Source organism: Macaca mulatta, chromosome 9, assembly GCF_049350105.2.
Source record: "Macaca mulatta isolate MMU2019108-1 chromosome 9, T2T-MMU8v2.0, whole genome shotgun sequence".
Lineage (NCBI taxonomy): Eukaryota > Metazoa > Chordata > Mammalia > Primates > Cercopithecidae > Macaca > Macaca mulatta.
In genome coordinates, this window is record NC_133414.1 from 16,367,122 (window position 1) to 16,428,069 (window position 60,948).

Consider the following 60,948-nt stretch of genomic DNA (forward strand, 5'->3'; position numbering starts at 1 on the left):
AAGACAGAATCTCGCTCTGTCACCCAGGCTGGAGTGCAGTGGTATGATCTCGGGTCACTGCAACCTCCGCCTCCGGAATTCAAGCAATTTTCCTGCCTCAGCCTCCCGAGTAGCTACAGGCGCGCACCACCATACCTGGCTAATTTTTGTATCTTTAGTAGAGACGGGGTTTCACCATGTTGGCAGGCTGGTCTCAAACTCCTGACCTCATGATCCACTCGCCTCAGCCTCCCAAAGTGCTGGGATTACAGGCGTGAGCCACCTCGCCCGGCCTCCAGCTTGTACAAGTCTATGGAACGACGGGAGGTAGAGGTTTTGTAAAAGAGCCCAAAGTCTCAATTAGTGAGAACACTCAGATTGGTGTCACTACAACCTCTCATTCAAAATCCTGAAATCTAGAAAACTCTGAAAAATCAAAACTTCTTTTATGTAACTAAATGAGTGACCTGAATTCTTCTGGTGACAGAAGCTGATCTGGACTCATGGGAGGGTGTTGCAGGGTGCTGCCCCAACCTCACAGTGGCGGAGGGAGGGTGTGTGGTATGGGTATATGCCCCATATTCCCTTTCTAAAATATGAACAATTATGAAGTCCAAGAACATGTAGCTTCAAGGATTATGGTAATCGGATTGTGGGCCCATCTTCCGTCTTTATGTGCTCTTTTTCTTTCTTCTTTGGTTTTTCCCTCCAACCCCTCCCCCCGGCCCTCCGCCCTCACTCCACCCAGGCTGGAGTGCAGTGGTGCGATCACGGCTCACTACAACCTCTGCCGCCCGGGTTCAAGAGATTCTCCTGCCTCAGCCTCCTGAGTAGCTGTGATTACAGGTGCCCGCTACCATGCCTGGCTGATTTTTGTATTTTAGTAGACATGAGGTTTCACCATGTTGGCCAAGCTGGTCTCAAACTCCTGACTTCAGGTGATCTGCCCACCTCATCCTCCCAAAGTGCTGGGATCACAGGCGTGAGCCACGGCGGTGGCCATTCTTTGGTTCTAAATATGGTTAATCCATCCATTACTCAGCATAGACAGCCAATCCACAGTATCTTAATAATCAGGTATATGTTCACAGAAAATGCACCACTTACCAGACCATGTATGTAGGCTTGCAAGGTCAACCATCAAACCTTAGGAGAGCAAAACCACAGAGTTTGAGCTTCATATACCAAGTCACGACCAGGACAGTGGTTCTCCAACTTGACTTCACACTGAATCACCTGGGAAGCCTTAACAAAACACTGAAACCTGGGACTCTCTCGCCCCTCCCGATCACCACACACAAATGGAAGTAATTGGTCTGGGGAGCAGCCTGGCCTGTGACACGTTTAAACATTCCCCAGGTGCCTCTGATACACAGCCCAGGTTGAGAGCCACTGGGACAGGAGGTAAAAAATCAACATTTAAAGTTGTGCTTTCAAACAGATCCATTTCACTCACCATGAACTCCCTGACCTCTGCCGATAACCACAACTAAAATTTTAGTTTGTTCATCTCACACAGCCCACTGGTGGGAGTTGGAAATTCAGCCCCAGGTCTGCCTGCTCAATCCCAATTCTCAGAACTTTTGCCAGTGAAAAACACACCCAAAACAAACCGTCAACACATAATACCTGCTACTTATTTCTTTTTCTGTTGATCTTTGTTTTGTGTTACCAGAAAATAATTATTATCACGGGAAGAATCACTTGATGCACTTCAATTGTAATTTTAATCTCTTGTTGATACTACGACCTTAAGATTTCCATATTAAAACAAAATGGGAAAAAAACTAAAATAAATGATAGAGACTAACAGAAAGTTTCTAAATTCATAATGATGGTGCACCCAAGAGGATTTCCCTTTTGCTGCTCTACTTTAAACACACAGTGGAAGAATGGTTACCTGACAATCATTTATTTTGGATGAGACTCAAAATCAAAATGCACATCCATCTGCTTAGAAATGACACTGATCAAGAGGTGTTCAAACTCATCGATATGGCCTTTGGATCATAAAATGCTCTTCTGTTTAGGGATCCACTCATTAAATACTTTCTTGTGCTATATGCCAAGCTCATTTGGTCTAAATTTAAAACTTTTTTATAGTGGAATGTGTATTACAGATTATCCACACCCAAATGAAAAACTACAACTTTTAGATTGTGCTCCAAATGTTATATCTGGTCTGCCATGTTTATTTAAGAGCTTAAGTAAAGGGTCTTCTGCTTGGAATTTTCAAAATTTAGACTAGAACTGGAATAATGCCTGTCCCAGACCGCTACTGTTGAGGCAGGAGAGTAAGGTCTGGAGGCAGGGAACCTAAGGTCGATTCATGCTGACTTCCTAGAACTAGATCAAAAGGAAAACCCCAACTTTCCACATCGCAGGAACAAAAGGACCAGAGGCTACTCTCTCTGCAACTCCCCCATCCGTTTCTGGGTGGCAGATGAAAAATTGAAAGTACCTCTGATTGGTTGCTCCCCACAACCAATCAGACATTTGCATAGGAGTGTAACTTTGTAACTTCATTTCAGCCTCTGATTGGTTACTTTCCACAACCAATCAGACTGATTTGCAGGACAAGACTTAATTTGCATAGGAGTGTAATTTTGTAACTTCACTTCAGCCTCTGATTAGTTGCTTTCTGCAACCAATCAGACTGATCATGGGCCACTACTTCATTTGCATGGGGTATACACCAACTGGCCAATGGAAAACCTCTGGAGGATATTTGGAGCCCAGAAGATCCTGTAACTGGGCCCCTTTAGCCACTTGCTGTAGCTGCTCCCACCCTGTGGAGCGTACTTTCATTTTCAATAAATCTCTGCTTTTGTTGCTTCATTCTTTCCTTGCTTTGTTGTGCATTTTGTCCAATTCTCTGTTCAAAACGCCAAGAACCTGGACAGTTTGCAGTCAAAAGACCCTCCACCGGTAACACTGTTTAGATGAAAGGTTTCTGTTCTTTGGTTTTGTTTTGTTTGAAATAGGGTCTCGCTCTGTCACCTAGGCTGGAGTGCAGTGGCGCGATCACAACTCACTGCAGCTTTGATTTCCTGGGCTCAAGTGATCCTCCCGCTTCAGCCTCCCTAGTAGCTAGGACCACAGGTGTGCACCACAACTCACTCCCAGGTAATTTTTTATTTTTTGTAGAGATGGGGTCTCACTATGTCGCCCAGGCTGATCTCAAGCAATCCTCCCACCTCAACCTGCCAAAGTGCTGGGATTATAGGCGTGAGCTACCACACCTGGGCTGGGTGAAAGTTTTTAGCCTAGAGTTTTGATACTTTTGTTGGAATGTTCGACTTCTAAATATTGTATGCTTATGGATTTGGGGGAGAAAATACAGATAAAAAATGCATATACACACAAACACATGCACAGCACAGTGAGAGGAGTAGTGATTAAACATTAAAAAGGAAAAATAGTAGCTACTTATCATCAAATCAAAAAAGAGAGAAATGCGTAACTACCTACATTTATGGAAGATGCAAATAGCAAGGAGGAGCAAGAGTTATTGAGGGTATCATAACCAGGAATCATCACTAAGATGCAGAGTTAGGAAAAATTTATGCTGTGTGGCAAAGATGGTTTGTGGCCATAGACTATTTCCTTTTTCTTCCTCAGGAACCAAAAAAAAAAAGTGTGTATATGTATATTCATATATATACATATATATGAATATATATTATATTATATAATTAATATATTATAATCAATATATTATATTATTATATAATAATATATTGTTATATAATTTATATATTATTACATATCAACATAATATATAATTAATATATTATATATCAATATAATATATAATTAATATACAATTTATGTTAGTATAATATATAATTAATATGTAATTTTATAGTATATTGTATATTCTATATATTATAAATATATATAATATATAAATGCATATATTATATATACATATATACACACATATATTCATATATATATTCATCATATATAGATGATTTTATTTGGGTAGCAATGAAGCCTACCAAAAGATATTATTTCCTGAACTCCTTTGCAGCCAAGTTGGACACGTGATTAAGTCCTGGTCAGTGATTTAACCTAGCAAACCCATTACTGGGTAGACCAAAGGAATATAAATCATTCTATCATAAAGATACATGCAGCCAGGCACAGTGGTTCACACCTGTAATCCCAGCTCTTTGAGAGGCTGAGGTAGGCGAATCACTTGAGGTCAGGAGTTCAAGACCCAGTCTGGTCAACATGGTGAAACCCCGTCTCTACTAAAAATACAAAAGTTAGCCAGGCTTGGTGGTGTGTGCCTGTAATTCCAGCTACTCGGGAGGCTGAGGCACGAGAATCACTTGAACCTGGGAGGCGGAGGTTGCAGTGAGCTGAGAACATACCACTTCACTCCAGCCTGGGCGACAGAGTGAGACTGTCTCAAAAAAAAAAAAGATGCATGCATGTGTATGTTCGTTATAGCACTTTTCACAATAGCAAAGACATGGAATCAACCTAAATGCCTATCAGTGGTAGATTGGATAAAGAAAATATGGTACATATACATCATGGAATACTACACAGTCATCAAAAAGAACAAGATCTTGTCTTTTAAAGGAACATGAATGGAGCTAGCTGGAGGCCATTATCCTTAGCAAACTAATACAAGAACAGAAAACCAAATACTACATGTTCTTACTTATAAGTGAGAGCTACATAATGAGAACACATGGACACATAGAAGGGAACAACAGACACGGGGTCCTATTGGAGGGTGGAGGTGGGAGGAGGGAAAGGATCAGGAAAAATAACTAATGAGTGCGAGGCTTAATACCTGAGTGATGAAAGACTCTGTACAACAAACCCTCATGACACAAGTTTACCTATATAACAAACTTGCACATGTACTCCCGAACCTAAAGTTAAAAAATAAAAAAAATTTTTTAACATTTTTAATAAAAAAGCTCCGGTCAATGGTATATAAGCAGAGTGTTATATGGGACGTAAGGGTGGGAGTGGAGGCAGGTAGAAGGAGGGAGGCTCCCTTAAAGAAGTGAGCTCAGGGCCGGGTGCAGTAGCTCACGCCTGTAATCCCAGCACTTTGGGAGGCCAAGGTGGGTGGATCAACTGAGGTCAGGAGTTCAAGACCAGCCTGGACAACATGGTGAAACCCCATCTCTACTAAAAATACAAAAAAATTTGCCTGGTGTGGTGGCAGGTGCCTATAATCCCAGCTACTCGGTAGGCTGAGGCACGAGAATTGCTGAACCGGGGAGGCAGAGGTTGTAGTGAGCCAAGATCAGGCCAGCACTCTAGCCTGGGCAACAGAGTAAGACTCTGTCTCAAAAGAAAAAAAAAAAAAAAGATGTAGCCAGGCGTGGTGGCTCACGCCTGTAATCCCAGCCCTTTGGGAGGCAGAGGCGGGAGGATCATGAGGTCAGGAGATCGAGACCATCCTGGCCAACATGGTGAAACCCCATCTCTAGTAAAAATACAAAAATTAGCTGGATGTGGTGATGCATGCTTATAATCCCAGCTACTCGGGAGACTGAGGCAGGAGGATCGCTTGAACCCGGGAGGTGGAGGTTGCAGTGAGCAGAGATTACGCCATTGCACTCCAGCCTGGGCCACAGAGCCAGACTCCATCTCAAAAAAAAAAAAAAGAAAAGAGAAGAAAAAGGGGGCTCAGGTTAGAGGCAAGTTCTTTCATGCCTTCTCCCTTCTGAAATAGTAAATTGCAGCATCCAACTAGGCCCATGGGTTAGAAATGAAAACCACCACTAGGATGGGAAGCAAAAAGTTCAAGCTGAGTCCCTAATAACTTTGTGGAACTGCCACATTTACCCTGGACTGGCTACTTCTGGACTTCTTTTATATGAGAGAATAAACTCTTGTACACTTTTTTGTTTCATTTTGTTGTTGTTGCTGTTATTGTTACATTCAACTCTATCAAAAACATAACTGATCAAGACTGGTGTGAAAGTCATGAGAATCAGAATAGAGACACAAATGTTAAGAAAACCCTGAAAATAGAGCTGAGGGAGGCCATGAAAACAGGGTTCTCAGGCTTGTAGGCCTAATAACATAAACGATCACAAAAGACTCCAAAAATAATAATCTTCCACAAAAGCCATCACAACTTCACACAAGAAAATTCTTCTGCAAGGGCATCAGCCCAGAGACTATCCATCCAAACTCAAACTAGCACCGCCTTTATGATTGATCTTTGTGGTCTAGAAAAATTATTTCAAAACAATTATGCAATCCTCCTCCTCTTTTTTTTTTCTTTTTTTTTTTTTTTTGAGATAGATAGAGTCTCACTCCATCACCCAGGCTGGAGTGGAGTGGCATGATCTCGGCTCACTGGAACCTCCATCTCACAGGTTCAAGCGATTCTTCTGCCTCAGCCTCCCCCAGTAGCTGAGATTACCAACAGGCCCAGCTAATTTTTTTGTGTTTTTAGTAGATATGGGGTTTCACCATGCTAGCTGGGCTGGTCTTGAACCCTTGACCTCAGGTGATCCACCCGCCTCAGCCTCCCAAAGTGCTGGGATTACAGGTGTGAGCCACTGCACCCAGCCCCTCATTTTTACTTTTAAAAACTTTTGTCTTCCTTTACCTCCCTTGAGTACGCATAGTTTGCTAAGGCTTGCATATTCCCATTGCAATGCTCTATCCCCAGATAAACATCTTTTTTTAGAGAACCTTTCTCTGTTTACTATTTAGGTTGATACTGGCAAAGGGAAAAAGTATGTATCAATTGCAGGATCCTTGACCTAGGCCTTTGCTACTCAAAGCGTGGTCCTGGAAGGGTAGTGTCGACATCACTTGGTAGCTCACTAGAAATGCAGAATCTCAGGCCCACCCCAGACCCACTGAATCAGAACCCCACTTTACAAGACTGCCTCTATGCCCAGTTTTTGTTTGTTTGTACTCTTCAGCTATTTATTTTTTATTTCAATAGCTTTTGAGGCACAAGCGGTTTTTGATTACATAGATGAATTGTATGGTGGTGAAGTTTGAGATTTTGGCTCACCTGTCACCCAGGTAGCATACATTGTACCCAATATGTAGTTTTATATCCCTCACCTTCCTCCTACCTTCCCTGCTTCTGAATCACCAATGTCCATTACACCACTCTTTACATCTCTGTTTACCCTATAGCTTAGCTTCCACTTATAAGTGAAAACATACTGGTTTGTACATACAGGTTTAGTCTTCCATTCCTGAGTTACTTCACTTAGAATAATGGCCTCCAGTTCCCTCCAAGTTGCTGCAAAAGACATGATTTTGTTCTTTTTGATGGCTGAGTAGTATTCCATGCTGTATTATGTTTATGTGATGCCTGATAACATAAACACATTTTCTTTATCCACTTACCAGTTGATGGACACTTGGGTTGATTCCATCTCTCTGCAATTGTGAACTGTGCTGTGATAAACACCGTATGTGCAGTTTGAGAAGCACTGATGTAAATTCTCTTTAAAAAAAAAAAAAAACCAGGCTAGACCAGGCACAGTGGCTCATGCCTATAATCCCAGCACTTTGGGAGGACAAGGCAGGTGGATCGCTTGAGGTCAAGAGTTTGAGACCACCCTGGCCAACATAGTGAAACCCTATCTTTACTAAAAATGCAAAAATTAGCCAGGTGTGGTGGTGCACGCCTGTAATCCTAGCTACTGGGGAGGCTAAGGAGGAGAATTACTTGCACCCGGGAGGTGAAGGCTGCAGAGAAACTGAGAGTGCCACTGCATATCAGCCTGGGTGACAGAATGAGACTGTTCAAAAAAAAATGAAAAACAAAAAAATGCCAGACTAAACACCATGGATATAAATGACTGGCTGAACACTGTCTATTACCTCAATTTGTATCCTGAAAAAAAGACATAGAAATGCGACCCGATTTTGAGGTCAGACACCAAACATAATATTTTCAAACAACACATTTCTTGATAGGTTCAAAATGCAAAAATAAAAACAAATATAAAGGTTATAAGCAGTTTAAAAAAGAAAACTCTGCAGAGGCCAGGCATGGTGGCTTATGCCTATAATCCCAGCACTTTGGGAGGCTGAGGCGGGTGGATCACTTGAGGCCAGAAGTTCAAGACCAGCCTGGCCAATATGGCAAAACCCTGTCTCTACTAAAAATATTAAAAAATTAGCTGGGCATAGTGGTGGGCACCTGTAATCCCAGCTACTTGGGAGGGTGAGGCAGGACAATCACTTGAACCCAGGAGGCTGAGTTTGCAGTGAGCTAAGATTGTGCCACTGCACTCTAGCCTGGGCAACAGAGCAAGTCTCTGTCTCAAAGAAACAAAAACAACCAAAAACTAACTTTGGTTTTTTTGAAGATAGAATTCAAAATAAAGTAGACGCTTTACACATGATAATGAAGCTGCCAAAATTCAGAAACAGTAATTACTTTTACCATTCATTACACCACAGCTTTCTTATTCTCACTTTTCAGTTACATCATGTATATATTTCCTTAGGAACCACTAACTCTCTGACCTCTCAGCTGCCCAGCTGAAAATTCATTTACCTCTGCAGCATTTAGAATTAAAAATTATGCTTTCGATGTATATTTTCAGTCTGAAAATTTCTCCTCCACTCCCTGAAAACAACCCCGGCCAGTAAATGCAATTCTTTGAATGAACAAGGTGGGCTTTTTTGTTTGTTTTTTCATAATTTCTGGCAGGGTCTTGCTGTGTTGCCCAGGCTGAAGTGCAGTGGCAGGATCAAGCTCACTGCAGACTCCACCTCCTAGGCTCAAGCAGTCCTCCCGCCTCAGCCTCCCGAGTAGCTGGGACTACAGGTACACACTATCATGCACAGCTAATTTTAAATTTGTTGGTGGAGACGGAGCCTCACTCTGTTGCTCAGGCTGATCTCTAATAACTCTTAGGCTCCAGCGATCCTCCCGCCTTGGCCTCCCAAAGTGCTGGGATTACAGGTGTGAGCCACTGTGCCTGGCAAACAAGGTGTGTTGAATTAATTAATTTTAGTTAATTTCCATATAAATTTTCTACAGCAGTTTTTAAAGATATTATATACATACAATAAAATGCCCAGATCTTATTTTTTCTACCAGATGACAATCTTATTTACCCATGTAATCCCCACGCCAATCAAGATATAGGACATTCCCATCACTCCAGAAAGTTCCAAGGAAATGTTTTTTCAGTATTCCCCAGCTCTGCCTGCCACACAGAGGCAGCCACTTCTACTGTGGTTTTCTTATTCTTATGTGGCCAGAAAATGAAACCAAAAACGATTTTACAACTACAAACTGATAAAATAGCATTAAGAATGGTAACGTTCCAAGTTGTCTATGAGTGTTTTTAATATGCTTTAATCTTCTATCAAAAACTTGTCTGATATGTGATACTAAGCAATGAAAAAGACCTTGAGCTTGGTTCAATTAATAATGTAAATGTTGATATAATTGCCAAACATTGGCTATACTTATAGGGGTTCTTGACCTCTCTATTTTCTTCAAGTAGGTTTAAGTGGGTTTTCTTCCAATGGGAAAAACCAGTACTCCTGCTTGACCATTTCTGATACCAAAGAGAGCTACAATGTAGAGTGAAAACAGAACATTTACTTTAGAAAAACTTTTGATTCTGTATTTGGGATTGAAGTTGTGCATTAAATAACCTGACTGTTGTGTCTTTCGTTGTAGTCCAATATATTTTAAAATTGCATCCAGAGAGGAGTCTCTGAACACCTTCTTCTTTCTTGGAATCAATTTACTCCATCAATTTGTCAGTAGGTCACTTTTAGGAGACAGACAATGAAAACTGACATAGCCCTTCCAAGAAACTTATGAGAAAGGAACTTTTAGCTTTTGGTACATTGCAAATGTAAGTTATCAATAGTATTAGTTTTACTCATAAACCCAGGTAACAAAATTCTGCGGAATAATACCAACACAAAAAGCATGAGACCAAATATGATGTATTTCCCAGTTATCCTTAATCAACATGTCCATATACTAGAGGGTCATTTTTCTCTCTAATTACAAGTCACAAATGTGCTGGCGTTGGAGATCAGAGCTCTGTTTTGGGGTGTGTCGCTGCATACTTGGGGGCCAGTTCTTGGATCAGATTCACGTAGTCAGTTTTTTCTGCACAGGCCCTGCACTCCTCCCCCCAGCTATGCAGGATCTGCTTCAGCTCTGCCACTCTCATCTTCCGCAGGTCAACTGATGCCAAGTCCAGTGTTTTTTCTAAATGACAAAAAAGAAAAAAGCCAATTACAAAACAAATGGAAAAAAAAAATCCCTATGAATCGCTTCAAAAGGCATATAGTTTGCTTATCCCATGCTGACTACCCTATGATCCAAGGTGGGCAATGATTCCAGTTTCCATGGAAACCAAGACACACCCAAAGGAAAATGTGGTACAGCGGCCCTCTCTATCAGTGGGTTCTGCATCTGCAGACTCAACCAACCACAGATCAAAAATATTCTAAACAAATTAAAGATAACACTACAACAATTAAAAAATACAAACAGGGCTGGGCACGGTGGCTCACGCCTGTAATCCCAGCACTTTGGGAGGCCGAGGTGGGCGAATCACCTGAGGTCAGGAGTTCGAGACCAGCCTGGCCAACACGGTGAAACCCCATCTCTACTAAAAAAAAAAATAAAAATAAATAAGTGAGCATGGTGGTGGCATGCCTGTAATCCCAGCTACTTGGGAGGCTGAGGCGGGAGAATTTCTGGAACTTGGGAGATTGAGGTTGCAGTGAGCAGAGATCACACCACTGCACTCCAGCCTGGGAGACAGATTGAGACTCTGTCTCGGAAAAAAAAAAATACAAACAATACAGTAATACAGTATAACAACTATTTACAATGATATGGGTTGGATTTGTGTCCCCACCCAAATCTCATGTGGAATTGTAATCCCCACTGTTGGAGAAGGGGCTGTTGGCAGGTGACTGGATCATGGGGGTGGACTTCACCCTAGCTTTTCTCATGATAGTGAGTGAGTTCTCCCGGGATCTGGTTGTTTCAAAGTGTAGCACCTCCCACTTTGCGCTCTTCCTCCTGCTGCAGTCACGTAAGACATGCCTCTTCCTCTTTGCCTTCTGCCATGATTGTAAGTTTCCTGAGGCCTCCCCAGCCATGCTTCCTGTACAGCCTGTGGAGCCGTGAGCCAATTAAACCTCTTTTCTTTATAAATTGCCCAGTCTTAGATAGTTCTTTTTCTTTTTCTTTTAATTTTAATTTTTTTCTTTTTTTTGAGATGGAGTCTTGCTCAGCCACCCAGGCTGGAGTGCAGTGGCGCAATCTCTGCTCACCACAACCACCATCTCCCAGGTACAAGCGATTCTCCTGTCTCAGCCTCCCAAGTAGCTGGGATTACAGGCACCCGCCATCATGCCTGGCTAATTTTTGTATTTTAGTAGAGACAGGGTTTCACCATGTTGGCCAAGCTGGTCTTGAACTCCTCACCTTAGCCGATCTGCCTGCCTCAGCCTCCCAAAGTGCTGGGATTACAGGTGTGAGCTACCGTGCCTGGCTGATAGTTCTTTACAGCAATGCGGGAACAGACTAATACAAATAGCATCTTCATTGTATTAAGTATTATAAGTAATCTAGAGATGATTTAGAGTATACAGGAGGGAAGATGTGCATAGGTTATATGCAAATACTTAAGCATCAGGATTTTAGTGTCCGAGTAGGGTCCCAGAACCCCTCCTGCACAGGTAGTGAAGGACAATGGTGTATACAAAGTTATTGGGATAATTTGTGTTTTTAATTTGACTTTCTTTCCAAGAGATTATATTTGCTTCAAAACTAAAGGCCTATGTAGTTCCACAATGTTTACTACCATTTGGAGCATTCTCAAGCTCAGTATTCCTAAAACAAATAGCACTGTATCCAAATTGCTACTGTTAAGGTAACAAGAAGGAAACTCATAAGAGCCAACCAGTTACTTTGGGATGGCCTTAGTTTGTGGCCAACTTGAAAGCCATAGATTGTAATTAACCGGCAAAAGTTATGGTTCACTTTTTCTAGGAAGATGTATCTTTGGCAAAGCAAATGAGCTTATACACATGACATAGCACTATTGGGTTTTAAATAAAAATGTAAAGAAATGCAAACACGTGAATAAAATCAGGAATATTCTCGCTGAACCTTAATTGTTTGGGATCTCTGTTTTGAAACTCACCTGATGTCCAGCCCCTACTGAGATTAGGTTGCTAAATTATCACAGCACGTGTTATTCCCACTTCTCCAATGCTAGTGCTTTGGTGCCAGTCAACCTGGTTTCTAAAATTCTTGCCAATGATACTTGTCACTAACATCTAACCTCCTCTAGCAAGACTACTATTTCCCTGTTTATAGATTGTGTGCAGAAAATATCAAGAACTCAGTTACTTCTCAATTGCTGAAAAGATTGAGAAAAAGTCCAAAATTGAAAAAAAAAAGCTCATCTGTAATATACCAATAATTATAATTTTCCTATCAGAAAGAGGTACTTTTCCTCTTTCAAAAGAAAGTCTAGATGGGCGTGGTGGCACACACCTGTAATCCCAGCAACTCAGGAGGATGAGGCAGGACAATCTCTTGAACCCAGGAAGTTGAGGTTGCAGTAACAGAGATCACGCCACTGCACTCCAGCCTGGGCGACAGAGCAAGACTGTCAAAAAAAAAAAAAAAAAGTGTTTTTTGCCCCTCCCCACTTGTCCGGTGTTCACTTTGACCATGAATACAACATTTAAGCTTATTTATTAAACAATTAGTGGCAGCCTAGAATTTTTTCGGCTTGACTTCTCTTGAAAGTTCTTTCTCTTTTTTACCTCTGCAGAGTAGAACACAACATTTAAAAACATTAAAAACCTAATATTTGTCAAATTATTTGTCAAAACTTTCCAGTAACTCTGTTCTAATTTAAAACTTTGATGTTAAAAGACTTTTGTATTTGGAGGGTCAGCTATACACGGTGCTCCAGAGAACCCTTAAATTTTTATAGTGATTCCCTATCCTTTTTAAACACAAAGCAAGCAAATGAAAACATTCTTTCAGGTCAGAAACCAAATGGCACCTTCCTAATTGAAAACATACTACAACTCCACACTTATCTTGCTTGTTAATTTCATGTCTGATTTGATAGAATACTTTTTAAAGTAGAAACTTGTATAGCCCAAATTATTAATCTGCCACAGTACAAAGGTCCCTGTTTAATCTTATCTTTCCTGCTCACAATAGCTGGGGAGGATAATTAAGAACTATTAGTCTATTCAAGATAAGAGACTGAAGGAAAAAAATACTTTTTTTTTTTGTAAATGTCAGTAGTTTCTTTGAGTTTTTCTATAGAACTTGGTATCTGGCATTAACTTTAAAAAGAGGAAAACCTCTGTAATGCCCCCAAACTCCAAAGTAAAGGTCCACACAAAGATTAAAACTAGTTCACAGCTCCCCAAGGGCCTCTAGTGGCCAGCATCGCCAAAACATTAGGTAGTCATTTCTTCTCAATAATATCTGATTTGTTTTTCCATTGTTTAAGGAGCCTGGTAAGATTCCTTGGATATAGGAGAAGTTATTCATAATAAAATTGTTGAATTAAAAAATCAGAAGAGGTTTGTGATATTGGCTTTTATTTATTTTTATTTTATCTATTTATTTTTCAGACGGGGTTTCACTCTGTCACTCAGGCTGGAGTGCGATGAAAAAAGTCACAGCTCACCAGAGCCTTGACTTCCCAGGCTCAGGTGATCCTCCCACTTCAACCTCCTAAGTAGTTAGAACTACAAGCACTCAACACCACACCTGGCTATTTTTTGTATTTTTGTAGAGATGGGGTTTCGCCATGTTGCCCAGGTTGGTCTTGAACTCCTGGGCTCTAAAGATCTGCCTGCCTCGGCCTCCCAAAGTGCTGAGGTTACAAGTGTGAGCCGTCGCATCCGGCCAGGTTTGTGAATATTGTTTATACGGACTCAGTGATTTCTGCCCCTATTTCATGGCTTGGAAGCCAATAAAAAAGGGATGCCTACTCTAATAACTACCCTGGAAGTTAGGACTTGTGCTTTGCAAGTTGAGAAGTAGGTCGCCTTTGGTAACTTTCAACAGTAAACCTACTTACAGCTAGCTATGTGGCTATAGGTACATAGGACTATTACATGGCTGTGTTGGAAAATAAGACTAAAATAACTTAGAGGTGGATGTTAATTACTTAGGTAGTTGACAGTACTATACTGGGTATGTAATGTATGTAAAACAATGACTTAAAAGGAATGAAGTGGGATTTCAGGTGTCATGGATAGGCTGAGGAAGGAATTCCCCATCCTTTTATGACACCCACTCAATCTACCTAAATGTCTAGCCCAGATACAAATCATGGTAAAAGAATAGATCTATCCATGTGAAATGTATGGGGCCAAGGATAACGTTTTAAAGTAGGACATCTCCTGGCTGGGCATGGTGGCTTACACCTGTAATCCCAGCACTTTGAGAGACCAACGCAGGTGGATCACCTGAGGTCAGGAGTTCAAGACCAGCCTGGCCAATATGGTGAAACCTCATCTCTAATAAAAATACAAAAATTAGCCAGGCATGATGGTACATGCCTGTAATCCCAGCTACTTGGGAGGCTGAGGCAGGAGAATTGCTTGAACCCGCAAGGCAGAGGTTGCAGTGAGCCAAGATCGCATCACTGCACTCCAGCCCGGGTGACAGAGTGAGACTTCGTCTCGGAAAACAACAACAACAACAAAAACATAGGACATCTCCTTCCTTGCCTTGCTGTTTGTTTTGGGCACCCTCTGATAAACTATTTCACCAGGCAAAACCTGATTTGATGTGAATAACCAATTTCCTATCATTTAAAGCTGGCAGAATGGTAGCTCTGCCTAGGAAGGAAGTCATAGTCATCTTTACATCTTCAAAGTCCTTGTATCATCTTTGAATAGGTACCAATTTTGTTTTAATAGATTACCAAGATCTAAATCACCAGGAGGGAGTAGCTGCTCTCTTCATATGTTGAGATTTTCCTTGACATACATATCTGGCATTGTCTTGGTGTGTTGGGAGTTTAAACTCTGATTTTGGTGGCAATTTTTTTTTTTTTTTTTTGAGACGGAGTCTTGCTCTATCACCCAGGCTGGAGTGCAGTGGCAGGATCTCGGCTCACTACAACCTCCGCCTCCCGGGTTCAAGTGATTCTCCTCCTTCAGCCTTCCAAGTAGGTGGGCCTACAGGTGTCCGCCACCACGCCCAGCTAATTTTTTTTTAATTTTTTTAGTAGAGACAAGATTTCACTATATTGACCAGGGTGGTCTTGAACTCCTGACCTTGCGATCCACCCGTCTTGGCCTCCCAAAGTGCTGGGATTAAAGGCCTGAGCCACCACGCCCGGCCTTGTTGGCAATTTTAACCTAATGCTGATTATGCCTGTACTATTTATTTGTCTTCCCTCAACGAAACTCAAATGGCCATAGGTACCATTCATCAGCCCAGCAACTTATTGATGAGTGGTGAATTCCTTTCCTTTTAACACTGAATTTTTAGAAGACATGGCCCCAAGGTTAGAGGTTTGGGAATCCATTAGACCTACTGGGAAAAACATGGGGCTATGTTATACCATATTTCAGCTCACAGATCTGGCTATCCAACTTCTTCAGCTTCTCACAAATCTTCATTGCAGGCATATGCACACTCATTGGGCGTGTGACTTCACTTAGGATCTTCGTGGCTGCGTCTTTTGTGGCTCCTAGATAATAGCACTGAAGGAAAATGAAGAGAATTAAGTGTTCCAGACAATGAAGACAGAAAGGAATACAGTATCAAGAAGTCAGAAAGAGGTAGGCTGGGCACGGTGGCTCACGCCCGTAATCCCAGCACTTTGGGGGGTTGAGGTGGGCAGATCATTTGAGGTCAGGAGTTCGAGACCAGCCTGGCCAACATGGTGAAACCCCATCTCTATTAAAACTACAAAAATTAGCCAGGCATGCTCGCTTGAACCAAGGAGGCAGAGGTTGCAGTGAGCCGAGATCGTGCCAGGGCACTCCAGCCTGGGCGACAGTGAGACTCCATCTCAAAAAAAAAAAAAGAAGAAGAAGAAGAAAGAAGAAAAAAAGAGGAAGAAGAGGAAGAAGGAGGAGGAGGAGGAGGAGGAGGAGGTTAACCTGGTTTTCCTGGCTCAGCTATTAAATTTTAACCCCTGCTGACTAAGCCACCAGGAAACAAGTGATTCCATTCTCGTGATCATCCAAATTAGACGTGCCCTACAATCACATGGTATTCAAAGACTAATGAGCTGACACTAAGTATTTTCTCTGTGCCAGTGCTGCTCTCAGTGTTTTAAAGGTATTAACTTATCTATGCCTCACAACAATCCTTTGAATTAAGTACTATTATTATCTGTATTTTATACCCAAGCCAACTGAAGTTCCCCCCATCTAGCAATAGAAGAGACAAAATTACAAAACCCAACACGTTGGCTCTAGAGTCCATGTCTTTTCCCATCAGGCAATTCTGACATTCAAGTTCCCTGACTTCAGAATTTTACATTTAAAAATATAAACGTTGGCTAGGCACAGTGGCTCACACCTGTAATCCAAGTACTTTGGGAGGCCAAGGCGAGTGGATTGCTCGAGCTCAGGAGTTTGAGATCAGCCTGGGCTACAAGGTCAAACTCCGTCTCTACAAAAAAAAAAAAAAAAAAATCCAAAAATTAACTGGACATGGTGGCATGTGCCTTAGTCCCAGATACTTGGGAGACTGAGGTGGAAGGATCACTTGAGCCTGGGAGGTTGAAGCTCCAGTGAGCAAAGATCACTGGGACTCCAGCCTGGGCGACAGAGGGAGACCCTGTCTCAAAAAAATATAGATAGATACAGATAAATGGCATGAGCTTTACAATATGTCCATGGTGAGCAGTCAACATGCAGATGTAACTGACAATCTGACAATTTTAGGCAAAAAGGAATTGGCCCCAAATTGTCTTTAGTGATATAAAACAGTATCTTGAAACAAGCCATATGTGTATACCCAGGAAGCACCATATTAATGCCATTAGAAGAAAATATAAATACTTCATTAATTACATACAAATAATAATGTAAAATATTTTGATAAGTTTGGCTAATTGTCTTGGTAAGAAACGGAAAGCCCACCCACTCTTACGATGGCAAATTCTTACTAGGAATTCAGTTTCATAATTTCATTTAAGAAAACATAGAATTGGGCTGGGCATGGTAGCTCACACTTGTAATCCCAGCACTTTGGGAGACTGAGGCAGGCGGATCATCTGAGGTCAGGAGTTCAAGACCACCCTGGCCAACATGGTGAAACCTTGTTTCTACCAAAAATAAATAATTAGCAGGGTGTGGTGGTGCACACCTGTAATCCTAGCTACTCGGGAGGCTGAGGCACAAGAATGCTTTCAACCCAGGAGGCAGAGGTTGCAGTGAGCTGAGATTGCGATACTGCACTCCAGCCTGGGCAACAGAGCAAGACTCTCTCTCAAAAAAAAGAAAAAAGAAAACATAGAATTGGTTGCCTGTGGTATACTCAGAAAGTGAAGTAACACTGGAAATATTCTGGATGAAAACATGCAGAACTACATGTCACTGGAAGATGGATTTCTGCTTGCTGCGTGCTCTACGATGGACATGCCTGAGGCAAACATAAGTAGGATGACATCATGTCTAAGAAATGAAACTATTAGCAGTTTTCTTCAAGCACATGGGGAAAATGAAAGGTGAAATTAACCATACCAGGCGGTTTTCTTTTCCTTTGGTATCCAAGCAAAAGCTGATCAATTCTTTCTCTATTGTGTCCAGTGAAAAGTTAACTCCTCTGTCTATCAATGACTTGTAGAATCGGTTCAAGAATTCTTTACATACTGGAAGGAACAAATAAATATGTCTGCATGCACAACTTAACCACTACCACACCTATGCATATGACCCACTAACCACATTAAAAAGTACATATGGGGCCGGGCATGGTGGCTCACGCCTGTAATCCCAGCACTTTGAGAGGCTGAGGTGGGCAGATCACAAGGTCAGGAGATCGAGACCATCCCAGCCAACATGGTGAAACCTCATCCCTACTAAAATACAAAAAAATTAGCCAGGAATGGTGGCACACGCCTGTAGTCCCAGCTACTCAGGAGGCTGAGGCAGGAGAATCACTTGAACCCAGGAGGCGGAGGTTGCAGTGAGCCGAGATCTTACCACTGCACTCCAGCCTGGCAACAGAGCAAGACTCCGTCTCACAGAAAAAAAAAAAAAAAAAAAAAAAGTCCATATGAGTCAATGCTTCATAACAGTGGATTCCAAGGCTAGGTAAGAATGATTTGGGGGCCAAGCATGGTGGCTCACACCTGTAATCCCAGCACTTTGGGAGGCAGAAGCAGAAAGATCACTTGAGCCCAGGAGTTTGAAGTCAGTCTGGACAACATAGTGAGACCCTGTCTCTACTACAAAAAAAAAAAAAAAAAAAAATATATATATATATATATATGCCAGGCATGGTGGTGCATGCCTGTAGTCTGAGCTACTCAAGAGGCTGAGGTGGGAGGGTCACTTAAGCCTGGCAGATGGAGGCTGCAGTGAGCTATGATCAAGTCACTGCACTTGCGCCATTGCACTTCAGCCTGGGTGACAGAGCGAGACCCTGCCTCAAGAAAATAAAAAATATAAATAAAAAGAATGATTTCAGGCCTGTTGCTATTAGTTTAGTATTGGGCCGAAATGCAGTGGACACGTATCAGTTTATTAAATCAATCAATCATTGGAACCAAGTTCTACCTAAAATAATAACTTTTCCACAAAATTTGGCTAACCCTAAAAGAAAATATACCCATCTATAGGCTACCATTTTGGGACAGCGTAATTGTAAGTACAGAGAAAAATCTGAATAAGAATCTTGAATGAAGCCCCTTGGTGATCTGCGTAAGTCTTTATTTCCATCGTTATGAGCCTAAAGTGAAACCAGGCTGGGCACGGTGGATCACGCCTGTAATCCCAACACTTTGGGAGGCCAAGGTGAGAGGATCTCTTGAGGCCAGGAGTTTGAGACCAGCCTGGGCAACACAGTGAGAATCTGTCTCTGCACAGGCTGTGGTCCCAGCTACTGAGGAGGCTAAAATGGGAGGCTTGTTAGGTCATTTCTTCTAGTTCCTTATTTCTTGAAGATATTTTCAAGCTTGTTTTTTATATCTTTAAACACACTAAACATAATTATTTTATGATCTGTGTCTGAAAATTTCAGTATCTGAAGTCTTCAGAGTTTTTTTTTTTTAAGACGAAGTCTCACTCTGTCACCCAGGCTGAAGTGCAATGGCGCAATCTCTACTCTGCAACCTCTGCCTCCCTGGCTCAAGTGATTCTCCTGCCTCAGCCCCTTGAGTAGCTGGGATTACAGGCACCTGCCACCATGACCGGCTAATTTTTATATTTTCAGTAGATACAAGGTTTCACCATGTTGGCCAGGTTGGTCTCAAACTCCTGACCTCAAGTGATCCGCCCGTCTCGGCCTCCCAAAGTCCTGGGATTATAGGTGTGAGCCACCGCATCAGGCCCAGAGTACGTTTCTATTTGTTGTTTCTATAGGTTCTTGTTCCTGGTGCCATGTTTCTTTGTGTGCTTGCTTATTTTGCACCACACGATACTCATACCCCTCAAATCTTATTTGTGAAGATTGTTTGAAGCCTGAGATGAATGAGCATTATTTCCAGTAAGGATTTGTGTTTGTATTTCTCAGGGCCTAAGGGCAACTAGCCAGGTGCTGCTTTAAACAAAATATATAGCTTGAAGTTTTGGGGCCCCTGATGTGAATTTTGGCTGCAAATACAAGTGAGGGATGTTTTGTTGTTATCATCTTTCAGAGATCTATATTTTTTCTTTTTTCTACTTTGCTCAGTGTCAAGGTAAATTTCTTTATAGTCTTCTATGGGTAGGGATGGGTTAGGTTTATGTTCTATGTTTCTTTAAACATAAAAAAACCTAACTTCTATGCCTGATTATTCCAATACCTGAAGTCATTGCAGGGGTGTGTTTCTTCTGTTTTTTGTCCTAGCTGGCTATCACTTATTGTGCCCTTCTTCCCTAGGGGTTCGAGCCTTTTCTAAGTGAGAGCTCTATTTCTTAGAACTTTAACTGTGTGAATTCTTTAAGGACTAGGTTGAATGTGGGTTCCTGTAAGTAAGACTCACATTTGCCGGCTGGGCGCGGTGGCTTATGCCTGTAATCCCAGCACTTTGGGAGGCTGAGGCAAGTGGATCACCTGAGGTCAGGAGTTTGAGACCAGCCTGGCCAACATGGTGAAACCTGTCTCTACTAAAAATACAAAAATTAGCCAGGAGTGGTGGTGGGCACCTGTAATTCCAGCTACCTGGAAGGCTGAGGCAGGAGAAATGCTTGAACCCAGGAGGCGGAGGTTGCAGTGAGCCGAGATCATACCATTGCACTCCAGTCTGGGCGACAAGAGTGAAACTCCGTCTCAAAAAATAAAAACAAAACCAAGACTCACATTTGCTGATGCCTGAGGGTATGATCTACTTAAAATCACTTTCAACTAAATAATCAGTTCAAGATGTTTCAGATCATCCTAGCAGTGTGAATGGGGCCTTCAGCCCCTACCTATGGGCACCAGCTTCTAATTATGAGTTACCAAGAAACAGTTTTGTTTTTCCTTTTACTCAGTAAAAAAGTTCAAGTTAAACTATTTCTTTTAGTCTCTAAAGATGGAAATAGGTTGTAGTTATTTTCAGTTCACCCTTTATAACGAAGGGCTAGTTCTTTGGGGCCCTGAATTCACTGGGAGAGGATCTGCTCTCACACTCCTAACTTGGAAATGCCTGGGACTTGTGTTCATTTAGCCAAAACCATGAAAACTTTTGTTCAGATCACGTGGCTAACAAATGCTCCAAGGTAAAGCCAGCTTCAGTGCCCCCTTCAACCCACTGGACTCCCACTTCCACTCTGTAGTTGGCTTCTGGGTATGCCTTCCCAACTCATACTTTACAATATTTTCACATTTTTTATTTTCAGTTGTTTCTAGATGATTTGCCAATCATGTCATCTTTTACAGCTTAAAGTCATATGTGTGTATAGTGTGTGTGTGTATATATATATATTTTTTAATTTTATTATTTATTTATTATTATTTTTTTTTTTTTCCAAGACGGAGTCTTGCTCTGTTGCCTAGGCTGGAGCGCAGTGGTGCATCTCAGCTCACTCAGCTCACTGCAACCTCCACCTTCTGGGATTCAAGCAATTCTCCTGCCTCAGCCTCCTGAGTAGCTGGAACTACTGGCATGTGCCACCACACCTGGCTCATTTTTTGTATTTTTAGTAGAGACGGGGTTTCACCATGTTAGCCAGGATGGTCTCGATCTCCTCACCTCGTGCTCTGCCCACCTTGGCCTCCCCAAGTGCTGGGACTACAGGCATGAGCCACTGTGCCCAGCCCATATATTTTTATTTCTAATGTTATCAACATGAACAGAATACTAAATAGCCAGTCATTTATGTTTTTAACAAATATTAAGCGACTAGTAAGTGCAAAACAGTGTTCTAGGTTCCTGAGATTCAGTAATGAAGAAAACAAAGTCCTTGCCCTTGAGCATTACATCTGATAGAAGAAATAAAGGTATAGGTAGCAAAGAAGAAACATAAACATGGTAAGGAGGATGGAGGGTGACAAAGTAATAGTATGATTCTTAATGGGTTGGTTAGGAAAGGTCTCTCAGGTAAAGTCATATTCAAGCAGACACCTGAAGGAAGGGGAAGAACAATTCAGTGGATGACTTGAGAAAGAACTCCACAGGCAGAAGGGACAGCAAGTACCAAGGCTCAGATGCAGGAGTGTCCTTGGTGGCTTCAAGGAACAGCCAGAAGGCCAGTGTGGCTAAAGTAGAGGGAGGAAGAGGGAGGTGTGTAGCAAATGAGATCAAATAGGCAGCAGCATGCCGGGGCATCCAGGGTCTTTCAAGCATGGTAAGGTCTCTGGATGTCACTCTGAGAAGGGAAGCCGTTTAAGGTTGGAAGCCATTTAAGGTTTTGAGTAGAGAAGAGCTATGGTCTGACATGATTCATAAAGGATGTCTCTGAAGGCTGTCTGAAGAAAGGATTACAAGGAAGCAGAAAAGAAAGCAGGGAGACCAGCTGACCAGTTTACAGGTTCTCAAAATAGTTGCATCTCTTAGACCACGGTAATAGCTATAGCGGGCAGGAAAAGTGGTGACACTCTGGACCTATCTTGAAGGAAGAGCCAAAATAATTCACTAATGAACCAGATGTAACATGTCAGAGTTGGGGGGAGAGAGAGAGTAATCAAAGATAATCCCAATAATTTTGGCCAAGAAATTGGAACCATGGAGTTGCCATCCGCTGAAATGAGGAAGACTACAGGAGAAGCAAGTTTATGGTGCCAAGCAGGAATCTAATCTTTTTTTTTTTTTTTTTGAGACAGAATCTTGCTCTGTCGCCCAGGCTGCAGTGCAGTGGCACGATCTTGGCTCACTGCAAGCTCCAACTCCCGGACTGAAGTGATTCTTGTGCCTCAGCCTCCTGAGTAGCTGGGATTACAGGTGCGTGTCACCACACCTAGCTAATTTTTGTATTTTTAGTAGAGATGGGGTTTCGTTATGTTGGCCAGGCTGGTCTCTAACTCCTAACCTTAGGTGATCTGCCTGCCTCAGCCTCCCAAAGTGCTGGATTACAGGTGTGAACCACCACGCCTGGCCAGAATCCAGTCTTGACATATGAAGTTCAAGATGCTTCTAGACATCTGTGATAGTTAATTTTATGTAGCAATGATGAAATTAACACTTAAATTGATGAACTTTGAGTAAGGCAGATTGCCCTCCATAATGCGGGTTGGCCTTACCCAACAAGTTGAGGGCGTGACTAGAACAAAATAGACCAGCCTCCCTGACAGAGAGGGAATTCTCCAGCACACTCCCTTTAGACTTCATTCATACCACAGGCTCTCCTGGGTCTCCAGCCTGCTTGCCCACACTGCAGATTTTGGACTTCTCAGCCTTCATAATCTTGTGAGTCAATTCCTTATAATAAATCCCTTTTTATATAGATAAATATTATAGATATTAAGAAGATACATAGATGTAGATTATGTGTTCTGTTTGGTCCTGTTGGTTTTATTTCTCTGGAGAACCTTGACTAATATAACATCCAACTGGAAACAGTGAGAAGGCAGCTAGGTACAGAAATTTGAAGATCTGGTATAAGATCTAGGATGAATATATATATCTGGAAGCCATCAACATTTAAATGGCATTTTTAAGATAAGAACACAAAGTAAGGAGAGATGGAACAGAGACACAGTCCTGGGTCTCAGCCTCGTGAAATCCCAATGTTTAGCAATTGGGAAGATGGAAAACAACCAGAAAAAGACTGAAAGGAGCAGGCAGTGAAGTAGGCTAAGAACAAAGAGTGAGTGTTATTCCAAAAGGCAAGTGAGCACAGTGTTAAAAGGAATGTGTAATGGGTCTGCTGTGTTAAATGTGAAAAATGAGATCCCTCTCAACATGTATTTTGCTGAGTTTAATTAGCAAATATATCCAGTATGCAAAGAAGAAACCCGCTGTAATGATCAATGCTACAAGTCACCAGAAACTGTCACTAGGCCAGGCACGGGGGTTCACGCTTCTAATCCCAGCACTTTAGGAGGCCAAGGCTGGCGGATCACTTGAGCTCAGGGGTTCAAAACCAGCCTGGGCAATATAGTGAAACCTCATCTCTATTAAAAATATAAAAAATTAGCTGGGCGTAGTGGTAAGCACCTGTAGTCCAGCTACTCAGGAGGCTGAGGAGGGAGGATCACTTGAGCCCGGGAGACAGAGGTTGCAGTGAGCTGAGACTATGCCACTGTACTCCAACCCGGGCGACAGAGTTAGACTCTGTCTCAAAAAAAAAAAAAAAAGAAAAAGAAAAAGAAAAAGAAACTATCATCAAAGTCTCCTAGTAACCTCTAATTCCTGTCTCATATAAAAGAAACCCCCAGTATTCCAGTGCCTCATCGCTCTTAAGTATTTCCCACAGTATACCTTCATATGATTTCTATACCTCAACTATCACTCTGCCAATGTATCATCTAGCTGATGAAAGTTAGGAATACTAACTTGTCCTTTTCAAGATGTACATTTGACTCAATAAAAGATACCCAAAATTTTATCACAGCATATATGCATACATTTCTTCAACAAACTGAGCGCCTACCATACGCCATGCAGTATGGTAGCTGCTAGAAATGAGGTGGTGAGAGACACTGCCTTGACTTTCAGAGACCAAAACAATATGAGAAGTGTGTTAGATACTATGGGGAAACAAAGGAGCGGCACCTGGAGGAAACTGGGAAACTGCTGAGTACTAAATAAGGACTTATTTAGTATTAGTACTAAATAAGGAAGTAATATGATAGCCCTGCCAGGGGACTAGACGGGAGGGAGACAGGTAGCAGGAAGAATGCTGTTTTGACAATACGGAGGGGAAAACTGGTGAAGGTCTGCAAGGAAGTCCTGGACTTGGGTAAGGAGAAAGGAGCAGGGCCAGTCAGGAGGTACAATCAACGATGCAGTGATTGGTTTGCTGTAAGGGATAAGGGAGAAAGAGAAGTCTAGAATCTAAGCTAGCTGACCAGGTCGTTGGCCCATGCTGTCACCATAAGCATGACAGTAACAGGTTTAGTGGAGTGAGAAGGGAAGGAGATGATGACTTTGTTTTTTTGACTGTGTGACTGTTGAGGTATACCATATCTAAGAGGGCATGTTCACTAGTCAATTGGATGCAAGGTCTGGGACTCTAGAAAGGTCAGTGGATATAAGCTTAGAGATTTATTAGACTGGAAGTAGGTTGATTTGGGTTGCCAAAAAGAGTGTGTAGACTGAGAAGAGAGAAGAGCAGAGGGCAGAACCCTGGAAAATTCTAAGCCATGGCTAGAGGATCAGAAAGAAGCCCACAAAGACACACTGGACAAGTGGGCATAGAGACACGAAGGAAAAAAGCAGTATCGTGAGCACGAAGAGAAGACAGTTTCTGAAAGGGAAAGATGTCAATCGTGTCACACGCCACAAAGAAGTCCAGGTAAGAAAGGAAACTCATTTTCTGGACTTACATGAAGAGAATAACCTTGCCACAAATGCCCTAACAAATTAGTAACTTCTTAAGTTTTCTAGGATGTCTTTATTGCTAAAATAACCTCAGATAGCCATAATTCTTTTATTTACATTGTGGTTTTATGTTTATTAAAGATAGTTCTATAAGTGAATCTATAATTATTTTAAAATAAACAGTTGTTTAAAATAGTCCCATAATATAATCCTTTAAAAGAGACTTGGAAATATTTACGTTTTTCCAGTAAACCTCACATTAGCTAACGTAGGATTCACACACTTGAATATCTACAGGGGCCAGGCAAGGAAAAAGAAGAGTTAAGCAATTTGAATTGGGGGCAGAGTGGGGGTGGCAAACAACTCAAAACCCACATCCTTTCTAAAAAGAGCAGCCAATAGCCAATTCTACTATATTGCCATAAGGGCCAATCTTGCCAGGTCATCTGGTTTTTTGAGAAAAGCCAGAAATATGAATTTTTACATAAAATTTCCCAATTTTAAAATGTACCCAGTGAATTTAATTTTTTTCAAAATATTTTGTAAATGTAACAAAATATATCAATAGGTCTGAGACGGCTCATGAACCATTTAGTTTTTTTACCTTCGCTCTAGAGTATATACAATATGGCATTTTAATCTTATACATTGAGAAGAAATTAAGTTGTAAATAAGAAAGGAGGCTGAGGAGGGAAGATCACTCATAAGCAGTAATACAGCTGGATGCAGAATCTAGTTCTTTTAGTCACCAAACTGTTATGTCTTTCCTCTGCGATTATACAGCTTCTTTACCTAACAAATGAAACATATACACAGGTTAGTCAGACATGCAAGTTAATAATCACAGCATGCTGTAATAAATTTAGGACAGACAGCATAAGCTTTCCACTTAATTAATCCAGATGCTGTCTCTATTGAAATGTCTGTAAGTGGGAGCTCCAGATGAGTCATCAAATCAACTGTCTTTGCCTCAAAAATTCTGCTTTAAAAGTATAGAACACAATTATAGCACGGTTTTGAGCAAAATTATAACTTAGCTAAATAAATATCTTTATATCAAATAACAACATCATGTAGATATTTTAAATTTCTGGAGAAAAGTTTAATTATTGCAGAGCTGATAGAAAGCTGGGCTCCAATTATTAAGACTTTAAGGACTGGCCGCTGTGGCTCACGCCTGTAATCCCAGCACTTTGGGAGGCTGAGACAGCCCAATCACCGGAGGCCAGGAGTTCAAGACCAGTCTGGCCAACATGGTGAAACTCCATCTCTACGAAAAATATAAGAATTAGTTGGGCGTGGTGGTGGTGCCTGTAGTACCAGCTACTCAGGAGGCTGAGGCAGGAGAATCGCTGGAACCTGATGGTGGAGGCTGCAGTGAGCCAAGATTGTGCCACTGTACTCCAGCCTGGGCGACACAGCGAGGCTCTGTCTCAAACAAAAACAAAAACAAAAAAACAAACAAAAACATAACTTTAGTACGACTATATCCATCCATTCACTCAACATATATGATGAACCTACAATTTCCTGTTCTCTAGGGATATTATTTTCCAGCTCAGGGCATATACATTTAAACTAATCATTTTCAGTAAAACATGGAGTGAGCGCTACAGGCGTACAGAAGGAAGGGGCTAGCATAGCCACTTAACTTCTTTGCCTTTGCTAACAGATCTCTAAAGTGAAGTATGCTGATTTTGCAAAAATCAAAGTCTCAGAGCTAGGGGACTTGGTGGGACACAGACCCATGTATTGTGACTGCAAGTTCACAGCTGAGATACCGTGAACAAAAAGGAATCACTCTTTCGTATTCCTCTCTTTCCCAAGGAGTCAGTGTACTCCTTTGCAAAGCAACTTTCACCTATAGAGTCCTAACAAATATTAGCTGTGTTTTCTGATTTAAGCCACTCAACTCAATGCCATGTTTTGTTTTCCTTTTGGGAGTCACCAACTAGCTTGGACTTGAAAGACGTCTTCTGTGCAAGGGGAAGCAAATCTTGCTGGCTGGAAGCAGCAGAATCAATCTGGCGCCAGGATCATCTGAATCTAGCAGTCTTTGCACAAACTCTAATCCAAATACAAACCCAGCAGCTTTTACTGCTGAAGTTTAATATTCACAGCAAAACCGCAACGTGACCTCACGTTGCCACTGGGCCCGGCTTCAGCTTTTGCTCGAGCTGGGTTTGGGCGATCTAAAACGAGGGACTGGGTGAAATGTTATTTATAGCCAGGGCCAGGAGAAGCCAAAGCCGACAGCGATTGCACTCCAGCGCGGGGCCGCCGCCATGCAAGCAGGTCGCACACCGCTCACCTTCACAGTCGGCCCCCGGTCGCCCCCCAGCCTCCTGGCCCTGCGCCAGCACCGGGTGAGAGACCCAAAGCCCGGCGCAAAAGGCCACCACGGCAACTGGGCTCGCGCACCACATGCTGGGCCAGCAGCTTCAATCGCCTCCGCCACCCGCAACCACCGCTCACCGAGGTGCCGAAGCGAGCTGACTAGAGTGCGAGGTTGGAAAGAGTCTGCCGGTAGTTGCCAGGACAAATGACGCAACTGAACTGAGAGTTTCCATTGGCTCTCACGGAAGGGACAGGAAGGGGGCGGAGCGTAGAAGCCTTTTCCCGTCCCTCCCTGGTTGCGCGTGCGCACTATGCAGTTCCGCAGAGCGCAGAGACACGCGCTGAAGCTACTCGCGTACTGCGCGTGAAGAAAGGCAGAACCTTCACGCTGATTGGCGGCGACGCGGGAGGCTGTCGCGGCGGCCCGGACGCAGGGGGCGGGCGGGAACGTGAAGCTCCGCGGTGCCTGATGGGGCCGTTGGGCGGCTGGTAGCTGTTGCTGTTGGGGGACCCCTTCATTCCTACCGCCGCCGTCCCTGCTGCCTCATGGCGGCCATCGGAGTTCACCTGGGCTGCACCTCAGCCTGTGTGGCCGTCTATAAGGTGAGGGGCTGCGGAGCTGGGCTAGGGCTTCATGACGGCCACCCGGTTCTCTGGCGCGGGCTCATCCACAGGCTTGAGAGCGGCGTGTCGCCGGCCTAGGGATGTCGTGGAGTGGCGTTGCCGCGAGAACACTCCGGGGCGAAGGGCCGGGCGGGCCAGGCCTAGCCCCTGGCGACTCCTTCAGAAAGTTCTCTGCTCCGCGGCGGAAGCTCCCGGCGACTTAGACGCGCAGAGTTCCAGGGGCGTCATGGCGGCGGGATGCCCAAAGGGGTCCCGGGGACAACGGAGCTGCAGGGTGCCCGGGGGGTCTCGGAGAAGGCGGGGCCGCTGGGTGTCCGGGGATGGGTCCCGGGGACGTCCTGGCTTCTGAAGGCCGGAAGGGTCTCGCTGACGTCAGGGCCTCAGGATTCCCTTGGGTGGGAGGTTCTCGGAAAGTGGCCGCGAGGTACTTGGAGGCGGTGGTCTTTGGGACAGCAGGGCCGCCGGACGTGCTGAGCTGGGCCCGAACGTCTAGGTCCCGGAGGGGCGGGGAGGCTGCTGTCGAGTTGGAGCTGATGGTCCTGCAACGCTGCCTGGCTGTGAAGCCAGTTGATTGTGCGTGCTCTACAGAGGTGGAAGTGAGAGCTTGACAGGACTTGTGGCCTTTCTCTCCTCAGTGGGGAGGCAGAAGGAACGATAATCATGAACTCCGTTGCCACTAGTTCCGCGTTTAAATGTCAAATGACTTGTTAGGAAAAGCCAAAGGGAATAATGCTACTTCATTTTGTAGAAATAGTAAGAAAGGGGCCCAGCGCGGTGGCTTACGCCTGTTATTCCAGCGCTTTGGGAAGCCAAGGCAGGCGGATCATGTGAGGTCAGGAGTTCGAGACCAGCCTGGCCAACATGGTGAAACCCCGCCTCTACTAAAAATACAAAAAAATTATCCGGGCTCGCCTGTAATCCCCGCTGCTCAGGAGGCTAAGGCATGAGAATCGCTTGAACCCTGAAGGCGGAGATTGCAGTGAGCCGAGATCCGCCACTGTAGTGTGCACTCCAGCCTGGGCCACAGAGCAAGACTCCGTCTCAAAAAAAAAAAAGAAAGAAAGAAAAAGAAATGGTCATGGTAAGAAAGAAATAGGAAAGGTAACGTAATAATAGGCTTCTTCGTTTTGTGTGTAGAAAGGTTGTTATTACTTTTGATTCAATTGTTGACTTTGCAGAGCAGACTGAAAACATGAGGCAGTTCTTCATGGAGTTATAGGCCTTCTATGAAAACGAGGAAATTAAATGGTAATGAAATTTGCGAGTTTAAAATATTGAGAAAGCAGTTTTTCTTTCCACACAGATGGCAAAGTAACACTGGTGCACACATGTCTGAATACGTCTAATGAGACTATTTCATGTTTTTTTCTCTAGGATGGCCGGGCTGGTGTGGTTGCAAATGATGCTGGTGACCGAGTTACTCCAGCTGTTGTTGCTTACTCAGAAAATGAAGAGGTACTAGTCCCCTCATTTTTGTACTTGTGAAATAATTTAAAATTACTATTACATGCATTGTAATATATATATATATTTTTCAGATTGTTGGATTGGCAGCAAAACAAAGTAGAATAAGAAATATTTCAAATACAGTAATGAAAGTAAAGCAGATCCTGGGCAGAAGGTATGGAATCAAATGATACTTTTAAATATAGTAATAGAAACATGTTCATAAATTCTAAGCATAATGTGAAACTAGAAACAGCATAGTTTGTTTCTTCATTTTATGACTGAGTCATTAGAGAGTACCCCCAGTAGGCTGTGTCTTTTGATTATTAGTGTTGGATCTTCTCCAGTATGGGATTCACTCAGATATTAGTTTCTTGCTGACAGGTCTGTTAGTATTGATAAATGCTAACATTCATTTAATTTTGGTAATTTGTGTCAGAGGTGGTAATTTGGATTGTTCACATTTTTAGTTTTTTTTTAACTGAGAGGATTTCAAAGATTTTGTGGGAATTTGAAGACTTCTTGATAATGTGGTTGAATTTTGCTGAATCTATTACAATTGTTCATAATAGATGTAGACACTATTGATTTTCTTCCTCATGATCTTTTGTGACACTTTCTGGGAACTAACTTTTCCATTGGACTTACAAATTTAATCATTAGAGTAACAGCTAAATTAACATCTTATGTAAGAATCAGATTAATCATCTGTTGTAACTTTAATTAGAAGATTAAAAGAGGCTTGCTTCCCCAGACTTCTGTCTCCTGAAATTATAGATTGCTGTAATAATTAGGGGTTTTCATTTTCACTACTGTAGTAATACTTGATAGAGTGTTTTTAAATTTTCAAAGTGCTTTCACATCTATTATTTTATTTAATCCTCTCAACATCCTTGTAAAATTGTCAAGGCAAATACTATCATTCCCCATTTATAGATGAGAAAATCAAGGTACAAAGAAATTTTTACCTTAGGTTAGGGGGTAAACTGGATAAGACTGCAGATCAGGTCTCCTCACCCTCTGCCCCAGGTTCTTTTCTTTCAACTTTGTTTAGTGAGAATGTAAGTAAAAATGTCCTTGTGTTGATTTAGAATTTGGATATTATAGATTAAATTTATACAGGTATCTCTTACCTGTTTATCTTATTTTGTATCTCTTACCTGTGTTCAATTAAATTGAACTTGATATTAATCTTTTTCCTTAGGATATTTATACACTAAGCCAAAAACTATAGTTGTTTGGAGATAATTCAATATTTGGTGACAATAAACATATCCCCATATCCTTTTACCTGTTGACAAAGTACTGAGCATATTAAATATAAGTTGGTGTCAAATATTTTCAAATCATAAAGTGTAGAAAAAAGAATTGTAGATGGGTCTTGAAGCCTGAATCACTGAGTAGCCAACAATATATTTGTTTGCTTTTTTAAATTAAACTTTTTATTTAGAGAGAATTGTAGTTTCCTATGCTGCTGTGTAAGAAATAATACAGAAATGTCAAGCACATGACTGGATTCACCACCTCTCCCCTTGGTTACATCTTGCAAAACTATAGTACAGTGTCACAACCAAGATGCTCACATTGATACAGTCCAGATACAGTATATTTCTATAGATCTCTCCCCTGGTAGCCAACAATATGTTACTGTTTGTTTTATGCTGCTGTTTGGGGGCAGATGGTTACGGTAATTATGTGGCTTTCTTCTGCCATATTGTACAAAAAAGCTTTGTATTAGCAGAGCAACTTAAACTCACTTTTCTGGCCCATAGTGACAGTCAGATGGGTAACACAGAGCCACAGTGTGCTATGATTAGTGAAGACTGAGCATCTTTCAGATTGCTATACCATGGTCATGCTTGGACTCCTTTAGAGTTAGCTGCCTCGTGGTCCAGGTGATTTTCCCTCCCAGCCCATCTGCTTACCAGACAAGGGTGATTTTTACAGATCCATTGTTGTACCAACTCTCAGCCACGAAAGCATTTGGCCCTTTTGTTACCAAGCCATTAGGTCCTTGGTGCAGTGTCTACCCTGGGTGAACTCCCGAACTTGGGCTGTCTCAGTCTTAGCCTCATGCCTGTTTATGACCTACTAACAGGTAGCATCACTTAACTTGCTGCCAAAATTATCCTTACACCCTTCCTGTAACTCTCATTCCCCTGTGGCCTTCCAGCCAGAAATGCGGTCCTTGGACCTGGCTTCTCAGCAATTATCCCTGAGAGGGAAGATCCTGGAGATATCCTGAGAGCACACAGAGCTTCCCCACACCTTCAGACTTGCACCTTGCTGTCCAGAAGCTGCCCAGCCCTCCTTTCCAACCCACAATGGCCAGTGCCAATAGCAGTGCGGGCATCCGGTGGTCCAGACAGGAGACACGAACTCTTCTCTCCATACTAGGCGAGGCAGAGTATATTCAGCGCCTCCAGACTGTGCATCACAATGCAGATGTCTATCAGGCTGTGTCTAAGCGAATGCAGCAGGAGGGCTTCCGCCGCACCGAACGTCAGTGCCGTTCCAAGTTTAAAGTTCTGAAGGCATTATATTTAAAGGCCTATGTTGCCCATGCCACAAGTATGGGTGAGCCACCACACTGTCCATTTTATGATACGTTGGATCAGCTTCTCCGAAATCAGATAGTGACTGACCCAGACAACTTAATGGAGGATGCTGCTTGGGCCAAGCACTGTGATCAGAATTTAGTGGCCTCTGACGCCCCAGGGGAAGAGGGAACCGGCATTCTAAAATCAAAAAGGACTCAGGCAGCTGATCATCAGCCTATGTTGAAAACAGTTAAGGAATCAGATGAGGATTGTCAGCTAAGAATCAGTGACCGGATACAAGAAACCAGTGACCTCGAGGACTCCTGGGATGAATCCTCGGGTGCAGGTAACTCCTAAGCATGTGAAGGATTCGGGTCCCAGAGTCACATGGCTCTAAACAGCCGTGTCTGTTTGGATAGTGTCCTCTTCAGCATAGTTCCTGTTTCTGCCTCATTCTGCCCCATGCACCTTTTTAAAAACCTAATAGTAAGCTAAAGGGTTCTAGGTTTTCAAAAGCTATGCCCATAGCAACATAAGGTATTAGAACTCTTTAAACCTAGAAGAAGTGCTCTCTAGAACCAAACTAGTTCTGGCATTATTAATAATGGGTAGTTAGGAATGTGTAGGTCTAGAGTGGGTTGGATAGCTATGTACAAAGGGGTTCAGGAAGGCAAGGGAGAAGTTTTAGAGGTGAAATTAAACAGGTCACAATGTCCAGATTAAGGAAATGGATTCTTCCCAGTCCCTGGTGGAAAGAGGCTTTCCAGGAACAACCATAGGTTTATAATTTGTCTCAGCTCTGCTGCTGGCTCCAAGCATTCCCTTAGCAGGAATGTTCTCTTTGCAACATTGTTGCTTTGTTTTTCAGGGTGCTCTCAAGGGACCCCCAGCTACAGCAGCTCCCACAGCCTTTTCAGAGGTGCAGTTGCTCCCTGTCAGAGCAGCCCCATGGCCAGACTGGGTGTGTCTGGGGAGCCTAGCCCCTGCACCAGCACCAGCCGCAGCACTCCTGGGGTAGCCTCCACACCGCAGACTCCAGTCTCCTCTTCGAGAGCTGGTTTTGTTTCTGGTGGGGATAGGCCCTTGACCAGTGAGCCCCCTCCAAGGTGGGCAAGGCGAAGAAGGCGGTCAGTGGCCAGGACTATTGCAGCCGAGTTGGCAGAAAACAGGCGATTGGCACGAGAACTCTCAAAGCGGGAGGAAGAAAAACTGGACAGGCTGATTGCTATTGGTGAGGAGGCCAGTGCTCAGCAAGACACTGCCAATGAGCTCCGCAGGGATGCTGTCATCGCAGTCAGACGTTTGGCAACAGCAGTGGAAGAGGCAACTGGTGCTTTTCAGCTAGGCCTTGAAAAATTGCTTCAGAGGTTGATTTCGAATACCAAAAGCTAGGAACCAATTACAAAAGGCTCTGTTTCCTAAACTGGTAGAAGTCTATTTTCCAAACCTGCCTTCTGAATCCCTGGCTCCTTTTCTATGTCCTCAGAAAAAAACATGGATGAACCATGTATATCCAGATAGTACAAATATAATTGCTAATTCATTTTCCCAAGATTCTCCACCAAATGGAAGACCTTTCAGAAATGCCAGGGGTGGCCTAATAGAAAACAATGGAGCCATGTTCTAGAGAGCTGGTTCATCGTAGCTTTGTCACAGATGTGAAGCAGTTTACTTTACCTCTCTCCAGCGGTTTCCTCATCTGTAAAATGGGGATCAATAATAACTCCTGCCCTGCCTACCTCACAGGGTTGTTGTGAGGATCACATGGTTCATAGATGTGAAAGAGTTTAAAAGTTTAAAAGCACTGTACACGTTTAAGTTATTAATGCATATGGCCTTGGCTGAGGTAAGGCACATTAGTTTACAAGATTCAGGAGTATGGATGTATACTGTGACTTCATTGCTTGAATCTTTCCTTTGCTGGTCTAACTTGACTGCTTCATGGAGTTTGAAATCTTAATTTTTAAAATCCTTGTGTGGCTCATTAGACTAGTATAAGCACAACCTGTATTTGTACCTTAATCTCTTACGTTTCCACTACTGTGTCTCTGACATATCTACTAGTAAGCACTCTTGTCAAACCGTCTTTCTAGCCTTCATTTTACTGGTTCTTAGTCTCTTATCAATATAAGGAAATAAGAAGTGCCAGGGAGCCACCATAGTGTGTTATGGTTTATATCGATAATCTTCAATATAAAATATTGGCCATTTTATAAAATATTAAATGTATGTAAATTCTTTGCATTTCATATTATTTGGGTCCCTTGATATGCCTAAATTACATCTTGAAGTTTCGGTTGCCATTAGAACATTGTGGAAACAATTCAGATTATATCAGTTTCCAATCTGCTTTTTAGCTGTTTTCATTCTTTTCTGTTATTTTTTGTCTAGTATGTTATACAGGGTAAGCCCTAGAAAACTTTACTTTTGAGCTTTCCAAGATTCCTTTTTCTCAGATGTTGTAGACAGAAGTTTATGTAGTTAATGGCATCTGGTGGAAGAGAACAGCTTTGTTTCCCTTTTAACTTTGGGAACAGTAGAGGATGGTGTGGATAAAGATTGCCTGCAATAGATGACTCCTTTTAAGCACTAGCCCTGAACAGATGAGCCTCCTCCCAACCTCAGACATACACTTGGAGAGAGATGAAGGTGATAAGCCACACTTCCGATTTACTCTAGAAGGGAAGACATTAATCTCTGTCATTAAACTAACTTAAAGCTTTTAGTGGTTTACTTAGTACTTTTAGGAATACAAATAGGAATCCTTGGGATTTAAAAAGTTTTCCCATAATCTAGAAGTTGGAAAAAAAGAAAAACAAAGAGTGGGCATGTTGGGGGAGGTTTTATTTTCTATTTTGCAGCCCCAAGTGCTTAGCTGAATGCTGGAAATGCACATGGGTGGAGAAATGGTCAGAGCAGCAGTGGGAACGTACCCAGAACCATGAGTAGACAGCAAGCAAGCCGCTCTGCCAAGCCAGGGGTGGAGGTGTGAGGCAGCTGGTGTGGTAGAATATGCTGGAATCTAGTTAGAATTCCTGGATTCGAATCCTGTCACAGTTTGTTTCATCAGACAAATCATTTGCCCTTTTCTATTATTACTATTTTTTATGTTTTTGAGACAGTCTCACTGTTTTGCCCAGGCTGGAGTGCAGTGGTGCAATCTTGGCTCACTGCAACCTCTGCCTCCCAGGTTCAAGCGATTCTCCTGCCTCAGCCTCCCAAGTAGCCGGGATTACAGGCGTGAGCCACCGTGCCCATCTAATTCATGCCTCAATTTCTTCATCTCCAGATTGAGGGATTTGTACTAGATTTTTTTTTTTCCTAGTACCTTTCAGCTCTAAAAAATTTTGAAATAGCATAATAAAAGGCAAAAAGAAAATGAAATTTTAATTGTAATATTTTCTGTCACAGCAGCATATGTATATTTGAAATACTGGTAACAATTGTAAGGTAGCATTCTCTGGTATTAATATTTATTAATATGCTCATGAACTTCTAAGCACCACACCAGACATACAGACTCTGCTTTAAAAGAGCATATACTTAAGGCATTGAAATGGATACAGCTATATTCATTGTCTCAATTGTCTTAGGCTATTATATGGAAAGATATATGTCAATTATAGGTAGGTAGGTAGATTTTCTGAAAAAACAGAAGTACTTGACGGAGAGTTAGGCCTGTATTCTATAAATCTATTAATGGTAGCTAAGTGCATAAGACAAGGATTTCTTTGAGATGAAAGGAGTGCTGAGGAAGAGAAGTGGAATTAATACTTGGATGTAGTATTGTGAAATTCAATGGGTAAAGTAACCGTAATGTGGGAATAAAAGTCAAGGGAAAGGTTTTGAATAAGTACACAGGAAAATAGGCTAAAATTATTAAGGGGAGGAAAACTGCAATACAGGGAGACAGTGTGCAAGAAAGCAAGCCAGGAATCTGCCTATGTGGTAGACCCAACCATTACTACCTGAACCCCCTTAGAAAAGCCTTTCCAGCATTCCATAACTCAGGTTCCTCATTTATAGAGTGGGAAACTCATAATTGTCCTACCTACCTCACAGGGGTGTTGTGAGGATCAAAGGAACAGATGAATGTAAGAGCACTTTCAGATGTGTAATGCACTGTCATGTAACAAGTGGGGGAAAGACTCGAGCACATTAGTGCTGGTGTGTGCCAAGCCTGTGGGCTGTTGACCATAAGGGATATTTAAGAAGGAGGAGGAAGAGAAGATGGCATTGCTAATAAAGGTTGTGAGACACAACCATAGGATTAACTGCCTCCTCAAGTCCATCGTGTAAATAAGGTGCTACGTATACCAACTTCCCACCACCTTTGTTTTTCTGTTCAGTAATCCTGGTGTGGACAAATAAAGTTTTCACTTGTATGTAGTTACGGATCAGTCCACTACTTTGTGATGATGTCTGTGGTTCTTTGTTGCCTCCATTCTTTGCTTTGCTTTCTCCTCTGCTAAGTGTCTTGCCTGTCTGCGGCCCTTGGAGCTATATGTACTTTCTGTCTTCAGAGGACAGCGGCCCTCTTTATACGGCAGTTGAGAAATAATTTTCCATTTCTAAGAGTTCTACAAATTCTGTAAAATATCTTTCCTGGCAAATTATCTTGTCTGGGTGGTAGACAGCCTACACATAACAGTATAAATTTTTCTGGTTGACTTAAATTCTAAAGAAAACAGAACTAGAAAGTGTCATGCTGAAATTCTAATATTGGTGCAGAACCCACCATGAGCACACTTTATCTTTTTTTCCTACTCCTACAGTGTTTGGCATATAGTTAATATTAAATACTGAGTTTAGGAAAAGGAAGAAGCAAAGAGTTTAATGGAAAGAATACTAAACTTTGTATTGAAGGTCTGGGTGCCAGCCAGTTATGCCATTAATTAGCTGTGTGACTTTGGGCAAGCTAGTTAGTTATCTCCTGTCCTATTGATATTTTAGGTGATAGAGAAGGAAGTATGAGGAACCTGAAAGTATTCCAGAGTCCGAAGCCAGATTAGTCCATTTTAAACCCCTTTTGTCTGCCTCTTAACAAGTTAAGGTCTCCAGATGCTCTGTAACCCTTCAGCAATTAGCCACTATGAATTTTCAATTTATCTTATTAAACAAATAGAAGTCACAGCTCCTTGGAAGAAGGGTTTAATGGAAGGATACTAGTCTATTTTATCTTAATTTCTAGATGACATTAAGCCAAGAATCAGATTTCTATCCCTGCTCAAGGGACAGAAGTACTGTGATCATTTACAAGATGAGTGGGAGGCAGCCTGGTAAAGTATGAATAATAGTAGTCTGATAGAGAAGACCTGGGCTCATGTACTGACTCTGCCCCTTGTTATCTTATAAGTTATTGCCCCTCTCTGAAGCTCTTTTTCTCTAAAATAATACCTGCCAAGCCCACCCAATTAGGTGTCGTGAGGATAAATTGAGATAATGTACATGAAAACATTTTGTAGTCTGCATAAGTTGCTTAAATCTGTTTATATATGCATATCTATAGTACTCTGCATCTTTCTATAAACAGCATTCATAGTTTGCTCAACCTTTTGGTTTCTGGAGTTGGTGTGTGTTCAGAAACCAAGCAACAAAAGATGGTCTTAGCTACTTTGGTTTGCCCTTAGTTTGCAACCTTCTCATCTCAGTGGTTAGGTCTTCAGAATCACAGGTGTGAAACTATGATATAAAATCATGGATATTATAAAAAGTCACCTCAAAATATATAGCATCTATTAATAGCAAGGTCAGAATACGAAAGCTATTTATTTTCAAATGCAAAGATCAGTACTTTAGTAGAATTACTATAACCCTTATAAATACTCCATTTCTATCTTCTGTAATATTTGAAGACTTAGTGTTAAGCAGCTTAATAACTTTGTTAATATTTTAATATTTGTTCAGTGATATTGAGAAATATAGTCTTCTTTAAACTTTATATATCTACAATACTGATTTTAATACTTAGCTATCTTTATCTTTCTTTATGGACAGCTCCAATGATCCGCAAGCTCAGAAATACATCACGGAAAGTAAATGTTTAGTGAGTATGGTTCTATTATTGCTTCCCTGTTACACAGAGTAATTACCAAGGTCATAACATGTAATGTTGATTTGAAACTTTGCATTTTTATTAAAATTTATTTAGCATAATTATACTTTATTTTATAGGTCATTGAAAAAAATGGGAAATTACGATATGAAATAGATACTGGAGAAGAAACAAGATTTGTTAACCCAGAAGATGTTGTCAGACTGATATTTAGTAAAATGAAAGGTATTTAGCAAAAGATATCTAATAGTTACCTTTAATGATCTTTTGAAAGTTGACCTTAAAAAAGAAAAGTTAGAGGTATTTTTAGATCCTGGGAGAAACAGAGTGATAGAACAGATAAGTAAGGACATATAAACTGTAGACCTGGTTGGGGCACTAATTGACTATGTGCCCTTGATGACTTGCCTTCCCTGACTTTGATTTCCCTATAAGTCATATAAATGGATTAGGCCAAATAAGAGTTCAAAACCTATTTAGTGGCCAAGTAAGCTTGGTGAATAGTGGCACTTCAAGATTGACAGTATTCTGTGAACAATAATTTAGGCAGATTAAGTAGGTCTGCTTTTATTAGCAGTTCAGAGAAAGGCTCTGAGCCGAGTGGTATTCTGTCGAACAATTTGGGAAATTCTGGAATAGATTGTTTATAAGGCTCCCTTCAGCCCTGTAATGATGTTAAGAATTTGGGGGATGGAAGGCAGTCTTTAAATGTAGAGAACTAACATTATGACATTGTGTCTTCACACATATGCGTTAGGAGCTTATTCTCCATGGAGTCAGTCTAATTTAGAAGATGGTTGATACTAAAGCCTAAGAGCCAGGGTCTTTGGAAAGCTGATTCTGTGTCCAAAAGATATCACCAAAACCACCAGAAGTGCTGCATGATTTAAGAGCGCAGAGAAGAAAATTGACATGGGGGCAAGGAAGTGAATTGGGAAATATGTTTAGTGAGATCTTTGTCATAAATTAATAAACCTCAGAAAGTATCACTTGTCATTTTTTTCTGTCATCAGAATTTTATATTTTTTAATATGCAGAAACGGCACATTCTGTATTGGGCTCAGATGCAAATGATGTAGTTATTACTGTCCCATTTGATTTCGGAGAAAAGCAGAAAAATGCTCTTGGGTAAGTATATGGGGTTTATCTTACTGGCTTAAAGGAAATACAAAATCACTATATAGTAAAAGCTAACATTATATTTGAAAGTACCTTAGGCAATAAAATTGTATTTGTAAATAATTTAGTAAGGTAATGATCATTAATATGTATTTTTTTTTTTTTAATGAAATGCCAAGAGTCTGGGTGTGGTGGCTCACGCCTGTAATCCCAACATTTTGGGAGACTGAGCAGGGGCAGACCACCTGAGGTCAGGAGTTCGATACCCACCTAGCCAACATGGCAAAACCCTGTCTCTATTAAAATACGAAAATTAGCTGGGCATGGTGGTGCCGCCTATAATCCCAGCTATTCGGGAGGCTGAAGCATAAGAATCGCCTGAACCCAGGAAGTAGAGGTTGTATTGAGCCAAAGTCGCGCCACTCCACTCCAGATTGGGTGACAGCGAGACTTCGTCTCAAAAAACAAAAAAACATATGCCAAGAGAACATAAAATTAAATATGGTGTACCCTCAGCTGTTTTGATCAGAAACATTTTAAATTACCTGGTTAAATTGACATTTATGAATCTCTTTGACTAGTTTTCTGTAATTAAGGTTTATGTGGGAATTACATGTGCAGTTTTAGAAAACGTTTGTGATTATTTCTTCACCTTAGATCTTAATCTAAACAAAAAAGTTATAGTTTTTACAGGTCATTATGCAAATGTATTGGTATGCTTTTATGCCTTTGCTATGCAGGATAGAGTTTCATACAAGGTTCTGGGCATTGAAGTTGCCTCTGAGGCAGACAATTGCCTTATTTACTTTTAAAAACTGAACACTAGATTAAAGAAATTGGAAAATTTCAAGTGTTTTATAAATTTGTCTTTCTACAGTTTTTTCATAGGCATTTTTTCTTTCAATAAATATGTATTCATTACTGTTTAAGCCACACTGTATTGAAGGTTGAGTAAATAGAGATAAACAGGACATGGTTTCTGATGTCACAGAATTAACAAGATAATTATGATAAAGTGTGGCAAGTACTTTGAATGGGGAAGTTCTGGATAGCATGAAGACAGGACACCTGTCCTAGACTCTGAGAGCCCCAAAAGACTCTCGTCTTTTGAACTTTTTTTTTTACATTGACATTTTTGAGAGCTTTATTTCTCTTACTCAGTATATGTGCTTTTTGCTTGCTTTGTCAAGAATATGGGCTCTGAAGATTACAATTTTAAACAAAGTGATCTCTTATAGTCATTCATTTGTTTTCTATATTCTTGCTTCTAAAGATCATTATCCTTCATGTTCTACTTATGAAATCTTAGTAGCTTTTGTATAGAATCTTTAGCAGAGCATTTCTAAAAATGTAGAATTGAACATGTGATAAATTAAATTCATTGAAAGCAAATTGTTCACAGAGAAGCAGCTAGAGCTGCTGGATTTAATGTTTTGCGATTAATCCACGAACCGTCTGCAGCTCTTCTTGCTTATGGAATTGGACAAGACTCCCCTAATGGAAAAAGGTAAAGGTCATATTTGAAGTTTTAAGTTTTTTGAGTGCAGAAAACATTTTAGATTATAGCGATTATATCGGTAAAGATTATTATGTAATGCAGTGGTTCCCAACTTTTCTGGATGGAAAAACAGACTCTTTCCTAGAGTTTTTCAAGTAGTTGAGAAAGATGTCCTAGGAAAGCACAGGAAAAACATAATGGGAGAGAAGATTGAGCTTTTATGCCCTTGTCGTATTGCCCTCATTTTGTCCCTTTTTTGAGGGAAGATTTGAAAATTCTAGGCCTGGCCAGTTTCTTTTTTTTTTTTTTTTTTTTTTTTTTTTGAGATGGAGTCTCGCTGTGTCACCCAGGCTGGAGTGCAGTGGCGCCATCTCGGCTCACTGCAAGCTCCGCCTCCCCGGTTTACGCCATTCTCCTGCCTCAGCCTCCGAGTAGCTGGGACTACAGGCGCCCGCCACCACGCCCGGCTAGTTTTTTGTATTTTTAGTAGAGACGGGGTTTCACCATGTTAGCCAGGATGGTCTCGATCTCCTGACTTCGTGATCCACCCGCCTCGGCCTCCCAAAGTACTGGGATTACAGGCTTGAGCCACCGCGCCCGGCCTGGCCTGGCCAGTTTCTAACTTAAGCTACCACACTGCTGATTTTTCTGCCAATTCCAGTTATTAGACATGTTTGCAAATAATAGATACTGTTATATACATTTGACAGGGCAGGAGATGGGAAATTTAACATGAGGTTTTGAGACTTCTTTTAATGGTGAAATACTAGAACATACTTATCCCTAATATAGCTGTCAATATGTCTTAATAGAATAGATAGTCGTTCAACTTTAGAGAAGTTAATTCAGATGCCGTGTTAATTTTACGTAATTGTTTCACCTCATTATTCGTATCTCCCAGTTAAGTAAATAAATATGTGTACACCATGAGGGAATTATTTTTAGATAAATGTGAGAATATCAAATTATGAGTTTTAATACATGGGGAATCAGGAATTAGCTCCTAATTTTGCATATGTAATATATCTACAGAACATGCAATTGCAGTAGTAACTTGCATAATATTAACACATAGAATTTCTGTGTTCAGTTCTCTTAAAATACACTATAATCACAAATCTCTTGATTTACTTTGAAAAGTTCGTGTTTTGAACTCCTTACTCAGAAGAATACAGTTGTATCTACGTGACTAAGTAAAAAAGAACTTTGATTTGGATGCAGAACGTCTCGAATCTAGGCTTGATTTGTCAATAAGTGACTGTAGACAACTTAGTTATTCATCTGAGATTTTCCGTTTCTTCATTTGTAATTTAAAGGGATTAAACTAAGTGACTTCTGATATCCAACTTAGTTTTAAAATGTTATTCCCTGATAACTTTATCTTCTCTTGAAGCAATATTTTGGTGTTTAAGCTTGGAGGAACATCCTTATCTCTCAGCGTCATGGAAGTTAACAGTGGAATATATCGGGTTCTTTCAACAAACACTGATGATAACATCGGTGGTGCACATTTCACAGAAACCTTAGCACAGTATCTAGCTTCTGAGTTCCAGAGGTGAGTATTAATGGCCTGAATAATACCTTCTGATTGAGGTTTTCCTTCAGATATTTTATTTTTTTTCCTAATTTATTTTAAGTTATCCTGCTGCAAAGCAGGATGTAGTTTTTTTCATTGCTTAGAAACTGGATATTTTCATATCTAGAGTTATAATATCCTGTCCAGGCAATTCAGAGGCCAGGCTGCCTAGTGCAGTGTGCTTGGATTTTTCACTTAGTGTAAAGAGACCATTAGATACTGAACTGCATGAACTTGGATTTTAATTCTTCACGTGGTGCTCTTCTGTCTGGATAAAGGAGTGTATAGGCACTGAGGCTTCATTGCCTTCTGAACAGTTTTTAAAAGTTTGGCTCTGGTGAAGATTCCATAACATTATCTTCATATTCCAGTAAGTTATTGTCTTACAGAGTATTTATCTTAATTACTCATCTGCTGCTAGGAATATTTCAGCCTTGTTACTGAGTATAATTACTCCAAAATTCTAACCCTTTTGGATGTTACAAAAGTCAAATATGTAAAGGTTATACTTTTTGGGTATTGCTGCTCTTAAAAAAAAAAAAAAGTAATTGAAATGGTATTTTAGCCAGTTTGACCTAATTGGTTGAAGAAGTCTTGAAAAAGTCATAATGTCTCACTTGTTTGATAAAGATCTATATTGCTTTTTGTTATAAAATAGATGTTGTTTAAACAAAGTCATTCATCACTATTTAGTAAGAAGTTTTAAAAATGAACTCATATTGGAGATGGTGGAATGTAATTTTACATATTTTGTTGTATGTGTCAAATTTATGTGAAGAAAGACTTGTAGGGTTTTTTTTCTTTTTAATGCTTGACAAATAATTTTATGCCATTAAACAGTGATTGTGCTGTGATTATAAAGGGTAAAATAGGAGACTTTGACGCAGTTACATAAATCTCCTTTAACCTCTGTGCCTCACCTGGGAAAGGGTGGTATCTACTCTACTTTCTTCAGAGTACAGCCTATTATTACAATTACATAATGCAGCAGTTCATGGTTATGTAATATAGCAATTCAGAGTATTAAGGAAATTGGTACTTCATTTTTCTTGAGGTGACCCCTTTAATTGCACAGAGTGTTTTAGGAAAGTTTAGAGGGATTCGAAGAGAAATACTGAAATCTGGAATAAAATATTGTTTCACTAATTTATTATTTTATTTATTTATTTATTTATTTAGAGACAGAGTTTTGCTCTTGTCGCCCAGGTTAGAGTACAGTGGTGCAATCTTGGCTCACTACAATCTCTACCTCCCAGGTTCAAGCGATTCTTCTGCCTCAGCCTCCCAAGTAGCTGGGATTACAGGCATGCACACCCAGCTAATTTTGTATTTTTAGTAGAGATGAGGTTTCGCCATGTTGACCCTGGTTGATCTTGAACTCCTGACCTCGGGTGATCTACCCGCCTCAGCCTCCCAAAGTTGGGATTACAGGCGTGAGCCACCGCACCTGGCCTGATTCACTAATTTATTATTGTTTAATAAGGATTATCCAAATTTTAGTTACAATATTGTAAATGGCCCAGTAATTTTAAACCTCAAAGGCTATGTTTTTAATTTAGATCCTTCAAACACGATGTGAAAGGAAATGCGCGAGCCATGATGAAATTGATGAACAGTGCTGAAGTAGCGAAACATTCTTTGTCAACCTTGGGAAGTGCCAACTGTTTTCTTGACTCATTATATGAAGGTCAAGATTTTGATTGCAATGTGTCCAGGTAAAACTGAAGTTCAAAAAACTTTTTAAAAAAATTCCAAGAACATGTTTGTTTAGGTATAATTTTCTTACTTTGGGTTTTTGTTTGTTTGAAATTTGTCAACCATCTATAATGTCTTTACTTTTGGGGTCCAGTTTTTGTCAGACTAAGTAGCTGTTACCCGAGTAATTACATCAGTTGTGATTGCTTGCCCTGTTATTTTATGGCTACAATTAGGAGTGTGTGAAGGCATCCTAGAACCTTCAACCTAGATCCTACAAGTGATAAAGTACAAAGGGAGGAAGTGCTGTAGTCTTTGTGTTGCATATTTGCTAATAATAATGATACAGCCTATTCAGACCCCTCAACAACATAATAGGTGACTTGGAAGCATAGTGAAAATTTCCACGTCTGTAGGATCTTATTTTTTTTAGGATTCTACTGACTGTATTTGGTTAAATTCTCTTTTCATCTGTTTAGTTTAGCTTCTTCATTTTCCCCAGGCCTTCATGAAGACTCTAGATCTGCACTGCCCAACAAGAGAGCCACTAGCCACCTGTGGCTGCTTAAATTTAACTTAATTAGGATAACATTAAAAATGCAGTTCCTCAGTAGCACTCGCTGCAGTTCAAATGTTCAGTAGTCATGTGGCTAGTGATTGGCAGAAAGGTCTGTTGGACAGCTATGCTCCAGATCTTTGAAGAAAGAGTTCAGGCTACAACTCAAAAGATAGAAAAGGCATTGCATTGAATTAGAATCTCTTTTTGGATAGAGTATGTGTATTTTCCTAGTTCCAGAATTCCTTAGGATTAAGTTTGTCCATGTCCTCGGTATATATTTGCTTTGTTAATCAGTAATTAAGAAGGAAATGAAATTTATAATTTTTCATTAGGGAAATTTTTCCTTTGTCACAAAGATTTCAACCATAAAAGTATGCTTTACTATCTATAAGGATTATAGATATTAATAGAGAGATAACATTAATTTTTAAGCCATTCATCTGCATTTAAGAAGTTCTTTATGAAGATTAGGGAGTACATTTTTCATGACTACAAATTTTTCTTAAAACTTTGTTACCTGCCAGCATTCAAGTTTCTCAGGGAGTACAGAGGGACTAAACTTATGTACAACATAGTCTCAAACTGTCAAGGAAAATCATTAGAAATAATTTTTAAAGTTTTAACATATAAAAATGACAAACTTTCAAATGATGGTTTGATTAGGTTCAATAGGTTTATTGTTGGGAATGCTATATGCTGGGTATGTGTTTTTAGATTTTTTATTTTTTGGAAGCTTATAAGTAGACCATAAACAAGATGGGCTTTCACTTGAATTTGATTTTATCTTCATACATATGTAGGTGAATGACCTAGACCCTCCTCTCTCCATGATATTGCACCACTCTTACCTAATACCTTATTCTGATGGTAAACCTGTCATTCAGAGAACTATCATATTAAGTTTTGGCATTACTCTTCACAAGAAAAGGAAAAGTGATATTTGTTTGATTGTACTGAGCCCTGTTTTGTCTTTCTCTTGTTTCTGTGTCTGTGTGTTTCTCTGTGTGTGTGTGTATGTGTGTACAGAGCAAGATTTGAACTTCTTTGTTCTCCACTTTTTAATAAGTGTATAGAAGCAATCAGAGGACTCTTAGATCAAAGTGGATTTACAGCAGATGATATCAACAAGGTAATGCTTTTACATTTTTCTTAGTTATTTTAGGTATAGTTTAAGACTTGGAATTTAGGAAATAGCTCTTGGTACTGAAAGAATATGTTTATGCATTTAAGTATTAGATTGTGTTAATGAATAAGGAAAAATTGATGAAATTTTGATTAATGGCTCTGGTGAACTCATTTTTGTATATTCAGTTTCCTAGCAAAACAGAATAATTCCTTTCCAGTGTATTTTTTATATGTAAGCATAGATAGAGAGATATTTGAATACTTACTATGTGCCAGGCACTGTTTCCAAGAGTTCTACACATATTAACTTGTTGAATACTCACAATAACTCTGAGGTAGGCATTATCATTTATCCCCAAGGTAAGCACTATTATTTATCCTAGTTTTGTAAGTGAAGGCACCAAGGTACAGAGATTAAGTGGCTTCCTGAAGATCACATGGTAAGTAGTAGAGCCAAGATGTAACCCAGTATCGTTCCTGTGTCTACTCATAACTAGTATACCAGGCTGCTTCCCGCTCCTTGCTTAGGAACATATTTTTAGACTTTCTAAAAAATTCAAATGTTTAGTATTTTCTTTTTTTCCCAAAATTATTTCTCTTCATTGAACATACTCTTTTTATCCATTTAAAATGAGCCAGGTGCAGTGGCTCAAGCCTGTAATGCCAACACTTTGGGAGGCCAAGGAGGGAGAACTGCTTAAGCCCAAGAGTTCAAGACTAGCCTTGGCTGTTTCATAGTGAGACCCTGTCTCTACAAAAAAAAAAAAATTAGCTGGGCATGGTGGTGGGCGTCTGTGGTCTCAGCTTCTTGGGAGGCTGAGGTGAGAAGATCACTTGGGCTCAGGGGTCAAGGCTGCAGTGAGCCGTGATTCCTACCACTGCACCCCAGCCTGGGGACAGAGCAAGACCCCATCTCAAAAATAAAATAAAAATAAAATTATATGATTTTTAAAATTTTCATTATTAAAGAAGTATTCATGTAAGAAAATTCAGAAAATACCAAAAGGCAGCTGTATTTCTAACTCATGTAACTTCTATGCATAGGTGTGTTTGCTAGCTATAGTTTTGTGAATTTTTTTAATAACAGTTCTAATTCTGTATGTACAGTTTTGAATTTTGCCTAATTTATATAATATAACCAATCCCCCCCCCACATTACTATAGTCTTTATAAACACAATTTGGAATAGATTGCTAATGTCCGAAAAAAGGAAACGCACTGTAAATTTTTCACTGTGGTCCTGTTGTAGACACCTGGGTTTGGGTTTTTTCCTCCCCTGTAAGAGAATGATGCCTGTCTTTATACAGAGGCATTTATCATATTTAGGATTATTCCTTAGAGTAGATTCCCAAAGTAAAATACTAGGTCAAGAATAAAAATAGCTTAAGACTATTTTTACCTCAAGTTACTTTCCAAAAGAATTGAATTAACTAATATTCCCATCAGCAATATATAACAGTATACATTTTACTATAGCCTTGTCGACACTGAGTTATAGCATTTAAAGATAAATTTCCAATTGACTGTTGAAAAAAGATCTTTTCACTTTATATTTCATTGGCTACTAGAGTATTTTCTTTTTTCTTTTTCTTTTTTTTTTTTTTTTGAAACGGAGTCTCACTCTGTCGCCCAGGCTGGAGTGCAGTGGTGTGATATCTGCTTACTGCAAGCTCCACCTCCTGGGTTCGTGCCATTCTCCTGCCTCAGCCTCCCGAGTAGCTGGGATTGCAGGCGCCAGCCACCATGCCCGGCTAATTTTTTGTATTTTTAATAGAGATGGGGTTTCACCGTGTTATCCAGGATGGTCTCGATCTCCTCACCTCGTGATCCACCCGCCTTGGCCTCCCAAAGTGCTGGGATTACAGGTGTGAGCCACTGCGCCTGGTCAGAAGATTTTTCTTAAATGTTTATTTAATTTTGTGTCTCCTTGGTGTAAATTTTTATCTCATATTATTTGCCTATTTGATCATTTCAATCTTTTTTTTTTAAACTTGTGCAAATACTTTACATAATTGGAATATTAGCTATCATGTACAGCAATCTTTCTTTGAGGCATTTACTTCGCTGTTTAGTTTTGGTCCTGCTAGGGAGGAGTGTGTTTGACTTACTCTTGATCTTTGACTCTGTTTCCTGCAGCTGCTTTGCTTGGATGTATGGCAAATATGAAATATACTTTTCTTTTAACTTGTCTATAGTTTGACAGTTTTATGTTTTTAGTTTTTTTGATGTCTACTATATTGTGATAAATATTTTTTGTAGTGTAGTTCAATAAGTATATATATATGTGTGTGTATATATATATATTTTAACACAATGTGGCAGGCATTTTGCCAGGTGTTTGAAGGCTGGGAGGCAAGTCATATGATGTTAGTAAAACAGTGGTGGAAGGTGCAGGGCTTGGAGACAGACTCACCTAAACATGAAGCCTCATGGTTCTAATAGTTCTAGACTGGGCAAAATTCTTCATTTCCTGAGCCTTACTTTCTCTTCTTATGAGAGTGATAATATTTACCTTACAAGTAAGTATTGTAAGTATAACTTACTCTATAGGGTTGCTACAAGGGTTAAATGAAATGTCTGTGGCACAGCCTGTTGCATATCGTGACAAATAAGCATCAGTTCCCTTTCTTACTCAATTGGTCATGAAGCCCCATCATTTCATTATCACCTCATAGTCCAATTCTCAGTTGCTTGAGTTGAGGTGGAATAGTTTTAGGTTTGAAAATGTTGTTAGAGATTCCCTCTCCAGATGTTTCTAAGACACAGGCTTTTGAGAACTTAATAATATGAAATTGTCTTGTTAGTGTGTTGACCTTGGTACAGTGAGAAAACAACCCTCAACGCTCAGCGGTTTTCTGCAACACTTAGGTTACAGGTGGGCAGCTGCAGGGGGCTGCAGGTCTACTGCTGGGGCTCTTTTCCACTTCCTATTCTAGGACCCAGACCACAGGAGCAGCTGCCTGGGCCTCAGATTAGATAGGTGCATGTCAGTGCGTACACATTCAGTGTCACAGTGGGTATGACAGTGGGGCAGAGAGATATACCCCACCTACCAAGTTGTGGGAGTGAGTCGGATGGGTAATCCTCTTACAGGGAATGGTGAGTGAATGATAGGGATTTACATGTATTAGAACATTTAATCCTCACACAAGCTCCAGGAGGTAGGTGCTTTTATTTCCATTTTCAGATGAGGAAACTAAGAGGTTTCCAGAGAGGTGAAGTAATATGCCCCGCAGTCATGAGGCTGGCACTTACATGGCGAGGCAAGGACCGGAACTCAGGCTGCCTGTCTGCATCACCCGTGCTCTTCATGCTTGTGACTATTGCCTTCTCATTTTAGTACCTGGGGGTCTAGTATGAGGAGAGTTTGGCTTTTTTTGGAAGAAATTCTCTTATCTTTTGCTTGAGGGGGACAGGTTTCTGGTCTGAGAGCAGAGAGCTTCAGGGTTCCTACTCTTGAATGTGCAGACTTTTCCCTTCTTCCCTCTTGTTTTCAGCACCATGCCCCACCCCGGTTTGTGCTGTATCTTTGTATCTTAAGTTCTATCACTGTGTGTTGACGACCTCCCTCCCTGATGTGGGAGAAGGTGCAGGTGGCCACCTATTTAGGTGAGGGGAGCAGCTGGCGGTGGAGGCGGGTGCAGCCACTCCACATGTGTGTTTTCCAGCCCTTGTGTTTTCACTTCTGTGCTTCACCCTCGCTTTCTGTGGTGTTTGGTACCTGGAATCCTATGCGTCATACTACCCTGCCTTTTTTCAGTTATCTCAAACTTCATCTGAGTTACCTCTTGCTAGCTTCCAAAATTTGTTGAAATCTCAAACTCAAGATTTCTCTTCCATTTATTTTGCCTTTCTGTCTTTATACCTTCTTAAATCCCTTTGTTGTCAGCGTAGTGGGCTTTTGTGAAAGGGAGCTTAGATAAATGAATGTGGTTAATCCCTGTGTTTTAACCAAGCTCCTGGGTTCTATAGCTGCAATTTTAATAGCTTCATAGTATTTCATTGCATTGATGTACCATCCTTCATAACACCCATTCTGTATGTTGGATGTGTATGTTATACAACAGTCTTTGTAACTCAGTGGATGTCCTCAATTTCTTTAGGATAAAATTCAGGAGTAAATCCTAGATTTTAAGACTTTTAGTATTTGTTATCAAATTGCTCACCAAAAAGCAATTTACTTTCTGAGTAGATGTAAACCTTAATTGTTAACATTGTAATTTTAAAGTTCTCTTTGTTTACAGTTCTTTTCTCAGAGAGCTTCAGAATTATTTTTTTCAACTTACATAAAGTCTCATTGTTATTTTGACATAGTTGCATTGTTTATAAAATAACTTGGGATGATGTAATAACTTAGAATATTTAGTTTCCTAGTCACAAAGTTGGTGTCTATTTAAATCTTCTTTAACACTTCCTTGTTTTCTTAATATTTACTATTAAATTATTGCTGAGTGTTATGGGATTATTGCTCTTGTGAATGACATTTTTTAATACTTTAGTTTTCTAATTTGTTTTTGCTGATAAACAAGGTACCTGGTGATTTTGCTTATTTACCTTACATTTTGTCACTTTGGAAACTCTTTTAATTATTGATTTTTAATGGATTCTTCTGAATTTCCTAGGCATACATTCAAACTTATTTTACTGATTAACCCACAAATAATTATTGAGCACACCTATTCTACGCTAGGCAGATTCTAGACACCTGGGATACAGTAGTAACTATGGCAAAGTCTTTGCCTTCATAGAATGAACAATATAGTGAGGACATACAGGTAATATGAATCAGATAAAGTAATGCCCAATTGTGATAAATATTATGAAGAAAATTAAGCAGGATAAGGGCCTAGCTAGTGACAGAGGGTGATTTTTCAGGTCAGAGCCCCCTCTGAGGAGGTGGCTTTTGATCAGAGTCCTGAATGAAGTGAAGTCATAGAACAAGCCATGTGAATATCTACCAGTGTCCCAGGCAGAGGAACAGCAGGTATAAGTGTGAGTGATGCCTGAGGAGCAGCAGGGAGGGTAACACGGGCCAAATTGAGTGAGCCAGGGAGACGGTGGACAGAGGTGAACTTGGCAAGGAAGCTAGGGCCCATATTCCCAGAAGAAGCATTGAGGCCTCAGTGTGAAGAGTTCACTGTAGATCGATGTAGGGGTCTGGATTTGGGGAGAGGGGTCTGGGCTAGAGACACATTTGTTCACACATGTGCTCTTTAAAGCTGTGAAACTGGACAAGTGTACCCACGGGGGAAGCACAGCCACAATAGAGAAGAGATCCCAGGACGGGATCTTGGGACAATTGCAAGCCAGAAGGGCATCTGGCATAGGGGATTCCCGACCAGCCAGTGAGAAGGAAGAGAACCAGGAAGACAGGCAAAAACATGTCCTTAAGGAAGGGAGAGAGCAACTGCCCTGTGATGCTGGAGGTCTAGCAGGTTGAGGCTTAACCTTCTTGAGGATTGACCCTTGGACTTGGCAATGTTGAATGGCTGGTCGGAGCAATTGTAGGGGAGCTGTGGAGAGAAATGCCTTACTGGAGCGGGTTTAATATTGGATGAATGGTGAGGTGTTGGAAACAAGTGTAGACAACTCTCAAGTTGTGTTACAAGAGCAACAGGAAAATGGGGTGGCTGGGGGTGCTGGGAGAAGATATATCTGTAAGTGGGAAGACATTTCTCTAATATGTGTCCCTTTTGTTTGAGACTGTCCAAAAAAAAAAGTAAGTTCTGATTATAGCAATCAAATATAAAACAAACAGAAGCCCAGGCTGGAATGCTGTGGCTCAGTGTCACATCACTGCAACCCCCATCTCCCAGGCTCAAGCCACCCTCCTGCCTCAGCCTCCTGAGTAGCCGGGACTACAGATGTGTGCCTATTTGATATATTTTTTTAGAGACAGGGTCTCTGTATGTTGTCCAGGTTGGTCTCAAACTCCTGGGCTCAAGCAGTCCACCCATCTCAGCCTCCCGGAGTGCTAGGATTACAGGCATGAGCCACTATGCCTGGCCAGAACGTAAATATTTTTGTGAATGCTGGACTTCCTTCTTTTGTTGATTTTACTAGGGGAATACTATTAGACTGTTACCAACAAACATTGATTACTGGTAATTGGTTTGAAACAGATTTTATCGGCTGGGGTCCGTGGATCACGCCTGTAACCCCAGCGCATTGGGAGGCCAAGGCGGGTGGATCACGAGGTCAAGAGATCGAGACCATCCTGGCCAACATGGTGAAACCCCGTCTCTACTAAAAATACACAAATTAGCTGGGCGTGGTGGTGCATGCCTGTAGTCTCAACTACTTGGGAGGCTGAGCCAGGAGAATCGCTTGAACCCGGGAGGCGGAAGTTGCAGTGAGCAGAGGTTGCACCACTGCACTCCAGCCTGGCGACAGAGAAAAGAAAAAGAACTAGATTTTTTTTTTTCTTTTTTGAGACAGAGTCTTGCTCTGTCACCCAGGTTTGAGTGCAGGGGGGCGATCTCGGCTCACTGCAAGCTCCACTTCCTGGGTTCATGCCATTCTTCTGCCTCAGCCTCCGCAGCAGCTGGGACTACAGGCACCCACCACCACGCCCAGCCAACTTTTTTGTATTTTTAGTAGAGACGGGGTTTCACCGTGTTAGCCAGGGTGGTTTCGATCTCCTGACCTCGTGATCCGCCTGCCTTGGCCTCCCAAAGTGCTGGGATTACAGGCATGAGCCACCGGATGTGGCCCCAATAAATATATTTTATCATATTGAGAAAGCTCTCTTTTTTTTTTGAGACGGAGTCTTGCTCTGTCGCCCAGGCTGGAGTGCAGTGGCGCCATCTTGGCTCACTGCAAGCTCCGCCTCCCGGGTTCACAACATTCTCCTGCCTCAGCCTCCCGAGTAGCTGGGACTACAGACGCCCATCACCACTCCTGGCTAATTTTTTTGTATTTTTAGTAGAGACGAGGTTTCACTGTGTTAGCCAGGATGGTATCGATCTCCTGACCTCGTGATCCTCCCGCCTCGGCCTCCCAAAGTACTGGGATTACAGGCGTGAGCCACTGTGCCCGGCCTTCTTTCCTTTCTTTCTTTCTTTCTTGAGAGGTTCTCACTCTGTCATCTGTCATCCAGGCTGGAGTGTAGTGGCACAATCACGGCTCACTGCAGCCTCGAACTCCCAGGCTCAGGTGATCCTCCCACCTCAGCCTCCCAAGTAGCTGGGACCACAGGCACATGCCACCACACCCACTTGGGTAATTTTTGTATTTTTTGTGGAGATGGAGTTTCACCATGTTGCCCAGGCTAGTCTTGAACTCCTAGGCTCAAGAGATCCGCCCACCTCGGCCTCCCAAAGTGCTGGGATTACAGGTATGAACCACTGCACTTGGCCTTTTCTATTTTTAAAGGAATTTTAATATGAAGTGGGTGTCGTATTTTTACATGTGTGTTTTTGGACACCAGTGCGATGATCTTATGGGTTTTTTTTAATATTTATCTTAAAGCTATATAATGAATAAATAATTTCCTAATATGGAACTATCATTGTATACTTGGGATATACCTTACTTGGTTATGAGGAGGTATTCTTTTTTTATTTTTCTGCAATAATTTATAATTTTTATATTATTTATGCTAACTGAGCATGAAAGGTTAGATGGACCATTTCAGGCTTCTCTACCTGACCTATATCGTCTGAACGAACTGACCCCTTTTAACATAAACACTGAAAAGGGGAGCAGTCCTAGTTTTTAGTGGCACTGGTTTAAAGGAGTGCCTTAGCTGCTTGGCTCCATCTCATCCTCTCATCTCTGGGTGAGAAGCTGTCAGTGGCCTCTTCAGGACCACTGATTATCAGTAGGTCCCAAGTCGTCTCTATCAGAGGCATATGATTCTCAGGCATCATCTGAACAAGGTGTCTATCATAAACTGAGTATAACAATCCTGCCCCCTAACCCTGGCTTAGTCCTTTTCTGATGTTTCTTCTTTCCACCTCCCTTCTTGTGTCCACAGAGCATGACTTGCTCTTAATAACCTCTTCTAAGGTTGTGACATTATAAGCAGAGGCAGCTGTGTCTGCTGCTTCTCCCCGCTCCTCTTCTTTTTTGCCTTTCTGCCTCTCTCACTCTTACCCTCTTTAACAACTCCTGAGATGCATTCAAAGAAATAGGGAGTTTAATCTATTTTGACTCAGGTGCTTGAACTTACTTAGAAGGCCTTAGAAATGAGACATCTCAGGAAGTAATGAAGGTTAATTGGAGTTACAGGAGTGGGCCCTGATCCGATAGAATTATTGTTGTCATGAGAAGAAAGCTGGCTCTGACCGCCCTCCCTCCCCCTCCCACCAAAGTGTACCAAAAAAGAGGTCATGTGAGGACACGCTGGGATGGTGGCCACCTACAAGCCACGAAAAGAGACCTCAGAATGGTCTACATTGCTGGTACCTGTATCTTGGATTTCCCAAAAAAAGTTGGCTGGGTGTGGTGGCACATCCCTATAGTCCCAGCTGCTCGGGAGACTGAAGCAGGAGGATCACTGGAGCATCGCTGGAGCCCAGGAATGTGAGGCTGCAGTGAGCTATGACTGTACCACTGCAACTCCAGCCCGGGTGACAAGGCAAGACTCTGTCTCCAAAAAAAAATAAATAAATAAAAAGTCAATATTTTCCAAGGTTGGTTGTTTTGTTTGTTTTCTTTGTTTTTTGCATAGCACCACTTACTATTTATTAATAAAGCTTTTTTGATGTTGAATATGAGATATTTGAAAAGGCATATTCTGCATTTTTGTTCTCCTGGTATTTACCTGGGATCATAAAATTTAGAGAAGATTGCTCTTTTTACTTACTCCAAACTGATCTTTTCAAGATCTTTGCCAAGGAAAACCTACTTTAAAAAAAAAAAAATTCCTTCAGCTAATGTTCCTCATGCTCACACCTGGAGATGCATAGGGTATCCCTCATTACTTCATACTGAATGTGAAAGAGGCCTGGCTTTCATCAGTTGGTCCTCTGCCTCAGTAAGCAGTGAGATCATCCATAAAGACTGTGAAATAGGAAGTGGCTGTTGATTTCCCTTCTTAGGTTATATATTAATCCAATACTCTGAATGCCCGTGGAATCATAAGTGTTCAGTGGATGAATCAATGAGCAACTTAAGGGATTTACAATTTAAAGAAGCAATTTTATATGAAGTTCTTCAGGCAAAAGATTTTATCAATGGTATCAGCCATTTAAAATGCAGTTGTATAAAACAGCTCTTTTTCCTCAAGAAACTTAACATTCTTCTATGGTAAAGGCAAAGAAGTTTATGGCACAGTTTTCACTAAGAGAGAATAGCAATATTTGTCACAAAAATTCTTTAAGATTCAAACTTTAAAAAAAAAAAAACCTTAGTACAAAATATTGATATATTTTCTATTCAAGTGACTTTGTGGTTAAGCCTCTTTTGCACAGTATTATGAACCACATATGTAGTTCTACTGTATTTTGTAATGGTGAGATTTCCTCATTTTAAATTTTGTTGTGAGTAAAGAATATGTTAAATATCTATAATACATTAAATATATATGTTTATGTATTTATAGGTTAAATATAACATGTTAATATATAGGCTTTTTTTGTATTTTATCTTGACACACGATGAAGATGACTCAGTCTATTACACTTAATTTTGAGACACTGCATTCTTCTAAAAGTAAACAACTGAAAATTATTTTTATTCTCTAGGTTGTCCTTTGCGGAGGGTCTTCTCGAATCCCAAAGCTACAGCAACTGATTAAAGATCTTTTCCCAGCTGTTGAGCTTCTCAATTCTATCCCTCCTGATGAAGTGATCCCTATTGGTGCAGCTATAGAAGCAGGAATTCTTATTGGGAAAGAAAACCTGTTGGTGGAAGACTCTCTTATGATAGAGTGTTCAGCCAGAGATATTTTAGTTAAGGTATGTTTAGCTTTTCTATACTAGTTGAAGTATGTTTAGCTTTTCTATACTTTCCTTAAAAATAGTAAATTAATTGCCGTAAGTTTTTATACATAGCATGATGTTACAATAAAACCCTGTATACTGGCAGAGGTTTTAAATTTAGGTTTATAATCCTACTTTTAAGGAATGTCTTATATTCTTTTAGTTAATATTTCTCTAACCTGTTAGTTTTTTAGAAAAATAAAAGTTAGGTATAATATTAATCATAAGTTAATATAGATAGAGGTATGTTTCAATATATTTTTAAATACAGTGGAGTGGGATTTAGGATTATTTCTATTTTCTTCTCTTTGCCTAGTGTCCTGATTATCAATAAGGAATATATATCTCATTTATAATGGGAAGATTTTTTTTCAATTGTAAAGATAAATACCAAAGAGTATGCACCTTGTTTCCTGCTAACTAGGGTGTGGACGAATCAGGAGCCAGTAGATTCACAGTGCTGTTTCCATCAGGGACTCCTTTGCCAGCTCGAAGACAACACACATTGCAAGCTCCTGGAAGCATATCTTCAGTGTGCCTTGAACTCTATGAGTCTGACGGGAAGAACTCTGCCAAAGAGGAAACCAAGTTTGCACAGGTAAATACATAAAGTTAGACACATTAAACTGTTCAACTTTGCTTTCTGGATTAGATTTCAGTTCAGTATCTTAATACAAAATGTATATATATAAAGGACACCAAATACATTTTTATGAAGGATTTTATGAAGGCTCATTTCTGAAAATGAACTTGTGTATACTCATTTTTGAAAGAGGGAAGAAATAGGCAATTTTAATTTGAAAGAGTTCTGGGTATTTAGACTGCTTCTTTGTTGTGCTCTTGGCCTCCCTTGGTAGTTAGGTAAGTGGAAGGGGAGAATTTTATTTTTTGGTTCATGCTAAATGCACATTATTGTATGCATTTTATAGATGATTAAGAAGTTGGCCTGTGATAGCAAATAACCTTTATTTTCTTGGTCAAGCTAGGGTTTCTCCTCAAGTTGGTTTCATTTCTGAGCCCATGACATGCTCTTCCGATTGTGCCATGCTGCCTCTGAGACAAGATAGGTTTGCTTTTTTAAAATACCATGTGCCTATCTCATACTATATGACCCTCTGTATGCTTTACGAAGAGTGAGGTAGAGCCATGTTATTTACTTAGAAACATGTCTGAGAAATGCAGTTGCATTAAAACACACACACACACACACACACACACACACATAAGACTGCAGCACAGTATTTGTATTACAATGCCATTTGTATCTAAATAAAAAGTCTGGGCCGGGCGCGGTGGCTCAAGCCTGTAATCCCAGCACTTTGGGAGGCCGAGGCGGGTGGATCACGAGGTCAGGAGATCGAGACTATCCTGGCTAACATGGTGAAACCCCGTCTCTACTAAAAATACAAAAAACTAGCCGGGCGTGGTGGCGGGCGCCTGTAGTCTCAGCTACTTGGGAGGCTGAGGCGGGAGAATGGCGTGAACCTGGGAGGCGGAGCTTGCAGTGAGCCGAGATCACGCCACTGCACTCCAGCCTGGGAGACACAGCGAGACTCCGTCTCAAAACAAAAAAACAAAAAAACAAACAAAAAAAAAAGTCTGGGAGCATGAGTGTGTGTGAGGAGGTGGTGTTTGAGTAGGGGTGCATTTTCAGATATCCATGCATTTATACAGAAAATATATATAGGTACTTAAACCATATTCCAGAAACTTCACAGTAGGTAAATAAGTTTGTAGGTACCAAGAGGGTTTTTTTGACTTCTGACACTTTATACTGAATTTTTTACAAACAGCACAGGACATGAGCATGAATTACTTTTATAGTACAAATTAAATATAGGTAACAAAAAAGAATGTACTTTTTTTTTTTTTTGAGACAGAATCTCGCTCTGTTGCCCAGGCTGGAGTGCAGTGGCACCATCTCGGCTCATTCTTATTGCAAGCTCCACCTTCCAGGTTCACACCATTCTCCTGCCTCAGCCTCCCGAGTCGCCGGGACTACAGGCACCCACCACCACGCCTGGCTAATTTTTTGTATTCTTAGTAGAGATGGGGTTTTACCGTGTTAGCCAGGATGGTCTCAATCTCCTGGCCTCGTGATTCGCCCGCCTCGGCCTCCCAAAGCAGTATTGTTTTTTAAAAAATATATGCACATTCAGAGAAGTCCAGAATGCCTAGCTTTTTTGAGAAGACAGGGTGTTTATTAGTGATGAGGTATCGTGTGTGTGTGTGTGTGTGTAAAGAGATACATATCTTTAGTTCACATATTTAATTTTTTTTTTTTGAGACGGCAGCTTGCTCTGTCACCCAGGCCAAAGTGCAGTGACATGATTTCAGCTCACTGCAACCTCCACCCCATGGGTTCAACTGATTCTCCTGCCTCAGTCAGCCTTCTGAGTAGCTGGGACTACAGGCATGCACCACCACGCCTGGCTAATATTTGTGTTTTTAGTAGAGACAGTTTCACTATGTTGACCAGGCTGGTTTCGAACTCCTGACCTAAGGTGATCTGCCTGCCTTAGCCTCCCAAACTGCTGGGATTACAGGCATGAGCCACTATGCCTGGCCACATATTTATTTTCTAATTCCAACAAAAGAGTAATGAAAACACACACATGCATAACATGCCTGGGCTGCACCTCAGACTTACCAACTTGGAATCTATTGGTAAAGTTTGAAAAGCACTTCCACATGAATTGGTTTGTGTGTGTCTAAGAACCTTCCCATGCACCAGGTTTTTGAACTCAGATGGCAGTCCTAGTATTTCCTTCGCTCTTCTCTCACACTTCCATTACCTTTTTCTTCACATCCTCTCTGAGACTCCACAGCTGCTGCTACTATATCCTAACTTAAAGATGCCAGGAGGAGAGTTAGCCACGTAACACTGAATTTGGAAGAGAATCTTTCAGAGTTCCCATCTGTTCTAACGTTATTTTACAAATGAGTAAAACAAGGTACTTAGTATAACTTAGGTTATTAAACTTGAGCTTGGCTAAGCCTAAAGTCACTGCAGAATTCCATATCTGGTTTCTTGATATACTATTCTTTAGGAAACTGAGGAATTTTATAGTAAATTCATTACCATCTCTTACTTACAGATATAATCTTAGTTGTACAAAAGAGTTTGCCATGTTTTTAAGTAGGTGGTTTTCCAAGTGTATTTAAAATGCTTGATTTTTTTTTTAAAGTATATATAGAAAGGTTGCCAAATTATAATTTGCATGTTACTGGGAATGGCTTACTTACCAAAAAAGAAAAGTAGCCTTTATTTTCTGAGACTAATAGTACATCTTAGAAAAAATCATTTTAATCTAGGACATGACATTTAGAAGGGACAAATGCATTAGTTATCTTATGGGCCCTCCTTCTGGGGGAGACATTTCAGCTTAACAAAGCTTCACTCCTATTCTCTGAATTCTGATTCAGTGGTAGGAGAATTGAAAACTGCCCTATTTTAAAAAGGTTTGTTTCAGTGGTAAATAAGCTTTGGTCCATTGCAATAATTGATACATCAGTTCATTTATGTCAAAATGCTGAATTCTCTTCATATTGTTTTTGCATAAACAGGTTGTACTCCAGGATTTAGATAAAAAAGAAAATGGATTACGTGATATATTAGCTGTTCTTACTATGAAAAGGTAAAAAAATTAAACTTCTGTTGTTAAGAAAATTCAATTTGATACTTGACTATTTTTTGATTTTATTGATTTTTTCACTGTCATTCTAGAAAAAACATTAAAAACCTACAGAGGATTTTATCAGTGAATTACATTTTTTGCCCCCAAAATTACTATATTTTACAAAGAAAAGTCATTTCCATCTTGAATATTTTAGGAATTCTTTATTTTGGCTATCATCAACCTAAGAAACTGATGTGTGCTCAGTTGAGATGTAATTTACCAATTTCTAGTATAATTTTCTAAAGTTTATATAACTGTTACTATTTGCCCTGTGAAAGGGTAAGTTTGTTTCTTTATTGCTAAATTTTCTAAGAAATTTAGAAAATTTAAATGCAAAATTTTTCTAAGAAAAATAATTTACGAATTAAATTCAGCTATTGCCATTTTCCTAACCACAAGCTATCCATACTACTATGTATTACAAGTAAATCCTTTCCAAATTAAACTTAAAAGACAACTTACTCCATAAACGATACATAGCAAGAATATAGAATTCATCAGGGTGAGTTTGCCTTGACCTAGTCTTGAAAATAGCATGCTGCATCTGGAGCTTATATAAAGTCTTAAACCTAAGGTGTTTGTCATCATGGGTTTTCAAGAAATATAACCATGATCTTAGTGGTCTGGAAGGAAGTTCCTAAGAATAACTAGCTAAATATAACATATGATACTTACTAAATTTACAGACAGTGAGATTGTGTGTATTCTTTACATTAATACCCTTCTTTTGAAAATTAAAATTAACCCTTGTTTACTGAAAGCCCTCAAGTAACTTGTTACAGACTTTGTTTTTATAACATGAGCTTATGAAATGTTCTTTATTTTTTTGTCTGTTTAGGGATGGATCTTTACATGTGACATGCACAGATCAAGAAACTGGAAAATGTGAAGCAATCTCTATTGAGGTAGCATCTTAGTGTTCTAGAGAAATCAAGAATTTTTATAAACAAGAATATCAACATTTGGTTTTGCATATAAGTGGCGTTTGTATTAAAATACTTTTTCAATGAACTGTATAAACTATGTTTTATTAAACTACAATATATCAGTAAGTGTTGCAACCCTTCTTTGTTTTTGATGTACAATAACCTCTTATTACTGGGAAATATACGGAAGTTTTTTTTTTATCATGAAGCTGCTTAGAATTAAACTGAGTTGGTTGAAAGAATTTTCTATGACATTTAATTTTAAAAGATCTTCTATTGGTTCTTGTTAGATAACCAAGAAAACAATTAAAAGTCATTGACATTAATTGAAAAAACTTGCAGGACCATATACAAAGTAAGATGCCTTTTTTTGTTTGTTTTTGTTTTTAGAGACAGGATTTTGCACTGTCACCCAGGCTCAAGTGCAGTTGTGGGATCATATCTCACAGCAGCCTCGAACTGCTGGGCTCAAGCAGTCTTCTTGCCTTAGCCTCCCATGTGGCCGGGACTACAGATGTGCACCATCACACCTGGCAAATTTTTTTTTGTTCTGTTTTGTTTTTTTGGAGAGATGGGTCTTGCTATGTTGCCCAGGATGGTCTCAAACTGCTGGTCTCAAGTGATCCTCCCGCCTTAGCCCCCCAAAGTGCTGGGATTACAGGCATAAGCCACAGCCATTTTTTAAGTAAACTGATAAACTCAACAACTAGGAGAGGGGCTTTTACTTTTTACAGTTTTGTTTAGTTTATTTCTTTCCTCCAACAAACATGTTTTTCTTTTGAAATTAAAA

The 60,948-nt window shown here is 40.6% G+C and overlaps 3 protein-coding genes across 5 annotated transcripts; 2 read left to right on the forward strand and 1 right to left on the reverse strand.

Moving 5' to 3' along the window:
* Positions 1-9,278: 9,278 nt before the first annotated feature.
* Positions 9,279-27,706, reverse strand: CDNF (cerebral dopamine neurotrophic factor). Of its 2 annotated transcripts, NM_001193826.2 has the most exon segments (4): positions 9,279-10,186; positions 15,552-15,693; positions 17,689-17,816; positions 27,364-27,569. In NM_001193826.2, coding segments are annotated over 4 exon segments (564 nt in total). In that variant the 5' UTR covers positions 27,479-27,569; the 3' UTR covers positions 9,279-10,007.
* A 142-nt stretch (positions 27,707-27,848) lies between these two features.
* On the forward strand, positions 27,849-60,284 carry HSPA14 (heat shock protein family A (Hsp70) member 14). Of its 2 annotated transcripts, NM_001265916.1 has the most exons (14): positions 27,868-27,992; positions 29,388-29,468; positions 29,552-29,634; positions 37,997-38,045; positions 38,174-38,279; positions 39,092-39,182; positions 40,576-40,680; positions 42,065-42,226; positions 43,807-43,962; positions 45,528-45,630; positions 55,316-55,528; positions 55,977-56,150; positions 59,120-59,190; positions 60,071-60,216. In NM_001265916.1, the coding sequence occupies exons 1-14, from the start codon at positions 27,936-27,938 to the stop codon at positions 60,147-60,149; spliced, it is 1,530 nt and encodes a 509-aa protein (NP_001252845.1). In that variant the 5' UTR covers positions 27,868-27,935; the 3' UTR covers positions 60,150-60,216. The 2 variants fall into 2 exon arrangements, with proteins under 2 accessions (XP_028709142.2, NP_001252845.1); XM_028853309.2 differs by lacking the exon at positions 40,576-40,680 and having other exon boundaries at positions 27,849-27,992; positions 60,071-60,284.
* On the forward strand, positions 31,633-60,284 carry MSANTD7 (Myb/SANT DNA binding domain containing 7). Its single transcript, XM_077945818.1, has 13 exons — positions 31,633-32,345; positions 32,868-33,845; positions 37,997-38,045; positions 38,174-38,279; positions 39,092-39,182; positions 40,576-40,680; positions 42,065-42,226; positions 43,807-43,962; positions 45,528-45,630; positions 55,316-55,528; positions 55,977-56,150; positions 59,120-59,190; positions 60,071-60,284. Exons 1-2 carry the CDS (start codon positions 31,784-31,786, stop codon positions 33,389-33,391), a joined length of 1,086 nt encoding a protein of 361 aa, XP_077801944.1. The 5' UTR covers positions 31,633-31,783; the 3' UTR covers positions 33,392-33,845; positions 37,997-38,045; positions 38,174-38,279; positions 39,092-39,182; positions 40,576-40,680; positions 42,065-42,226; positions 43,807-43,962; positions 45,528-45,630; positions 55,316-55,528; positions 55,977-56,150; positions 59,120-59,190; positions 60,071-60,284.
* Positions 60,285-60,948: the final 664 nt, after the last annotated feature.

Excerpts from the sequence above, each read along its gene's own strand:
- CDNF (XM_028853308.2), bottom strand. The coding sequence starts at position 15,630 with ATGAGTGTGCATATGCCTGCAATGAAGATTTGTGAGAAGCTGAAGAAG. Across the intron at positions 10,187-15,551 it reads GATCTGTGAGCTGAAATATG|AAAAAACACTGGACTTGGCA; the intron begins GTATAACATAGC and ends TTTGTCATTTAG.
- HSPA14 (NM_001265916.1), top strand. The coding sequence starts at position 27,936 with ATGGCGGCCATCGGAGTTCACCTGGGCTGCACCTCAGCCTGTGTGGCC. Across the intron at positions 29,469-29,551 it reads CTTACTCAGAAAATGAAGAG|ATTGTTGGATTGGCAGCAAA; the intron begins GTACTAGTCCCC and ends TATATTTTTCAG. Across the intron at positions 45,631-55,315 it reads CAGCAGATGATATCAACAAG|GTTGTCCTTTGCGGAGGGTC; the intron begins GTAATGCTTTTA and ends TTTATTCTCTAG.
- MSANTD7 (XM_077945818.1), top strand. The coding sequence starts at position 31,784 with ATGGCCAGTGCCAATAGCAGTGCGGGCATCCGGTGGTCCAGACAGGAG. Across the intron at positions 32,346-32,867 it reads GGATGAATCCTCGGGTGCAG|GGTGCTCTCAAGGGACCCCC; the intron begins GTAACTCCTAAG and ends TTTGTTTTTCAG.